General features: G+C 28.7%; 2 protein-coding genes and 1 long non-coding RNA gene across 13 annotated transcripts in view; 1 reads left to right on the top strand and 2 right to left on the bottom strand.

Moving 5' to 3' along the window:
- Window positions 1-16,025, top strand: part of LOC111618480 (rho-related BTB domain-containing protein 1-like) — a 153,950-nt gene extending 137,925 nt beyond the window's left edge. For 9 of the 10 annotated variants that reach the window (XM_023360022.1, XM_023360028.1, XM_023360024.1 and 6 more), the window contains 4 exons: window positions 934-1,054; window positions 9,795-9,913; window positions 9,991-10,233; window positions 15,811-16,024. In XM_023360022.1, coding sequence (XP_023215790.1) covers window positions 934-1,054; window positions 9,795-9,913; window positions 9,991-10,233; window positions 15,811-15,963 — 636 coding nt within the window. In that variant the 3' untranslated portion in view covers window positions 15,964-16,024. Of the gene's footprint in view, window positions 1-933; window positions 1,055-9,794; window positions 9,914-9,990; window positions 10,234-15,810 lie in introns of all 10 variants that reach the window. The other variant, XM_023360031.1, reaches the window with a different exon arrangement.
- Window positions 16,026-39,890: 23,865 nt separating this feature from the next.
- On the bottom strand, window positions 39,891-41,455 carry LOC111618479. Of its 2 annotated transcripts, none has more exons than XR_002755581.1 (3): window positions 41,299-41,455; window positions 40,139-41,060; window positions 39,891-40,066 (listed from the first exon to the last, which is right to left on the bottom strand). It is a non-coding gene; the product is annotated as an uncharacterized LOC111618479 (long non-coding RNA). The 2 variants fall into 2 exon arrangements; XR_002755582.1 differs by having other exon boundaries at window positions 41,150-41,432.
- A 4,300-nt stretch (window positions 41,456-45,755) lies between these two features.
- LOC111618457 lies at window positions 45,756-69,314 on the bottom strand. The gene is made up of 18 exons (XM_023360002.1): window positions 69,311-69,314; window positions 68,251-68,326; window positions 66,258-66,372; window positions 59,032-59,085; window positions 58,117-58,303; window positions 57,961-58,034; window positions 55,980-56,040; window positions 54,834-54,886; window positions 54,630-54,758; window positions 54,181-54,295; window positions 53,511-53,626; window positions 53,264-53,333; window positions 51,413-51,474; window positions 51,215-51,328; window positions 50,657-50,785; window positions 49,121-49,228; window positions 47,993-48,091; window positions 45,756-45,956 (listed from the first exon to the last, which is right to left on the bottom strand). Exons 1-18 carry the CDS (start codon window positions 69,312-69,314, stop codon window positions 45,915-45,917), a joined length of 1,608 nt encoding a protein of 535 aa, XP_023215770.1. The 3' UTR covers window positions 45,756-45,914.
- Between the last annotated feature and the right edge of the window lie 2,775 nt (window positions 69,315-72,089).

The following is a 72,089-nucleotide window of genomic DNA, read 5'->3' as shown; positions in this document are numbered from 1 at the left end:
ATAAGTATTTAATTCTTTTCAGCCAACCTGTACTTGGTCTCAACTTATCCATCAACTCTGTTGTGGTAGGTTGCCTTCTCATTCATGGTGATGGTGTTTCTATTATATCATTCTGCCAGTTTCCATGCAGATTTTGTGTTAAAGGTTTTTCAACTGCATGTGCATGATGTTCTGTTGTTTCATTGATAAATTGGTTTTAGAAACTACAGAATGTCATGCAGATGTGATTGTAAAAGTCATTAACATTAATTCCCATGAAAACTGATAGAGTGATATAATATTGACATCATCACCATTAACGAGAAGGTGCTTATAGATTCCATTGTGGTAGGTTAAGTTGAGACTACATATAGAAATTATGATTTTAATATAAAATACAAGCATTTATTTTGTCACTTAATTTTAATTCCTTTGGTTTCAATTTATTCAAGATTTCAATTCAATATTTACACTGTAGAACGAACATAAGACCACAAAAAATGTTCGTTCTACAGTGTAAATATTGAACTTTACTGCTGGATTATGGGTGTATTATGTAAGTTTAAATTTATTTATTTATTTATATTTTTAAATTTAAATTGGTTTTTCTTATTTTTAAAATTGTTTTATATGTGACACTAGTTCAGTTCATTTCAGACTTCAAAAATTTGTAAAATATAGTTTATATATTACATTCAGTATCTCATAGAATTCTTATGAAACAAATTAATTAAATATTAAGTATAAAAACAATAAACACTTTTAAATTTTTCTTAGATCTCTGTAGTGTTATTTTACTATTTAATACAGCATATGAATTATTCTCTAATTAACAAGTTAATATAAATATTACTTAATAATTAATGTAATTTAACAAAAGAATAAATTTAATATAAAATTATTACTGGTTAGAAAGTTGTTTTTTGTAATATGTTTTTTATAACAATTTTTCAGACCTTTTTAACTAATCTACAGCGAAGGGAAGAATTTCTGAATGTGGAGTTACAAAAAAAGTTCCTATTGAAAGCTCAGACACATTTACGATTGTTTTGCTTAGAACAATCGTTGTTTTCAGGTATTAAAAATATTAATTTGGTATTTTCATGTAATGTAAAATTAATGTATTTAATGCTAGCATTAGCATTATAGATATTAAAATAAATTTCAAAATTTAATTTTTTATAAAGTTGAATGTTTAATTTTTTTTCTCTTATTGAACATTTTAGATAATAATGTTTTAATTAATGCCACTTTAACAACTATCTTTATTTAACACATATGTTTTTCTCTGCAAATAAGGTGTTGATAAATTCGATATTTTTGTGCTGAGGATGATTTTTAATACAGATATGTAGTTTAATTATGACAGTTGTTTGAAATTTAACACATTACTGCTAATGTGATATTGTGTTCTTTGTTTAAAAGCATATTTTAAAACTTTACCTCACATTTTGTTTGCGTAAAATCAAATAAAAATGTCTGTAGATAAAATGCTTATCAGGCATATTATGTATGCTTCTTAAGTTTCATAAAGGGTATAATGCTATACAAACAGTAAAAAATACTCATAGTATACAGTAGACCCCCTATAATGCGGGTTTATATAATGCGGATTCATATATTGCAGCGAAAAAATTGCAACTGTATTTGTATAAAGACGCTAAAAGACTCATAAAATGCAGTAAAACGTCATAGCGACTCGTGTCGCGACAGGATTGGTCGAATCTGGACCAATAGTGGACAAGCAGCCAAACTACTTACACGCTATGAAGAGTTTAGGCGGGTAAGTTGAGTTTACTATCGTCTGTACAGTATATAAATTAGGTACTGTAAGTCTAATACAGTACTGTAATTTTATACAATTCTTGTGAAAAAAACATTTCTTATTCAATGGCCATAAAAATTATTTCTATTAATGATGTCTCCAAAGTTCAACGAATTTTTCGCAGAAAAATAATTTATCAGAAAATGTGCCCGCCGTTTGGTGCGCTGCTCCGTGATGAAAACAAGCTTAAACAATAGTGTCGTTGAACGGTGCACACTCGTTAAGTAATCCTACAATTTTTTGTTTATAACATAGTTTATACGGCTTATTCCCAAAAAATTATACGTGTTTTGGAAATGAGTCAAATTAGTCTAGAATCGATTAATTTAATGGAAGAAAACCTTTCAAACAGTCGTAGTCCATAAACTGCACACTGTCGAGCCTGTGATTGGCTCATGTAGTTAAAGATTCCTACAACGTGAAATTCGTATAAAGTGGAACGTATCTACTGCATTATAGGGGGGTCGACTGTATTTGGAAGATGCTCCTAAATGTCAGGCATGTCAAATGTGGTTTTGATAGTTTAGTTTGGAAAATTCTGAAATAAAGGATACAAAATGTATGATGTTCCCAAAAGCTGTTGATAAAGATTTCAAGAAAAAATTGTTAAAATCAGCAAATAATAATTTGTGAACTAGCAACAAACTTAGTGTGTCACCAACATGATGATTGTATTCTGCATACATTAAGTGAAAAAATACAAATTGGATTGAGTATAATTTTGTCTGATGAAGGCATACAGCTCTAAGGTTTCATTTTATTTGTAAATTAGTTACACATTTTTATTAGAGAAAACTTTTATTTCATCTGTAATAAAAGTTTTCTATGATAAAAATGTGTAACTAATTTGCAAATAAAAAATATTTGTTCTTAACCATAAATTTGTTCTAGTGGGTAGTAATTGTTCAGTTGAGTACCAAGGCGCCACTGTATTTGATTAATGCAATTTTAATATACCTGGTAGCATTGAGTGATTAATTAACTGTGTTAATCAAGGGATACTGTACATGAATTTTAATATTAAATCATTACAATATTACTGGTATAAAATACAAACTGTACAGAAGTTTGAGAATATATAAAAAAATACTAACATTGTTATGAATAAATTTAAGAAACAATTATTAATCAAATTTTTATTAGAATCAATAATTTTATATAAATACTTATCCTTTTTATTATAAATAAGAATTTATTGAATTAAATATTTTGAATAATTTAATTATTAACCAAAAAATAAAATATTAAAATATGTTCTTTCTTTGTTTTTGCTTAGAATTCCTTTTATTGTAGAATTTTTAACTTCATAAATTTTCAGTAAGGAAAGGTTTTAAAAAAAATTGCAAAGTGTACATTATGAAAAATCAAAAAACACAACACCTTAATTTGCTAAGAAAAATTTAATGAAAAGTAAACATTTTCAGCCAAATCTATTGGCCATCATCAGGCTAAGATATTCGAGTATAAACAAAATAGAACAAAAAATTTAAATACAAATAAAATAAAATAACGAATGAAGTATATATATATATATATAAATGNTAAATATTAAAACGTTATACAATAATACATTATATGAGATTCTGCAAAAAAAATACTAAAATCAAGGCACTAAATTAAGAGCTCTCTAATCCTTTGATTAAGTATTTCCAGGCCGAAGGCAACCCTTTCAAATCTCTAGAATTAATGCATGCATCATGCAATCTGCTCTTATATATTTCAATTTTTTCGGCGCAAATCACCGAATGATGGCCAACAGATTTTGCTGAAAACGTTTACTTTTCATTAAATTTTTCTCAGCAAATTAAGGTGTTGTGTTTTTTTGATCTACATACTGCTGAGTGAGTGTACCTCAGTTTACATTATGTTTAAAAAATCTGTTAATAATTATAATTAACTCTCTCACTAGTCAATGCCTTGTTAAATTAAGGTGAGAGAGCTTAGTAGTTTTAGTGAACCATTGAACAATGCCAATAGGAGCATAAACTTTCAGTAAGGCCACCATGTCAGTAAAGTCTATGGGGAGAAATGAAGCAAAAAGTGACCTATAAGCAGCAGTTGATCTATAAACACCTGGTTTTAGGTATATAAGCATACCTTACTTTTTACTTTATACCTTACTTACTTATAAGCATACTTTTCCTTACTCACTTCTGTTGAGAAAACAAAAAATGATTGTTACTTGTTCACAGTATGATACTGGTATAGACATTGTCCTGGTTTACAAGGACTATACATATGGGTTAGGCAGAGGCTCAAATTCAAAAAAAATCTATTAGTGCTGAATTCAGCACTGACCCAGGGATGGCTATTGCATCACAAATACAATGGTCAACAAATACCAAACCAGCCAACATGCTTCAGTGGGAATTCCAATTACTGGATTGCCTGACCTGGTGGAGATTGGGGACTTAAAATCCCACTTCTTGGACACCACTGTAAGTTTGCCGATTAGGGGGGATTTTATTCCCTCTTGTCAGGATGGACTAGGGGCTACTTGTATGTGAGTGGTGGTTTTAAGAGGCAGCAAAAGACAAGTATTTCACAAAGAAACCGTTTATTTTTTTGAAGATTATGCTTACAAACAATTGACAAGATCTCAGATATCGCTGTCCTGGCGGTTGGATGTCTCCAGTGGTTTTCTTTTTGTCTCGCAGTGGTGGAGCCCCGGGACGATGGCAAGTTAGAGTTCAGAGTAGAAAGTAACACGAGATAGCGACAAGCAGAAGCACCAAGAGAAGAGGGTGATGATCACAACAGTGTACTCGAGAGGAAGTCTTTCATCCTTGATGGTGAAGGTTTTATAGTTTCCTTGGGATCACATTATTTCTAATTGGTTGGGCTTTTCCTTACCCCATTGGTCTCTTACCTGTCTCTGGGTGAAAATTGAGACCAGATTAGGTTGCGAGAAAGGTCTGCCCAGGATGGTTTATTCGACACCATCCTCTCAACTATGATCGTGCTTTGTTAATGTCCCATTCTTTACATTTTTGCTTCATCTTACTTTATTGCATCTTAAGTTAAAGAAAATTAATTAAAAGGGAAATATTTAATCTAAAATTTTGTTTTTCCTGCTATTCTTTATGAGCGACGATGTCAAAGTCTGGTGACGCCAACTCGACACTTATATAACTTGTTTTCTTTGCAGTTTAACTTAACAAATTTTACATTTTTCTTTTCTTTTTAAATCCTTTTTTGACTATTTCCGGGGCCTTACATTATTGACCACCAAGCATCATACCAATGGATGATGTGGACACAAGAAATGAATTAATTCAACATCCATATTTACTACACCATTACAAAGCTCAAAACAGACATGACAGCATACAGATAGATACTACATGATAAATTCACACAAAATCAAATACCAAGTTGCACAACAGAAACACTAGATCATACAGAAGATCAGACACTCATTAACAGTACCTCAATGGCAATCACTCATGAAGTTGTACACAGCATAACATAAACACCATGACATTTACAACTAGTGACACTATAGTTACAGAATTAATCTCACAGTCACAAATTTATTTTATGAAATACTCACTAAATATGCAAGTTTAGCTTTTCTTTAGGTCATTTACATTCTAAAATTGGAATATGTTGAGGATTCAAAAAAGACCTTGAATACATTGGATCCACCAAATGTTCAATCTGTAAGAGGCTATTGGAACATCAGTATAATATAGAACATGGAAAACACACCACTGCCCTGTCAGTGTATACCTCTGAGAATAATATGCAAGTAGATCTCAAAAATGCCATTTTTATCAGACAATCCCAGCACTCTGATCACCTCAGAACACTACAAGCATTGAAAATTTACAAATCTGAAATTAAGGGCAGATGTTTAAATCCATGGTTCTCAATCTGTTTGAAGTTGGGGAACACTAAACTTTGGCGATTTTTTTTGTGGAACACTTACAATACATCACCTTTAAAGCAGGTGGTGACAAACTATTTTGAAATCAAGAGTGCCCTCAGTCTAGTATATGACGTCATTGTCATTTGCTGATTATATTCCCATACAAAAATTATTTTACATTGTATTGATTTTTCTTTTGCAACAATTTTTAATTGTATGTTTGATTTTTTCGTGGAACACTTGAAGTGGCTTCACGGAGCACCCATGTTCCACAGACCACAGATTGAGAACTATGGTCATAAACTACAAGAGAGAAAAACCCTTTGTACACCTGGCAATACTTTAAACCCAACATCATCCAACTTAAAATAACCAATCAAATTGCATAAAAATCATTATTTGAGTGTTCATAATTTTTATTAATTTTTTAATTAATGCATTTGATATGTAGTAAATAATCTTTTATCAAACTCCTCTAAGATTTTATATTGTTTTATTATATTTTTTCACAATGTATAATATTATATAATAATTTTAAAATTTTGTAATGCATTCTACAATTCATTCCAATTTTAGAATTAAATGACCTGAAGAAGACCAGTATTGATCAAAAACATTTGTCAGAATATTTTTTAAGTTAAATTAAATCTCATACTGGATTTACAAAGATTATTTATTTAGAGTGTGATTTACTGTAGTATTATCCAGTTAATATAATTTATTATGTTGGAATAAAATTTAAATAAATATTAAATATTATTGTTATAGTGTTTATTAAATATTTAATAAACATATAGTAATGAAAAATTGACTGGAATAGATCTTCTGTCAATATATTTTTATAGTTAACTACTCAAAGTTTTACTTGGTATTTGGAAGTGTTTGAATTGATTCAACTATTTCATTTTTATAAATATTTATATAAAATTATTTAAAATTTAAAATTGTTTTATTTTATAACATAAGAGTACAATATTAGTTATGATTAAAAATAAAAATATTTACTGTAATAGAAAATCAATGTTTGACAATTACCAGTTACAGTCAAATCTTGTTGCTGTGTTATTAGTTTAAGCAAAGTCTGTGTTACTGCAAAGTAATTTTCAATCCATGAAGGAGGATTGACATTTCAACATGAGTTTGGTTAATTCTGAAATAGAAATTGCTATTCAGAGCACTAAATGTCAAATTCTCACCTTTTAATTTCTCTAGTGAGCATTTGCATTGATTAACTTATAAAATGTTAATAAAAAATAACAATAATATTTGATTGTTTTACATTATTGATCATATTATATCAATTATTTGAAAATTACTTATCATCAATAATAATCAATTAATACTGATAGCTGTTACATTCATAGTCTGTACCTACTATAAAATTTATAGTTGATTTTTAAGAAAATTGAAAAAGTTAGGAATTGCTAATGTAATTTCTTGTAATTGAAACATATATGGCATATTCAAAAATGATACTAAAATATTAAATTTCAGCAATCAAATTCAACTAAAGTTTAAAGCTAACTAATAGTTACCATATGCTGCAGTAATCCTTAGATGATCTTGTTTCTCTTGTATTTGTTTAATGTTATTCTGGAATTGTTGATATAAACTTGAAATCACTGTTGGCTAAATATTTCAATGCTCATCCCAGTCATTTAGTCTCAACACCAAATATCAAGTTTTTCAGCTTCTTGATTTACCATTTTATTGAATCTGATAAATATGTATACAACATTATGACTTTATTGACAAAAGTTGCTTTTTACATATATTTTCACAAAAAGTAGATTTACTGTTTGTGAAAATGCATGGCTGGTATATGCAGTCTCATTTCATACTAGTTTTAAATGAAATCACTTAACATGCAGGTTGAAGAGACTTATTTGCAAATTTCACTGCAGAAATGATTTGTGAGATCCTGATCATGACTTCCAATGCTATCATGGGAAATTAGAAATCTGTAGAAATCTGTTCACCCTGTAATGTAATTGCATATGTTTATGAACTGTGTCAATAAAGTTTAAAAATAAATAAATACAATTTACCATTTTTATTTTATGACTAATTTCCTGTGTACAGTAATAATTATAAAATAAACTGAGAAAAAAGTAAACAGAAAGTACAGTGGTACCTCGGTATATGTCTGCCTTAGAATATGTCCTGTTTGGACGAAACAAATTTTGCTCGGTATACGACTTAATTCAATTATACGCGCCATCTATGAACAAGTAGTACTATCGGTATACTAGACCAGAATAGATGTTCGCGGTGCCACAGTTTATAACTTTGTTAAATTTCTTCTGATTTTAATTTGTAAGTAAAATGTTATTATTTTTATTAATCATGAATTGCAAAAAGGCAAATGAAAAGCAACAGAAAACTAAAAAAATGACTAGAATCACAATGGAACTGAAAAAAGAGATTTTGAGAAATATGAAGGTGGCATGAGTGTTCGAGATTTTAACTGTTGCATACCGTATTCTGAGAACGACGATATCGACAATCGTGAAAAATGAAGACATTATTAAATCTGCTAACGTTGCGAAAGGGGTTAAAACAATTTCTAAACAGAGATCGAAGACATTAGATCATGTTGAGAAATTGCTTTTGCTTTGGATAACTGAAAAACAGTGTGCTGGCGACAGCGTATCAGAAGAAATTATTTGCGAGAAAGCTAAAAAGATACATGCTGATCTCATGAAAAATCAAGCAGGAACTAGCCAGGAAAGCGAGGTGTTTCAAGCCAGCCATTTTTTTTTAACATGAGAACAGATTAATCATTTTTACATTACTTCTTATGGGAAAGGTTGGTTCGGTATACGTCCTATTCGGTATAAGTCCAAACATCAGGAACGGATTAAGGTCATATACTGAGGTTACACTGTAATTTAATATTGATGATGATGATATTTTCTGTTTAATTTTGTTCAAAATGTTGTTGTAACTTTTTAAACATAATTTCATCATATGTTTCACTTATTTTAATATTTTATTTTGTAACACATCATCAATTATTTTTAGAATTTTGTTGCAAGTCAATGAATTTAATGTTTGTTCAAACCATTTATGTTCTTTTGTTTTAGCTCACAGGTTCCCAACCTATGGGTCGCGACCCAGAAGGGGGTCACGACGGGCTTTCTGTGGGGTTGCCAACTTATACAGTAAATTAAAAAAATATATATTCACTATAGTCAGTCAGTCAGTCAGTCAGTATTATTTATTAAAGTACAGCGTACATACTTGGTGTCGCGTTAAGCATGACCAAGGTAGAATACAGGATATATAAAGATATGTGACAAAGTAGTGACAATACAGTAGAGTGATGTAAAATATAATAATAATACGATACACAGAACAAACCTAAGTATTACAGAATACAGAATAAAAACAAATCAATACAAATGCAATACATAACAGAACAGTACAATACAGAAATAAAACATGACAAGACAATAAAAGGTACAAAGACATGTAAGTGATGTAAAACCGGAGTAGAAGTATATGCATAGACAGCAGTATGGCTGGGAGTAACATGTTACAAGATCAAGCCGTTACAAGTGACAATTTNCTCACCCGCGAATTTTGAGGCTGGTTAATAACATGCAATTTCAACCATCGCGTTAAATTATTAAGCATAATTTAAAATAAAATTATACTAAAAAAACTAATTTCGTTGTTTTTTTTAATTACCTTGTTAAAAATGCTTTTTTCAATTGTATCGGGGTCGCGGGACACTTGGCTTTTATAAAAAGGGGTTGCCACCGGAAAAAGGTTGGGAACCGTTGTTTTAGCTTGTGACTGTAATTTAAAATTGGCATATAAGCCACAAATACTTTCAAATTATCTTCCAAACACACACAAAAATAAACACTGTCACAAATTTACAGTGTTTATTTTTTGAAATAATTGACTAATTGTCATGTGAATTAAATGCATAAACTATAGTTAACATAATTTTAATAGTAAAACAAGAATTTTTATTTTTATAATTAAAAATGTTTTGAATTGTTAAAATTTTCAGAAATTTTTTTTTTATAAATGCTTAATTAAATTGAATTAAAATGAAAAAGATTGGGTTTAATATATAAAAAATAAGAAATATTCATTTGTTTTTAGATGTTGTATTCCAGTTGGATGATGGTTTATGTTCAGCTCATAGGCCACTTCTAATGGCTCGTTGTGATATGATGGCTGCCATGTTTCGTGGTGATTTTCGAGAAAGTTCAGCTAAAGTGGTAAGTAATATTTCAGCTATAAATTGTATTAATTAATTATTTTATATTTTTCACATAGTTATTAATTTTTTATTCAGGTACACTTCCCAGGTGTTGCTAAAGACTGTTTTTATCAGCTGCTGGTTTATCTCTATACTGATAACATTGATGCATCTGTCACACCAAATAACTGTTTAGATTTATTAGAATTAGCAAATCGGCTCTGTTTACCACGATTAGTAGCATTGGTCGAAAAACATATTGTATTTGAATTGATGAAAATGACTGAAACAGGAATTGATACCACTGAACATACCTTGAGATTACTCGAGCCTTGTCAGGTACTTGTTCCTCATATAACTTTTGATTCAAAATTATTTATTGAAATTTTTACTTAGGTTTAGTGTGTGCAAATTTTAACCAATGCAATAATTCAAACTGAAAATATAAAATTTATTTATTTTTTTTAAATAGTAACATTAAAATAAATGATTACAATATTATTTCAGCTACAAGTGGTGAATTATTGATTTTTACTTTCAGATTTTATTAATTATGTTTGTTTATTTAATTACTATGTGATAAATAAAACAAATGTTAAAACCAATTATCTTTGTGATAACTAAAAAAATTTATGATTTTTATCTCTGCAAAAAACAGATGTAAACACAAAAGTTAATTACATATGTAATTTTTTAACATAAAAGTATTGAAATTCTAGAGAATTATTAATTATAAAAAGTCAAAATGTTAACATATAAATAAGAAAATATCAGTAAAATACTTTAATTTCTATATCAAATACTAATAAAAGAGATTCAGTATAATTTAATATAATAATAACTTTCTGTAAATGACATAATTTCTTAACATAGCATTTCTTCCACTTGATATATATTACTGAAGAAGATTACTTGTCAATATAAGTGAAGCTTTTATGTAAATCATTAATGAAAAGTCAGCTGAAAAATATTTTATTAATCAACATTATCTAAGTCTTTAAATTACCATTTTTAAAGATTGAAACAAGAGCAATACATGACACAATGACAAAGTATATCCTTCTTATGCATCCAGCTTTCTTCAGTTCTTATGATAAATACAATATTAATAAAACTGTTAAAAAAAAAACAGTAATATTTAAAATTTGTTTAGTGTTTTAAACTTAAAAAGTTTAAAATAGGTATTGGTAAAATATTAGTAAAAACAGATCAGTATTTACTATTTCATAAATTCTTACCAGATACATCAGCTTTAACTGAATAGTTGCTTGATTTTTTTTTATATCTGTTAAAATAATTATCAATATCCTTTTATCCAATATCCCAAATAGAAAATAGATTTAAAAATTCTTTAACAATAATTGACATAGATTTAAAACAGATATTTAATGAAACTTTAAAATGTATGTATCACTTGGAGTCAATATCTTGGAAGAAATTGAGCATATGTATGTAGAATATTTTAATATTGCATTGTTAACTTATTGAAATTAATAATGTATATACAGTAGACCCCCCCTATAACGCTTAGATACGTTCTACGTTATTCGAATTTTACGTTGTAGGAATCATTAAATATATGAGCCAATCGCAGCCTGACATGTGTGAAGTTTACGGACTAAGGCTGTTTGAAAGGTTTTCTTCTATAAAATTAACCGATTCTAGACTAATTCCACTCAACATTTCCAAAACACGTATAATTTTTTGGGAATAATCCATATAAACTATGCTATAAACAAAAAATTGTAGGATTACTTACCGAGTGTGCACCGTTCAACTATGCCATTGCTCAAGCTTGTTTTCGTTGCGGAACAGCGCACAAAACGGCGGCTGCGATTTCTGATAACGAATTTTTCACAGAAAAATAACTTGACCTTTGGAGACATCATTAATATAAATAATTTTTATGGCCGTTGAATAAGAAATGTTTCTTTCACAAGAAATGTATAAAATTAGTGCTGTATTAGACTTACGGTACCTAATTTACATACTGTACAGACGATAATAAACTCAACTTACTAGCCTAAAATCTCCGTAGCGTGTTGCCAGGCGGCAGAAAGCATATATATAATTATAATAAAGTTACAATAAATTAAGTTAATATATAATTATATATACAGTACCTAATTTATATATAATTAATATATAATTATATGTACAGTACCTAATTTATATATAATTTATATATAATGCTGTACAGATGATAGCAAACTCAATTTAGCCGCCTAAACTCTCCGTAGCGTGGCGCTGGATGGCAGAAAGTAGTTCGGCTGCTCGTCCACTATTGGTCCAGATTCGACCAATCTTGTCATGACAGGAGTTGGCGACGACGTTTTATGAGTCACTTTATACGAATACTGCTACAATTTTTTCGCTACGTTATAGGGGGGTCGACTGTATTGTAATACAGGTCAAACTGATGAGGGACTTGTGTCCAAACTGCAGCTTTGATCAAGTATCAAAAATATAATAAGAAAAAGGAAATTCAAACTGGAAAATAATCAAACAATATCATGCAAACAACCTTTTCACTTTCCAGCACACTTATTTAATGATTGGACAAATGTTTTATAACTGCTTTACAGATCAACTTCAGATCTAACTATACTTGAAAATTAAATGAAATTGCCATCTGATGAAATTCTATAATTTACCTATACATTAATGTATTTTTGTTAATATTTCTGGAACATTAATCTAGTTTGTTTCTTAGGTCATCTGTACATTATTGTATATTTTCCAGTTTGAATTTTGATTGATACATTAATGTATAGGTAGACCTGAAGTTGATCTGTAAAGCAGTTCAAAAACATTGTCTGATCATTAAATAAGTGTGCTGGAAAGTGAAAACAATAAAGTACTTTTAAAATAGTTATTAACCTTGTCCATCATAGGATTAGTTCCTAGCAGCAGCTACTATAGTGAAAGAAGCATCTTGTTTTTTATAGTATTAATTTGAACACAACACTTATTGAATAATCATTTTAAATAAGGAAAGGTTGAATGTACAATTTGGGCATTTATTATTGTAATGCAGATAAAGGGTATATTTACATGTACAGAAAATATTGCCAAACAGGGCAGTGAAGAAATTGCAAGCATATTAATAAAGATTTTAAATAGTCTGGTTATTTTCAAGGAAAACTCTTTTCGCCAACAACTGTGGGAGTCAAAACATAGATTGGACTATTATGTCAGTCTAGTTTAAACTTGTGTGCAAAAAATTTCCAGTTCCAGCCATTGAACATAGATTCTTAGTTAGCAGTCACACACATTTACCATCAGATCATGCTTTTATCTCAGTAGAAAAGAAGAGAAAGTGTTTAAAGCAGATCTACCACACAGATCATTGGTGTCATCATGCTATAAAGGATTCAAGAAAGTGTAAGTAATTTTTTGTAACTAAGAGGAAACAATCAAAATTTTTCTGTTTTGAACTTGTTTTAAAACAAATAAACAAAAGACAATTTACTGATGATAAGCTTTTACTAAGTTTTAATCAAGTAAGATGTTTCAGGTTTGAAACCAAACATCCAAATAACACATTTGTGAAGCATTTTCTTAATGAAGATTTCAGGGCTATAAATATAGGCAAAAGAGGAATTAAAAAAAAACCTTAAATTTTGAGAGACTGGTAAATCTGAAGTCAAAATATAATGTACCAATTGGTCTTAACACAAACAAGTTGGAAAATCTTAAGCACCTCACCTATATTCCAACCATGTATCATCAGTTTTACATTGATTTGAGTGTTTTGCTGTTAAGTGTTGCCAATACAGGTGCTGAACCTCCTGAACCTGAGATAGAGAACTTGGATGAAGAAATGAATCAACCAAAATATTATAATTAATGACGATCTGAACAAAGATGTACTAAAAGAACTATATGATTTAATATCATTAATTTTTACGGTACTATCTACGAGTGCATGTATTGAGCACAGTTTTTCAACCATAAAGCAAATTGATACATTTGCAAGGAACACTCAGTCAAAGTGTTCCTTTGCACTCGTAGATAGTACCGTATTGATCTGCTAGTGATGACAATCACTAGCAGAGCTTTTAAATACTTTGATTCAATCAACGACAAGCAACTTTTATGATAAAGTAATTAATGACTTTGTGGAAAAAATTGCCAAATAGAGTTAGTTTATAAAAAATAATTAAAAGTTTTATACTTTGTTTCATGTCAATTATCTATTTTAGAATTAAAATAAATAAACTGTTTATTTTTGTCATTTCCAGTATTTGTTTAAAATTTTTATGGAAACAGTATCTCTTATCATCAAATGTCATGGCACGTCACTGCATATGAACAATTAACCAAGTTTGAGAGGGAAAAGATCATTAGGTTGAGAGAAGTGGATGGTCATCTCACTGAACAGCTTGCCATCTAGGCCATTCTGACAACAATGTGAGGTGTTCAGATCAGTGGACGAGAGAGAGCTCGCATACACAGTGCCCAGGCTTTGGACACCCTCAGCAAACCACAAACTTGAGAGGAGTGCTCGTCCTCTGACAAACAGACACCCAATCATATCGTCCACAGGTAGCACCATCATTACAGGCCCCTGTATCTGTCTGTACCATTTCGAGGCACCTGGGTGAGGAACATTTGGTATTGCAGTGGCCAGTGTGCTGCCATTGACTGCCACCCATCGTCACCTCCATTTGGAGTGATGTCACTCCTAATGAGATTGGACTGCAATGGAATGGAACTAGGTCATGTTTGTTTGTTTGTTTAGTTATGGCAATGTAACACTTGGGTGATCTGCCTAGGAGGGTGCCTTCCGAGAGGTCTTTTTAAGGGAAATTGGCCCCTATTTAGGCATTACAGATGTGGAGAAAACCCAGAAAACTCCACGTAGCCAGTCTGTTCGAGTGAGGCGCGAACCTATGACTGAACTCCCAGTGTTCAGGGAACAGAAGACCACTTGGCCAGTGGTGGGCTAGAACTAGGTCATTTATAGTGACGAATCTAGATTCAGATTGAGCACTGACGATGGCTGTATTCATGTCTGGGACCCTGTGGTGACTGTTTCAATCCTGCCTACACTTTGGAGTGGCTGGCACATCACCCCACAGCTGGTGTGATGGTCTGGGATGCCATCACACACAACAGCCGGTCACCTCTAGTAATGATCCAAGAGATCATGACAGCCCAGCAGTATGTTAGTGACATCCTGCAGCCATGTGTTGCTTCTCATGGCAGAGCTTCCAAAAATCACTTTCCAACAAGACAATGCTTGACCACATGCAGCAGAGGTGTCACAGGAGTGCCTCCGCCACTTACCACACTTCCCTGATTTGTCACCAATCAAACATGTCTGGGATCATCTCGGACACCAAGTTGGACAGTCTAGGAGTTTGGCTGAACTAGAGAAGCAATTGTAGACTGAGATGCTGCAGGATACCATACATCACCTGTATGCCTCTATGCTCACTTGTATCACATCATGTTTTCATACTAGAGGTGGCCCAACAGGGTACTAAAACCTCCTTTTATTTGTAGTTTTTCCTGCAATAAATGATCCGTTTGCTTTCATTTTGTAATTACTTATTTATATCACCATTGCACTCACACATGCACAATTTTATTTAATTCAGACAACTCTTTCTTAGTGCACTAATTTTTATGGCAGTGAGTGTATAAACCATATATTTGATGTAAAAAGATAGCAATTAAAATATCTTTTGTTAACTTAAAAAAATTAAAAACCTCATAAAAATATAACATGGAACTTTTTTATTTTGAATAAAAGTTAATTCTTTATTTGAATTCATAATACCTAATTAAAAAATTTTACTTTTAAGATATTAGATTTATAAAAAAAAAATTGTAAAATATTTAAAGTCCCATGAAATGTGTTAAATATAACTTTATTATTTTAAACACATCATTTTCTATTTTCTTTAGATGCATAATGCTGATCAGTTGGCAGATTGGTGTCTCTACCATATTGCCGTTAATTACAACGATATTTGTCGAAAAACACCAAAACTCTTAAGAAACCTCCATCCTGAGAATCAAGCATATTTGAACAGAAATCGCTGGCCTCCTATTTGGTGAATATTAAACAAAATATAACAGTATTTATCTTTAAGCAATTTAATAATAAAATGAAAAACTAACAATAAGTTATACAGAAAATGGTTTTTAACATACATTAAATAAAAAAACAAACATAATGAAATATTTTATGCAATAAAAAGCAATTATTAAAAAAAATAAGATTTGAATTAAGGTATGTTCTTTAGATTTTATTTTCCATAATTTTTCTAATTAGTAGTAATTGATAAATTCTGTATTAAGTTTACTTTGTGTATCATGAGTGAACAGTATGGTTATTAATGTATGGCCTGAAGCAAAAATTGGTTGGAGGTGTGGGTAGTGTAATTGGCAACATATTTGTAAGCAAGAGTTATAGGTTCAAGTTTTGCTCTGGTTAATTGTTTCTTTCAGAATATTCTAAATTAAATTTAATATCAATGCAAAACAACACAGTCTACCTCTAGCTAAATTACTTAAGGCTAATTAATTATTAAGGAATTACAGTAGCTAAATAAATATTCAAAAAATAGCTGGAGTCTTTAAGTTTACTTTTTCTTCATATACTGATTTTCAGCCTTTATCTTTTACTATTGTATTTTGATGACATTATAATAATTTTTAATAAAAATCCTTTGTGTTGTGAAAGTCTGTGTTTGTAAAACACATGATAATATGACAAAAAAAGTTCATATTGCTTTATTATTCGAATGAGTCGACAGAGAACAGAATGCTCGTCATGGAGACACTTATATACAGATATAATTACAACATCTCCCCTCTCGTTCGATCTTCCTGCGACAAAAATTTAACATATACATACAATCCTGATTAATACTAAGAAACCAATAATTAAACTTAAACCTAATAACTATACTACAAGAAAAGAAGGAAGGTTAGTTAGGAAATCTACCGGTAGCTAGATCTGTGGGTCCTGAACTGGGTGAATATTGACGGTTCTCATTTCGTGCATGGTGAATGTACGATCCGTTTGCATCCAAAGGGGGACAAAGCAGTTATTATTGAACATTGAGCAGTTATTATTGTTGAGGTGGGTGGTTCCTTGGAACTCTCCGGAACGGCTATCCCAATTATTTCTTTGTCTCCATTCCTATCTTAGCTATCTTGGCCCTTTCTCTCTTTCACCTTCTGCCTTATACACAGTCTTCCAGTTGCTCTCGTGTGACCTCTCTCTCTCTCTCGTGGCGAACCCAAAAGTGTCCTTTCTCCTCACCTCTGTCTAACGGTCTCCTTGGGCAGGACCTCTGTCCTGTTCCTTTTTTAGATTGGCCAATCAGGACCCACAAATATTACAGTTCCTGTCACATGACAAGAAAGGGTTAAAAGCAGAAGGAAGAATTATGGGAAAGAAGAAAGGAGTTCTTATTCTATAAACAGTATAATTATACAACAAAATGGTGGACAGCCACAGTGTTATCAATTGACCTTTAATTTTAGAAATATTTATTATATTTTATCATTTTNTAAAATTATAATTTTTTAATATTATCAATTTTAAAGATTATCTATTATACAGTTATTATTTCTTTGCACTTTCTCTATTAGGATATAGCATTAAATAGCACTAGTTTTAACTAATTGTGCTTGTCCATAAATAAACGTCCTTCCTTTATATTTTTAAAACTTTTATTTAATAAAGTTTAACCTGAGAAATGAAATTTCTTTCTCATATATTTTTATTGGAAGAAATTACTTTTTACATAGCAATAAATTAAATTAAGTTCCTTATGTAAATTATAATGAAAATAATTAATACATGTTAAAAATTGTTTTCAAAAATATTTTAGATAAAATGTTTTAATTAAATTGATCCAAGGAAATTTTAAAAATAATGATTTAAAAAATATTAACAATCTGCTTTTTGGAAAATAACTGTATAAATTGTGATATATTATTGTATATAATACGTGCTGAATGTTTTGATGATATAAACTGCTGAAAGCAATATCAAGTAATATTATTATTCTTTATCTAATCTTAATTCTTTGACAGATAAAATTAAAATAAATATTTTATAAAAATATATATATTCCAAGCATATTGGAAGTAGTTTCTGGCTAATATATATATATACATATATATTGAAAAAGCACAATACACTCCCTTTTGTGCCGTTTTTATGATGTATCTTAGAAAGAAAAATTTAGTACATTCCAGGATGAAATTAAAAAAAAGAAAAAAACAATTTTAAACATTTGGTTTAAATATGTATTATAATTTAGATTGTTTTTTAAGGTTTTATAAGTTGTATATATGTATTTTATATTTTTAAGTTTTATGTTAAGTCACATGCTTATAAATATTTTTAATTTATTTTAAATAATTTTGTAGATATCTTGTGTTTTGAATGTTTTGACTTGTTTATATAAATATACACACACAAATGGTTTTATTGTTTGCAAATTATCAATGTTTACTTTATTTTTACCTTAATATTAAAAAACATTTTTTGTTTGTTTTTTTCTTTTTGTATGATGATGTAATGATTATATTAATTTTACCTTCATAAAAGAGCAGGATTTAAGAGCAGGATAAACTGAATGATTATCATTTGTATTAAAAATTTCAATTAAGGATTGAGATTATTCTTTTCATTACATATTGTATATATTTATAATGGTTATGCTATATTTCATTCATGTATTGATATTTTGTAAACTAAATTAAGAAATACACTATCATGATACATACTAATCCCAATTATAACTCTCTGTTGATTAGTCAACTGTACATTGTGTACATATCAGCAAATGGAAGTGTACTAATTGAACAGAATTTTAAAAATTCATAAAATTAAACATTAATTGAAAAACTTTTATCATTATATAGATTATATATTCTCTCTTGATATCAGTTCTGTTATTATTTGATAAGATATATATTTTAAATGCTGAATTATTTTATTTTATCTTATAGTAATTTATATATTTTATATAAATAAATATTGTAATGTTGACTATATATCAAATGATAATTATTGTAAAAATCTTGGAAGTTTGATTCCAATTTTGTAAATCATCCATTCAACAGCTTACATTATTAAAAATTATACTATTTTAATAATGAAATAGTTTTAAATTTTCTTTACTAGAATTATTTAAAATGATTATTAAAATATAATTTTTTATATTGAATAACTTAAATATATATTTACTAAATTATAGAATGAGAAGATTAAATTTTAAATTATTTATATCACTACATCAAATTGACTTTTTTATTTACACTTACTATACAACTTACCTTTCTCTCTTTTTCTTGACTGTTTTAATGTTACTGTTATTTTTAATTTTTTCAGAAGTTGAGTATTAAATTTCCTTAATGTTTTCTTTATTCCTGTATTTACAATTTTTTTACACATTTTGCTAGATAGAATTTCTCTTTCTTATTGTTGTATATAGGTTTTCCTTCTGGTAATCATATCAAATATTTTTGATTTGACCACTAGATATATAATTTGTTGTAATAATAATCTTATATTTGATATGATATAAAAATTTTATTATTATTAAGAGATTTATATCCTTTGAAATTGTAAATAAATAGCTAATTTTTTTATTATTAAACATATAACATTTAATAAGAATGGATATATATCATTTATGAAATAAAGTATTTGTAGATTTGTTTCAAATCTACAAATAAACTTTTATATTTATCTGTAGATGAAGTTTATCAATTGAGTCATATATCAGATATTTGTAATTATATTAATTTGTAAAAAAGGAAAAATAAATCTTCTAAGCAAAACTTACTAAAGATATTCTATCATATCACAAGTATTCATAAATATAATATTTAGTAAATTTAAATGAACTTGTATTACAATATATCATAATTTTATATAAAAAATTCTGATAAGTTATATTTCTTCAACATGAGTAACAAGAGTCCATTTTCAATATCTTGCTCAAATAAATAATAATGAAATTAGATAATTTTTAAAATTCATCATCAGAAAACAAATTTAGACAAATACAGTTGAACCTGTTTATCTCAAAAAGCTCTTTATCTCAAAATTTATTTTTCCCCTTGCATTTCAGCATAACTTCAATATATTTTCCATGTTTACTCAAATGATTTACTCCCAAAATCTCTATATATCAAATTATAGACGGAAATGTTGATTACAAATTTAAAGCTCAGTGACTACATCTTGATAGAATAAACTGTAGTTGCTATACAGTACATAGTTGCAATAAATACTTCTTTTCTTTGATTGGCCATGAGTTTGGCTTGTCTTATTGGTTGAAGAAAGTCAGTCATCAGAAACTATTGACAAACTGTTTTTGTTAAGGGATGTCAAAAATGTTTTATTTATACTTATAATGCTGGTATTACTATACTTCCTATTGTATTAATACAATACTATATATCTAAAAACAACCAGTGCACAAGTAAACTGAAACTATATATGAGCAGAATAACATCTAAACACAAATTTCCAGCAAATTTAATTTAATGTTTGAGCATTAAATATTTGTGTATTTATTTTCTGGAAATTTGTGTTTAGGTGTTATTCTGTTCACCATATATCTATAATAATTGAACCTATTACTATTTACTGTTAGGAATTGCTATATCTTAAATTTTTTCTAATTTCTGTGAGATTCGAGATAGGCAGGTTCAACAGTATCTAATTCTGTTCAAAATTTGTTTCACTGAACAAAGTCAATATTTTTTAAAAATTAACTTTATAATGATAAAATCTCTTCCATTTTGATCACAAAAAAATTTCAATTTTAGTTAATAGGATATGGTGTTCAAAAATATGGAATTCTACACAACTTGATAAGTTAATTACATATGCATCATTAAAAAGAGAAACTGTTCATAGAACTGCTTGAAAAGTTTTTTTTACAATTCAATACAGCTTCAATGTCCTCCTAACTCAAGCAGTTAACAGAGACCAGGAATCACTCAGAAGGTATATGTTAACAAATTCTTTTTACTATATTCATATATGACTAGCTGATATATAGAAAATATGAGAAGATCCTTAGAAGTTAAGCTAAAAAAATATTAGATATTAAATTTTGTAGAAATACAATTGCTTTGTTTAACAGATAATATCTTAATTCCTTCTGATTTTATTGCAATCAAAATATGTCTTTTTGAGATTGTTGAAGAATTTATCTGAGAATAAATACTTCAAAATGAGTTAATTTATGAGACAGCCTAAAGAGAAAGATAATTAAAATGCCAGATAAATGTGTAATTAGAAAAAGATAAACATTTTGGAACTTTTTACACTTTTATCGTCAATTTACTCTACTGGAAAGTCAGGATCAGTTGGTTTAAATTTGAATAGTTTTCAAAATTGAATATTTCTTTTCAACTTTAAGAATGTTTACTATAGAATTCTTTCAGTAGAGCATATCTAAAGATGGAACTGTAAAAAACAATTTTCAAAATATTAGATCTTTCTATAATTACACAATTTTTCTGACTTCTTAATTGTATGTCTCTTTGGACTGTAATAAAGAATTTGACAATGGTAAACAAATAAAATAACTTGATTGTGAATGAATTAGCTTTTTCTTCTCACCTAAGGCTAATAATATATGAATAGTAATTCTAATGAACTTTTATTCTATGCGAGATATCTGTATTATAGAACTTAAAAATCAGAAACTTTGATATATTTTAAGACTGGTTAAAAATGGTCTGGAACAGCTGCTGATGTTGTTAATTGTGATTCAGCTACTTCAATTGATCTTGTATTTTCTGGTATTATTCCCATGATTTAATGATGGTATAATTACTAAAATAATGCAAAAAGTTTGTTTATTTCAAAAAAAAATCTAATTTAAAATTTATTTTAAGGAGCTTTAACTTGTTTCAAAGAATAAGAATAAATATAATTTGGATGAAATTTTTAATAATGAAACTGTTTTTTTAGTTATAATGTTTAAAAACTATAGTTTTGTTACAGTTATAAGGAATATATCTTTATATTTGCGACTTTTGTTTGATTTATGTTGTTTATTTGTAAATTCTAAAGAAGAAACAATAATTTCCTAAAATGTTTAACGATTATTATTTACAGTCTAGAAATAGCTAATTATTTGTTATTGTTACATAAATAAGTCACTTGACAATGTCAAAGTCAATAAAGCATTCACAGAAGATAATTAGTTGATGATGATCATTATAAAAGAATAGTTAGCTAAAGTATTTATGAATATTTACACAAAGAAAAATAGAGGATGCAATTTAAATAGAATTCATTAAAAAATAGGGAATAGAAAAACTAAGAGGAAGTAAAGAAATAGCAGATATAATTTGAACAGATAATAAAATAAAATTTTTTAGATCTGTTGTAAAAATTTCATTTAATTATTTTAATGTNTAACTTAAATATATATTTACTAAATTATAGAATGAGAAGATTAAATTTTAAATTATTTATATCACTACATCAAATTGACTTTTTTATTTACACTTACTATACAACTTACCTTTCTCTCTTTTTCTTGACTGTTTTAATGTTACTGTTATTTTTAATTTTTTCAGAAGTTGAGTATTAAATTTCCTTAATGTTTTCTTTATTCCTGTATTTACAATTTTTTTACACATTTTGCTAGATAGAATTTCTCTTTCTTATTGTTGTATATAGGTTTTCCTTCTGGTAATCATATCAAATATTTTTGATTTGACCACTAGATATATAATTTGTTGTAATAATAATCTTATATTTGATATGATATAAAAATTTTATTATTATTAAGAGATTTATATCCTTTGAAATTGTAAATAAATAGCTAATTTTTTTATTATTAAACATATAACATTTAATAAGAATGGATATATATCATTTATGAAATAAAGTATTTGTAGATTTGTTTCAAATCTACAAATAAACTTTTATATTTATCTGTAGATGAAGTTTATCAATTGAGTCATATATCAGATATTTGTAATTATATTAATTTGTAAAAAAGGAAAAATAAATCTTCTAAGCAAAACTTACTAAAGATATTCTATCATATCACAAGTATTCATAAATATAATATTTAGTAAATTTAAATGAACTTGTATTACAATATATCATAATTTTATATAAAAAATTCTGATAAGTTATATTTCTTCAACATGAGTAACAAGAGTCCATTTTCAATATCTTGCTCAAATAAATAATAATGAAATTAGATAATTTTTAAAATTCATCATCAGAAAACAAATTTAGACAAATACAGTTGAACCTGTTTATCTCAAAAAGCTCTTTATCTCAAAATTTATTTTTCCCCTTGCATTTCAGCATAACTTCAATATATTTTCCATGTTTACTCAAATGATTTACTCCCAAAATCTCTATATATCAAATTATAGACGGAAATGTTGATTACAAATTTAAAGCTCAGTGACTACATCTTGATAGAATAAACTGTAGTTGCTATACAGTACATAGTTGCAATAAATACTTCTTTTCTTTGATTGGCCATGAGTTTGGCTTGTCTTATTGGTTGAAGAAAGTCAGTCATCAGAAACTATTGACAAACTGTTTTTGTTAAGGGATGTCAAAAATGTTTTATTTATACTTATAATGCTGGTATTACTATACTTCCTATTGTATTAATACAATACTATATATCTAAAAACAACCAGTGCACAAGTAAACTGAAACTATATATGAGCAGAATAACATCTAAACACAAATTTCCAGCAAATTTAATTTAATGTTTGAGCATTAAATATTTGTGTATTTATTTTCTGGAAATTTGTGTTTAGGTGTTATTCTGTTCACCATATATCTATAATAATTGAACCTATTACTATTTACTGTTAGGAATTGCTATATCTTAAATTTTTTCTAATTTCTGTGAGATTCGAGATAGGCAGGTTCAACAGTATCTAATTCTGTTCAAAATTTGTTTCACTGAACAAAGTCAATATTTTTTAAAAATTAACTTTATAATGATAAAATCTCTTCCATTTTGATCACAAAAAAATTTCAATTTTAGTTAATAGGATATGGTGTTCAAAAATATGGAATTCTACACAACTTGATAAGTTAATTACATATGCATCATTAAAAAGAGAAACTGTTCATAGAACTGCTTGAAAAGTTTTTTTTACAATTCAATACAGCTTCAATGTCCTCCTAACTCAAGCAGTTAACAGAGACCAGGAATCACTCAGAAGGTATATGTTAACAAATTCTTTTTACTATATTCATATATGACTAGCTGATATATAGAAAATATGAGAAGATCCTTAGAAGTTAAGCTAAAAAAATATTAGATATTAAATTTTGTAGAAATACAATTGCTTTGTTTAACAGATAATATCTTAATTCCTTCTGATTTTATTGCAATCAAAATATGTCTTTTTGAGATTGTTGAAGAATTTATCTGAGAATAAATACTTCAAAATGAGTTAATTTATGAGACAGCCTAAAGAGAAAGATAATTAAAATGCCAGATAAATGTGTAATTAGAAAAAGATAAACATTTTGGAACTTTTTACACTTTTATCGTCAATTTACTCTACTGGAAAGTCAGGATCAGTTGGTTTAAATTTGAATAGTTTTCAAAATTGAATATTTCTTTTCAACTTTAAGAATGTTTACTATAGAATTCTTTCAGTAGAGCATATCTAAAGATGGAACTGTAAAAAACAATTTTCAAAATATTAGATCTTTCTATAATTACACAATTTTTCTGACTTCTTAATTGTATGTCTCTTTGGACTGTAATAAAGAATTTGACAATGGTAAACAAATAAAATAACTTGATTGTGAATGAATTAGCTTTTTCTTCTCACCTAAGGCTAATAATATATGAATAGTAATTCTAATGAACTTTTATTCTATGCGAGATATCTGTATTATAGAACTTAAAAATCAGAAACTTTGATATATTTTAAGACTGGTTAAAAATGGTCTGGAACAGCTGCTGATGTTGTTAATTGTGATTCAGCTACTTCAATTGATCTTGTATTTTCTGGTATTATTCCCATGATTTAATGATGGTATAATTACTAAAATAATGCAAAAAGTTTGTTTATTTCAAAAAAAAATCTAATTTAAAATTTATTTTAAGGAGCTTTAACTTGTTTCAAAGAATAAGAATAAATATAATTTGGATGAAATTTTTAATAATGAAACTGTTTTTTTAGTTATAATGTTTAAAAACTATAGTTTTGTTACAGTTATAAGGAATATATCTTTATATTTGCGACTTTTGTTTGATTTATGTTGTTTATTTGTAAATTCTAAAGAAGAAACAATAATTTCCTAAAATGTTTAACGATTATTATTTACAGTCTAGAAATAGCTAATTATTTGTTATTGTTACATAAATAAGTCACTTGACAATGTCAAAGTCAATAAAGCATTCACAGAAGATAATTAGTTGATGATGATCATTATAAAAGAATAGTTAGCTAAAGTATTTATGAATATTTACACAAAGAAAAATAGAGGATGCAATTTAAATAGAATTCATTAAAAAATAGGGAATAGAAAAACTAAGAGGAAGTAAAGAAATAGCAGATATAATTTGAACAGATAATAAAATAAAATTTTTTAGATCTGTTGTAAAAATTTCATTTAATTATTTTAATGTGTTATAAACTGGAAAATATTAAGCAAAATCTTAAGAAATGAAAGGCAAAATAGTAAACTAAAATTAATGATAGTCAAAGATATCAAATCAAGTTTTAATTTAAAAATGTCGCTTATAGTTATAGAAATCAAAACTCTTTCTGGATTAAATGTTTTTTTGAGTTTTGCTACTCCCTCTTCAGGTTATTTCTGCATTAAACATTTTTGAAAGTTTTGAGTCTTATAAACTGTAAGTGGACTTTTTAAATGTAAACATGCTAATGTAGTGAAATATATTTTGTTTCAGTTGTTGTTATAAGATCAGAGAAATGAATGAGATGCATTCTACTGTCTTTTCAAATACATTTGTCAAAGCTCACTTCTAGTCCAAATTATAAATATAATAAATACAAGTTCAGAAATATCACACAAACAACTTTTTAACTTTCCAGCACAATTATTTAATGTTTGGACAAATGTTTTCAAACTGTTTTTCAGATCGATTTCACACCTACATATCCAGTACAGTGGTACCTCAGGTTACGAACGCCCCAGCATACGAAATTTTCAGGATACGACATGAAATTCGAACATATTTTTGTTCCACGATACGAACAAAAACTCACCATACGACGTCACATTAGTTCGCATTTTTCATTTGTTTTTCTTACTACAGTTATTTTTTTTAATGTATTACTTGGCTTTAATTTGAGTATGTTTTTCGCGTTGGAACGAATTATTTGGTTTTACATGTAATCGTATGGGAAAAGATGATCCACCTTACGACATTTTCATGATACGATCTCAGTTTCGGAACGGATTAATTTCGTATCNTCCATTCAGAAATTTTAGTTTTTTTGTTATATATTTGGATATCCTTTTAAATATACCAATAAGGAACTCTGTTATAATCATCAAATTTTTTCTAAAATAAATGTGATTGCTACACACACATTTATTACAATCACAATATGAAAAAGTGAATGCTTAATTTTTGATGGTAAAACATGGATACTGATAAAAGAAAATATATTTACATAGTCCATATATCATTAGTATAAATTTATAAATTAAGAACTTATAATTTGTTAAAGAAAAAAATTTTGTTTTCTATAAAATTTTTGTTGTTATTATAAAACATTGAAAATATTTGAACATTTTTTAATTGAAAATGAATGTAAAACAATTGAAAGACATTTAGCATATTATTTTATTTAAAAATGTTTCTTATTTATATTGTCAAATTTCTTTTAATCTTATTTTATTTTATTATATATTATAAAGATCTGTTGCTGGGAAAAGTAGTAGTACCATTCATTTTTAAATTTTTCTGATAGGAATTAAGAAATTTGAAAATTTGGTCAGAAATAATATAACTTTATATTATGTATGCTGTAAATATAAGATTAATTAAGCATTTATATATTATGTAATATTCAATGAAATAATTGTTGTCTTTCTTAGTTATTTTATTAAATTTTATTTCACCGAAATGTTCATTGTAACAATGATATATACAATTGCTAACTATTAAGAATTTTAAGAAACTTTTGATTTAAAATTCATATTAATTGAAATGATTATTGAAATTTTTGATCTATGAAATATTAATTTAATTAGGCAATTTTCAATATTTATATATGACAATGTTTATATTAATTTTTATAAGAATATTAATTATCATAATTACTTTATATTAAATTAATATTACAATGAAACAAAATTTATCAAGATTAATATATGCATTTAGAACAAAAACTAGAATCACTGTTTTGCACAAACTATACATGTAATTAAAGAAAATTGGACTTTATACATTGTAAATTAAATTTTTAAAATTATTTTTAGCAGTATAATTTACTTTCATGATATATTATCATAATTTATAAAAAATAAATATTATAGATTATTTGCTGAGTATATTTAATAATCTATTACTAAGACTAAGACATCTAGTCACTAAAAATCATACATGTCATATGATTTTTAGTCATATGACATATATTATCAATTATAATATCTATATATAATATAATAATATTAACTATATATGACATATATAATATCAATTATATATGTCATATATAGTTACAAAAATTATAGCTTATATGATTTTTAGTGCCTAGATGCATGAGCTATTTCTATTTTATATATTCTCATTTAATTTTTATTGTCTTACATATATCAGTTATTCATAAACTGGATAATTAGAAATAAAAAGCATAACTTCAAAATTTTATTGAAATTAATTATAATATAAAAAGTTTGGTTTTAAATATTCCTGATTGAGACTTCTCATTAATATTGTAAAATGATAAACTCATGTAAAATGCTATGATATAAAGCAAAGTAATCTTGCTTTATATCATAGTATTTTACATGATTTTTATCAAAGCAATCTTTAATTAGATAATTTTGATCCAGTGAAACAAAAAAAAATATGAATGCAATTCAAAAAATAATCAAATGGAAAAATTGGTAAATTTGATAAATTATATTGAAATGTTTGTAATATTATTTATTTTATTACAATTGAAAGCATTTCCATGATGATAGTTTTATTCATAAGCATTTTACTTTATGATAATAGTTATAACTTAATCTCTAACACAAACAACAGTTATTTACTATAGTATTACTATAACACAAACACACATTGTTTGTGTTATAGATTAAGTTATAGGATTTCAAATATATATGTAGTAATATTTATCTATTTATTTATTTGTTACAAATGAATATGGATTAATTAAACATACAGATTATAGTGTTTATATTTTAAAAATACATTTTTAACAATGATTTTAGAAATGGAAATTTAAAATTTTAGGTGAAAATCCAGATATGTTTGTTTTAACATGCAACAAACACATCTTTTAAATGTGTATGCTTCTGCTACAGATTAGAATAATAGAAAAAGAAATAGCATATAAAATTATCTGCATTGATTGACATTTAGAATATGATTTATGTAAAACAAATATATAATGCAAAGTATTAGTAGTATTTAATGTAAAGATTTTTATATCACATTATAGTGAGGGACAAAAATCAAAAAATGTATTATCTTTAATATTTACTTTAATACTTTTTAGCTATTGAAAAATTTAAAGGTTAGAAAAATTGAATATAATTCATAAGTAGATTTATTTAATTTTGCTAGTTTTTAACAAATATGGATTACTTTAGAATTCTAAAGTTTTATTTTTAAAATAGATAATAAAATTTAGGAATAAAATATTGCTAATTGAATATTATTTATTTCATTTGAAGGCTGCCCATTTAATTATATACAGTTTAAAGGGGTCATAAAAAGTATATCATTGTGCATAATGGGGAGCAAAGCCATTGAGAGGGGATTGATCTAGGCCAGAGAAAACTTAAGTCTCCTTAGTGATTCCTACCCCTATAAAATTTATCTTAGTAAAAATAACAGAAAATGAAATCTTTAAAACTTTGTTTTATTAATAAAGAAACATTCTACATACTGTATTTCACTTGTTCAAAAAACAAAAGGCTAAAGAAGCCTGCTCTATCCCTGGGTCCCATCCAAACTCTTGATGGCTGTAACAGAGAGAGGGATCCAAGGTATTGTCTTCATGGACATTTTTTGTGGTATTAGTGGCATATGAATCTAAGCCTATATGATATAAGCCTACTTAGTAGTCATGTGAATGAAATCAATTAGAAAATATTTGCAGAACTTTTAAAGTCATTTCTTCAATGCCAGGAGGGTATTGTACAGTACATATAATTAAAGGGGAGAGAGTCAAAAGTGGCTCAAAAGCTGTACATATAATTAATGGACAATCCCTTGTGTAATATATTCTCAATTTTAGATGCTTTTACATCAATTTAATTATTATACGAAGAAATCTAAGAAATTAATTATAATGGATGTTTTAATAATAGGGAATATATAAAGTAAAAAAATTATTAAGATTCATAAAATTCATTAGTAGGTAATTGCTTTTAAGTTTTTAATTATTCATAAATTAAATTACAAATCAAACAATAGTAAAATGCATATCTATTTGTTGAAACAATGATATAATTAAAAAATAGAATAAAATATAAATATGATTATCAATTTAGAGAATGGAATTNACATGAGTAACAAGAGTCCATTTTCAATATCTTGCTCAAATAAATAATAATGAAATTAGATAATTTTTAAAATTCATCATCAGAAAACAAATTTAGACAAATACAGTTGAACCTGTTTATCTCAAAAAGCTCTTTATCTCAAAATTTATTTTTCCCCTTGCATTTCAGCATAACTTCAATATATTTTCCATGTTTACTCAAATGATTTACTCCCAAAATCTCTATATATCAAATTATAGACGGAAATGTTGATTACAAATTTAAAGCTCAGTGACTACATCTTGATAGAATAAACTGTAGTTGCTATACAGTACATAGTTGCAATAAATACTTCTTTTCTTTGATTGGCCATGAGTTTGGCTTGTCTTATTGGTTGAAGAAAGTCAGTCATCAGAAACTATTGACAAACTGTTTTTGTTAAGGGATGTCAAAAATGTTTTATTTATACTTATAATGCTGGTATTACTATACTTCCTATTGTATTAATACAATACTATATATCTAAAAACAACCAGTGCACAAGTAAACTGAAACTATATATGAGCAGAATAACATCTAAACACAAATTTCCAGCAAATTTAATTTAATGTTTGAGCATTAAATATTTGTGTATTTATTTTCTGGAAATTTGTGTTTAGGTGTTATTCTGTTCACCATATATCTATAATAATTGAACCTATTACTATTTACTGTTAGGAATTGCTATATCTTAAATTTTTTCTAATTTCTGTGAGATTCGAGATAGGCAGGTTCAACAGTATCTAATTCTGTTCAAAATTTGTTTCACTGAACAAAGTCAATATTTTTTAAAAATTAACTTTATAATGATAAAATCTCTTCCATTTTGATCACAAAAAAATTTCAATTTTAGTTAATAGGATATGGTGTTCAAAAATATGGAATTCTACACAACTTGATAAGTTAATTACATATGCATCATTAAAAAGAGAAACTGTTCATAGAACTGCTTGAAAAGTTTTTTTTACAATTCAATACAGCTTCAATGTCCTCCTAACTCAAGCAGTTAACAGAGACCAGGAATCACTCAGAAGGTATATGTTAACAAATTCTTTTTACTATATTCATATATGACTAGCTGATATATAGAAAATATGAGAAGATCCTTAGAAGTTAAGCTAAAAAAATATTAGATATTAAATTTTGTAGAAATACAATTGCTTTGTTTAACAGATAATATCTTAATTCCTTCTGATTTTATTGCAATCAAAATATGTCTTTTTGAGATTGTTGAAGAATTTATCTGAGAATAAATACTTCAAAATGAGTTAATTTATGAGACAGCCTAAAGAGAAAGATAATTAAAATGCCAGATAAATGTGTAATTAGAAAAAGATAAACATTTTGGAACTTTTTACACTTTTATCGTCAATTTACTCTACTGGAAAGTCAGGATCAGTTGGTTTAAATTTGAATAGTTTTCAAAATTGAATATTTCTTTTCAACTTTAAGAATGTTTACTATAGAATTCTTTCAGTAGAGCATATCTAAAGATGGAACTGTAAAAAACAATTTTCAAAATATTAGATCTTTCTATAATTACACAATTTTTCTGACTTCTTAATTGTATGTCTCTTTGGACTGTAATAAAGAATTTGACAATGGTAAACAAATAAAATAACTTGATTGTGAATGAATTAGCTTTTTCTTCTCACCTAAGGCTAATAATATATGAATAGTAATTCTAATGAACTTTTATTCTATGCGAGATATCTGTATTATAGAACTTAAAAATCAGAAACTTTGATATATTTTAAGACTGGTTAAAAATGGTCTGGAACAGCTGCTGATGTTGTTAATTGTGATTCAGCTACTTCAATTGATCTTGTATTTTCTGGTATTATTCCCATGATTTAATGATGGTATAATTACTAAAATAATGCAAAAAGTTTGTTTATTTCAAAAAAAAATCTAATTTAAAATTTATTTTAAGGAGCTTTAACTTGTTTCAAAGAATAAGAATAAATTTAATTTGGATGAAATTTTTAATAATGAAACTGTTTTTTTAGTTATAATGTTTAAAAACTATAGTTTTGTTACAGTTATAAGGAATATATCTTTATATTTGCGACTTTTGTTTGATTTATGTTGTTTATTTGTAAATTCTAAAGAAGAAACAATAATTTCCTAAAATGTTTAACGATTATTATTTACAGTCTAGAAATAGCTAATTATTTGTTATTGTTACATAAATAAGTCACTTGACAATGTCAAAGTCAATAAAGCATTCACAGAAGATAATTAGTTGATGATGATCATTATAAAAGAATAGTTAGCTAAAGTATTTATGAATATTTACACAAAGAAAAATAGAGGATGCAATTTAAATAGAATTCATTAAAAAATAGGGAATAGAAAAACTAAGAGGAAGTAAAGAAATAGCAGATATAATTTGAACAGATAATAAAATAAAATTTTTTAGATCTGTTGTAAAAATTTCATTTAATTATTTTAATGTGTTATAAACTGGAAAATATTAAGCAAAATCTTAAGAAATGAAAGGCAAAATAGTAAACTAAAATTAATGATAGTCAAAGATATCAAATCAAGTTTTAATTTAAAAATGTCGCTTATAGTTATAGAAATCAAAACTCTTTCTGGATTAAATGTTTTTTTGAGTTTTGCTACTCCCTCTTCAGGTTATTTCTGCATTAAACATTTTTGAAAGTTTTGAGTCTTATAAACTGTAAGTGGACTTTTTAAATGTAAACATGCTAATGTAGTGAAATATATTTTGTTTCAGTTGTTGTTATAAGATCAGAGAAATGAATGAGATGCATTCTACTGTCTTTTCAAATACATTTGTCAAAGCTCACTTCTAGTCCAAATTATAAATATAATAAATACAAGTTCAGAAATATCACACAAACAACTTTTTAACTTTCCAGCACAATTATTTAATGTTTGGACAAATGTTTTCAAACTGTTTTTCAGATCGATTTCACACCTACATATCCAGTACAGTGGTACCTCAGGTTACGAACGCCCCAGCATACGAAATTTTCAGGATACGACATGAAATTCGAACATATTTTTGTTCCACGATATGAACAAAAACTCACCATACGACGTCACATTAGTTCGCATTTTTCATTTGTTTTTCTTACTACAGTTATTTTTTTTAATGTATTACTTGGCTTTAATTTGAGTATGTTTTTCGCGTTGGAACGAATTATTTGGTTTTACATGTAATCGTATGGGAAAAGATGATTCACCTTACGACATTTTCATGATACNAATTGAAATAGAACAGTTTCAGTCAAACTTTCCTGTAAATGTGTTATCATTAGTATAAAATAGGAATATAATAGTTACTTATTATTTCTAGTCATTTATGATGTTAAATAATAGAACTTATTGTTTTTGAAATAAATTTTTCAAATGATTTTTTATATAAAACATCACATCATGTGCCATAGTGATATTTTGATAAATTCACTTTTGTAAATATGTGAAATTTCACATGATTTTATCATTTGTAGAATATATTTTATGAGTGGACATTTTTTGTGGTATTAGTGGCATATGAATCTAAGCCTATATGATATAAGCCTACTTAGTAGTCATGTGAATGAAATCAATTAGAAAATATTTGCAGAACTTTTAAAGTCATTTCTTCAATGCCAGGAGGGTATTGTACAGTACATATAATTAAAGGGGAGAGAGTCAAAAGTGGCTCAAAAGCTGTACATATAATTAATGGACAATCCCTTGTGTAATATATTCTCAATTTTAGATGCTTTTACATCAATTTAATTATTATACGAAGAAATCTAAGAAATTAATTATAATGGATGTTTTAATAATAGGGAATATATAAAGTAAAAAAATTATTAAGATTCATAAAATTCATTAGTAGGTAATTGCTTTTAAGTTTTTAATTATTCATAAATTAAATTACAAATCAAACAATAGTAAAATGCATATCTATTTGTTGAAACAATGATATAATTAAAAAATAGAATAAAATATAAATATGATTATCAATTTAGAGAATGGAATTATTGACTTACAAATGGATAACACATTAGAAAAAAATTACTTTTACTCAACAATATCTTATTAATAAATTTTTATAAATTTAAAACAGAAAAGAATTTTATTTTATGTTATGAAAAAGAAATATTTTGATTTACATACACCTGTAATTCATTTTTGAATGAATATAACAATGTATTCAAATCATGGGTAATTCAGAAATTTTAATATTTTGATAGCAAGAATTATAAATTTTACTATATAGCTTTATTTCTCATTGCACTTATAATATAAAAAATGTCTACACTAAAACAACACTGGGGTGAAGTCATCTACGTACCAAAGCTTGTTACCAGTGTGAAACTCAAATAAAAATGAAAAGAACAAAAAACAGCACTTCAAAAACGTTTTCAAACCAGAAACGTTTGTGAAGTACTGTTTTTGTTCTTTTCGTTTTTATTTGAGTTTCACACTGGTAACAGGCTTTGGTATGTAGATAATATAAAAAATGATTGGAAACAAATTAATAAATCTGAATATATATGTTTTTCCAAATATGTATTGTTTCTGATATGTTTGATATAAATGAGTTAACAAGTTACAATAATCATATTGAGTTATTCATTCTTCTAGACTTATAATGCTAGAGATGGAACTTTTCCATATATTTCTATTGAACTTTAAATTTCATCACATATTAACAACTTTACAGACTTATTTTATTGATTTATTAAATTAAATAACTATTTAGAAAATCTAATATTCTAATTCTTTTTTCTTTGAGTAAAAAATTCTAATGGCATTCTTTCCTTGAAGTAATTCCTATTTAGTTCCTGTTCAAAAGGATTCATCTTCAAGGGATCTTGTTTATGTTTGGGGAAGATTGCAACTTTTTCTTCTTTTTGTTAATCAGAGAATTGCTCATAATGATGCTCTTCAGAAAGAATGAAGCAGTTGATAGTTTGAAGAACATTTTTGTAAAAGCTGGATACTATCTGAAGAGGATGAGTCAAAAATTTTTATTTACCGTGTTTCCCCGAAAATAAGACATCCGCAGAAAATAAGACCTAGCACAGATTTTGCTGAATTGCGAAATATAAGACCTCCCCCTGAAAGTAAGACCTAGCAAAGTTTTTTTTAGTCGTAACGGTCATCGACAGATGGCTGAAAGTGGCCGTTGGCTTTNTGCAGTGATGCCAGGAAAGCTATATGTCATCCATAACATCGTGCACAATGAAAAATTTATTTTTATTTGCTGTTGAATATATTATTGATATATGGAAATAAGGTTGCTTTATGATATAGAATTGTAAATTTTCTTGTGAAGTTAAGGTTTAAATCAGTGATGAGCAATCTTTTCTGGATGAATGTGCAAAGGAACTTCATAGGCTTCTGGCAGGCTCATACATTTTTTCTTATGGAGTTGCAGACTTTAAGTCTACCAAGTACCAACATACTCTGTAACTGTCAATACATTAAGTATTAAAATAATATATGCTAATGCAAACTAGTAATGCACTGTACATTTTAAGTTACAAGATTAATTAAATATGCTGGGAGTATAATAAGCTTGTTCATTAGTCTTAAGTAACTTGTAGAATTTAGTATTTGCTACAGAAGTTTCAGACAGACTTGAAACCAGTGCAATAAAATTTTTTGTTTGACATTAAGTAACTATGTTTTTGTAATTAGTAATGTACAGTTTTTTCCCATTTTTTCACTAGTCAAGTTTAGTTTGAATGTTCTTTGTCACAAATATCAGCTTAATTAGGGTTGCAGGAGGCAGAAAAGAAGAAAATAAAATTACATTGCCAAAGCCCCAGGGGTCATATATTAGGACGTTGCAAGCTGCGAATTGCTCATGACTGGTTTAAATGATGATTTGCAATTTTTACATAAATATGTAATTGTAAAAATGGCAAATAAATTTGTTAAATATTAATTTTTCATTTATATATTGATTTAAGTATTAAGAATTAGAAATTTATTAGAAGATTTTATATATATGATAAAAATATGTAAAAAGATTATTTGAAATAGAACGATTGGCTTTGAGTCATCAATTCATGAATATTCAGTTTACACTGTGATAATGATGGTTATAATACTGTAAGATGAAATAGTAATTAGACGTATCTCCACCATCAGTCATTATTTTAAACTCACCGTTTAGCTTAATCTCATCACTAATATTTTCTACGAAAAAGCCATATTTGATGGCTAATCCACTATTTTGTGAAGCCTGTATTTTGTACAGTACTATCAATTATAGCTTGTATATGTAATTATAATGAATGTTTGTGTTCATTCCGCATGAAAAATGCCCATATTTGTGAGACTGTTTGTACAAAAGCACAGCTTGAAGTAGTTTTAATTCTCTTTCTCTGTCTATAATTTTTCAATACTACTAGTGATTGTACAGTTGTTCAGGTAAATAGAATAAAGCATGGCTTTTTAATATCATTGAATTAAATTTTTTTACTAACACATCCATGTTAAATTTATAACCAATAAAATCATTTACATAATAAAATATTTATAGAAATAAACTGTTTACTGATAATATAGGGATGCTTAAACAATAGAAAATTATTATCTTAAATTCTTTAAGATACTTTTATTTTCATTGTTATCAAATTAATAAGCAGAGAATAAGAATTATAATTGTTTATGTGTAATATAATTATAAAAACAAATTTAATTTCTTTTTATAACTATATTTGCTGACTTGAAAAAATGATTACTGTTATTATCAGGAAAATTTGATGTAATTTGGTTGTTTTACTCATTACAAGAAATTTTGTAATTAAGTGTAATCATTTTATTTGTAATTATAATTTAGAAAGTATGTTTTCTGTATTTATCAATAACTATACAGTAATTGACATACAAATAAAATTTGTTTCTATATAATCAAGCTTAGTTTATTATTATTATTTTTCAATTGTAGACACTTAAATTGCTACAAACTATCATAAGTAATAGTTTTAAGAATATTTTTAATCACACAAATTTAAATATAAGTTGTTATCAATTAAATGTTGTTATAAATGTATATTTAGTGTTTAACAATGTGTAATTTAAGAAATAACAGCAACAGATATTTTAAATTATACAAGTTTTTATTTATGTAAACATTTTATCATGTCAAAATATGAAGGTTTTCAGACTATACTTTAAAATTCTTATTTTAAATGTATTTTATATGAAATTTAATTTTTTTTAATAGTTATTGTTTAAAATATTTGTTAAAATAATAAATTTTGCATTAAAAAATATCATTTTACTTCTTTGTTTATTAAAATATTTAAATTTAATTAAAAATGATATTTGAAGAAAAATGCAAAGAAAAATTTATTGTAAAATCAAAAATGAAATTTAAATATGCTAAATTTTATTATTTTGCAATTTTTATAAAAATAATTAATTCAATTATATGACTTTGCCATTTAAATGTGTAAAAATAAAGATATTTAAATTGCAAAGNAAAAAATTATATTTTTAAATCTAATTTTTTCATGCTGCTGAAATTTTGCTACTTTCCATATACTTGTAGACATATTTACATACATCCACATACAGTTTTTCACTTAAACATCTATCCAAGGGCAAAGAGATCTTTCCATCATTGGTTAGGTTATGGACTGCAGTAGACAAAGTCACTGGATATTGTTAGTACGCAGCCATGTCACACCTATTCCGCTTCTATCTGCAATCAGCACAAAATTCAGAGGATGCTGCAGAGTGATTTGAGTAGTGCAACATGATGATAAATTTATAGCATAATGAACCATGACTTCAGCACATTTTATGCACTGACGAGACCTTTTCCCCCAGAATGGAGTGCATAATCAACACAATGCATACCACTAGGCAAAGAATGCCTCGCAATATATGTGACTTGCACAATACCAAGTGTAGTTTACTCTAATATCTGGTGTGGAATTTGGAGCAAGCAGCTTCTTGTTCCTGTATTTATTGATGGCATCCTAAACAATGACAAATATCTGAAATCCCTAAATGCAATGATGGACAAATGACTTATTGACTTGCCATTGGCATGACTACAGTAGGTTTCAATGGTGTGCTATCTCATTCCTGGACAGACGTGTTAGCAGCTTGCAGAGTAGTTTGGCAACAACTGGATAGACAACACAGCAGACCTATTCCATGGTCATCATATTTCCCAGACTTGGCCCTTCTGGACTTTTCCTGTGGTGTCACGCAAAAACATTGGTATATGATGTGTACCCAGCAGCATGGCATGGTGGAGAGATACAAGAGGCCTGTGAAACAGGTGCAGTGATGCCAGGAAAGCTATATGTCATCCATAACATCGTGCTCAAGCACCTACATCTTATGCATTAATATTGACACTGAAGACAGTTTTTTGACCATATTCCTTAACAAAATAAAGCTTATTTTTTTAAACCACAGTACTACTGCTCAGATCTTTAAAATGCAGTACAATTTTATTCTCAAACATTTTTGGTTATCTTAAACAATCTTCTTCAAGACAGAAAGAAACAAATTTAAAAAGAAGAACAAAAGCTGGAAGGGCCTCTGGAACAAGTCTGTCAAAACTAGTTTTAGAAGACATTCCAGCTTTTGTTCTTTTTTTTAATTGAAATTTGTTTCTTTCTGCCTTGAAGGTCATGTAAGATAACCAAAAACATTTGAGAATAAAAATTGTACTTCATTTTAAAGATTGGAGTAGTAGTACTGTGGTGGTTTATTACAAGTGGTTTTTAGAGAAGTGCAAGCTCATTTCTTCTATCAATTTCTATGTTGTCTTTACATTTTAAAATCATAGATTATTTGCATGTTATGCTAAGTCATCATAAATTGATTCTCTTCAATTATTTTAGCACTGGAACAAGCATGCATCAAATGCATACACTCATGCAAATGCTGGAAAGATCTCTTTTGGCTATGTACAGATGTTTAATTAAGTGGACACCTTGTATATATAAAGGAACACATTTTCAGTGTAATTTGTGATATAGAATAAAGCAAATTATTTATTGTGACTAATTAGAAGTAAGAATGATTTAATCACCTTTGATTTCTCAATGATATATTTTAAGTATAAATTTTGAACAAAGATTTATTACTAAATTAACTTAGTCAAAAAATGTAGTATATTTTAAAATTATAACCAAACTCTGTGCCATACATCTAGAAAAGAAATAAATGTCATAATAATGTACTAATTGCATTGATGCCAGTTTAAAATTAAATTTTTTAGATTTAAAATTAGTTTTTGCAGCCTATTTAATTTACATATAATACATAAAAATTTAAGCTTACATGTAAATTTTCAAAATAATTTTCATTATTGTTGAAGAAAGCTTCAATAATAATAAAAATTATTTTATTTAAGAAGGAATCTTCTCAAGAGTATGATATGAATACATTTTGGTACTGATAAAATAACGTTTATGCAAAACTAGTTATTTTCAAACCAATTATAAATTCTTGTCAATATGAATAAATTAAAACAAGTGATATTTTAAAGATTCTTTTAGAAAGTCATTTTTGAAAAATTAAAATTTATTAAAATTTATTATAAGTACAGAATAGGTACATTTTAAGAAATGTTTCTTAGTGTAATCGTAATAAGTTAAGAAACAAACATAATATCCTACTAAGAACTCTTAAATAATCAAGTGTGCAACATTCTGAAATGATATCATTAATAAGAAGGAGATTCTACTTATTACAAACATTTATGATTCATATTGGTTTGTGAATTCTTGAGCTTAAACTTTTTGTTACATTCAAGTTAAAATGCTTTTATATATGCAATCCTGGAAAAAAGTTTGAAACGTCTGATTTTCAAACTTCCCATTAAATTAATTTTAAATCAATTAAATTAACATTAATTGATATCCTGTCAATATGTTGTTGTTTAAGTATTAAAATAACCATAAACAAATATGAAGTAAAAATTTATTTTCTTATTTCAGAAAAAAAAATTCATATACAACAAATTATTCCTTGCAATTTGCCTGAAAAAGTTTGAGACCACGATTTAAAAAAAAGCCACAAAAACAAAACATAGTGGGAAAAACAGTGTTTAATACTTGGTACAGGATTCTTCTCCTTCCCAATTCATCACCAAACGATTATTGATGCTAATGTCTGAAATTCCATTTAATCAATGCAAGATGTGTGATTACCAGAGCCCCTTCGGCCGCCAATTTAAAGTCTTTTAATCTTTAAAATTGGCGTTTCCACTTCCCGGGACGAGGACCCAGGGGTTGGATTTGTGGGAAGCGTGTGTTCGGGTTGTTTCATTGTGTGCAATTACACAGAACGAGGCGCTTGACGTGTAAGTGCGTGAGTGCGAGAATTCGAGTAAAGGTTAAACGGTGTATATCTTCGTGTACAGTGGTGTTATGTCCGTGCGTGTGTGTGTATGTGTGTGATCGAAGAACATCTTCGGCATGTCTATAAACAGAAAACAGTAAATTACGATACGAGAATAAGATGTGTTAAGAAATGAAACGAAAGAGTTCTTACCATCGGAAAATATTCACTTGTACGATAAATGGTCCTCTTCGTGGTAAAGTTGGGGAGGGAGATTCTTCTCCCTCCCAAATGTTCCTACAAAACACAAAGGCAGTGAGAAAACGAGAAGTTTATTCATTTATTACCTAAGGTCAAGATTATTACCTTAATCAGACAGCCTTTCTTCCCGAACAGTGTTATGAGAAGAGCGAAGGGTTCGTTAGGCTAGCCTAGGCTAACCTAACCAACCCTAACCGGAAGCTCAATCCTCATAACAGCTGTTTGGGAAGAAAGGTCGGCCGAATGTCGCGTCCGGTGAAGAAACGTGTCAAGTCCGTGGGTCACGTCCGGGTAAGAGAGGTCACGTCCGTTAAAAAGTGTCATGTCCGGGTAAAAAGTGTCGAATCCGGTAAGAAAGTCGCATCCGGGTGAAGAAGAGGAAATCGAAGAAGATCACCGCCTAGGCCAAGGCAACCGCAGCCGTCCGCAGCAACTAAACCACGGACAGCACGGTCCCTCGACTTCGGGGGCTCTCTCCTCCGACTCCTCCCCGTCCAGACTTCGGCAAGGCGGTGGCGTCGCCGTCGCGGACGAACGGGCAGAACGCGACCAAACAGAAAGTGTCAGCTCGGACGAGCTGTCACTTTCGACATCCTCCACAGCAAGGTCTGTGGCCGGATGACCCCCGAAGACCTCGGCCAAGCGCACTGGACCCAGGGTGTAGCGTCGCATCATCCCGACTCCGGGAGGATGCCACGCCACGCGCACTTGGCGAAGGTCTTCTTCACCCGCTGCCTGTCGCTCGTCGAGCCCCCGCTCCTCCAACGGCACGGAACGACAGACTCGTTCCGCGTCGTCCGAGGAACCCTCTCCCTCCGGCGCCACCGCCTGCCTCCGCCGGAACCGCCTCCAACAACGCACCAACGTCTTCATCCTGTAAAAAAGAAAATTTGCAATTAGTCCAGTGAAAACAAAAGCTTAAATTAATGCTTAAATTCTTCCGAGTAAAAGCAAACTGCTCACCGCAGCCGCCTTTTTAAATCTAAAAGATTCGAATCCGAAGCGCAAACGGTCGACCATCGAACGATGTGCCGAGATGTCTTCTGGGACCGATTCTCCAAGTAATATTAAATAAATTCTTACGTCTAGGATCAATAAGGACTAAGACTTACCTAAAAAATCTTCAATCTTCTCTGTAAAAGGCACGAAACCGCAGAAAACAGCACGCAATCCAAGAGCGAAAGAAAAGCACGTCCGACAGCAACGAGAAACACAATCGAACTGCGATTCGTCATGTGTGACGTATTTCGAACAAACGTTAAAAAACGCGTCAACAATGTTCGAATTTCGTAAAAATTAGAATTTTTAAAAAAAATAAATTTTTAAAATTTTTTTCAATTAATTAATTTATAATTATTTTTCTTTTTTAAATTTGATAAATAAATTATCTTCTGCATTTACATGGTGCAGAATGTCGACCGTGGAGAGGTAAAAGACGATCTTTTTAAATTCTACGTCTCGAGGCTTGACCATCTCCGAAATTCGTTCGAATAAATATCTTTTTCGTCCATTTTCGACCATGGCATGAAATAAATCAAATTCTTAGGATTTCGCCCAATATTATTTTGCTTTTCGGAAGGATTCCTCGGTCGCCGTCGGGGTTGCGGGTTTCGCGTAGGCCTATTAATCAAACTGGATAAAGTTAATATTAAAAATACCGAAAAACCTTTATAATACGGCCGAACGAAAATTAAGTCCGAGACAACGGGGAAATCGACACAGAGGATAAACAGACTGAGTCAGGGGGAAACAACCATTCTTTCTCCTTGAATTTCTGACTTTTTAAAGGATATCTCCCCTAAATTCTTAATGTGATCGCTTAATCAATTTGACACGTCTGCAAGTGTTGTTGATCCAACTTTGAAACTTTCGCTCGTACCTCTCATGCCATGATATTTTATTTCCTGACCGCTTTGAATTTTTTTTACTTACAACGCGACAATTCTGCTTTGGGAGGAATGCTACATTTGTTTTCAAATTTTGTCATTGTACACCCATAAATTTTCACTGTCGTCAGTTTGTATGTATTACCTTCGAGAACTGAGTTATATGAAATCCGCGACCAAATGTGGAAACTTTAGGGACAGAACGCCCCAATTATGATGATATATGATTTTTTATATATGATTTTTTGTTTCAAACCGAAAGTTACGTTTTTATTTAATTTTTTTTTGAATTTTAAACGTTAATTAACAGATGACCGGCACGACTTTATTATTAACGGAAATGTGTGATGTACACGGGGAAGTTATTACTAACTTTAGATATTTTGAATTAAATGATTTTAAAATATTAGGGGCAGTGAAATGAAAACGAGTCAGACTATATAAGAAGTGTGGCACTGAATTTGGTAATGCAGGTCGGTGTGTGTATAGAACTGCCTTCAATTGGGAATCAGGAAGGAACAGCGTGAACATTCACCGCTGTGCGATTTGTCTGTTAGACGTGCTTGAATTGAGGTCGGCGAGTCGTGTTTGTGTCTGACATCACTATGGAGGCTCGCTGCTAGCTGACTTTCTGAAACACAGCTTCACAATTAACGCACAGCGGTACATTTAAACTTTGAAAAAATTGAAGCGTGCCATCAAATTTAAACGCCCAGGAATGTTGACAGACAGCATCATTCTGTTGGAAGATAATGCCTGCCCACATGTTACCAAGGTTGTTTCGACTACGCTGCAGAATTTTCGCTGGGAAGCCCTTACTCATTCTCCATACAGTCCCGATTTCTCCCCATGTGATTTCCATAGTTTTGGAGCCCCGAAGAAAAACATTCGTGGTTGTCAATTTGCTTTGGACGAAAAGGCTCACGCCTGGGTACAATCATGGTTCCGTTGGCAACCGCAAACATTTTTTTATGAAGGCATTGATCGTCTTGTCTCACAGTGGGCTAAATGTATTAACAGTTATGGTGATTACTTTTGAAATAATGAACAGTTTACTTACTTTTTATTCATCTGTCTTGTTTTCATTTGACTGACCCTAATATGATTAAGAATTGCAGCCTTGCATTGTGACCATGTCACAATAAACAATTGCTCGTAGTTATCGTTTGTTTGTGAAAGCTTTGGTTTCCACTTGTGAAAATATTTACGATAAAAACTACATTTTGATATTTGTCATGTTATGAACCAGAATATCAAGTAAAAATCCTTCGGCGTGGAAGTTCCTTGTAAAAGAAAAGTTAAAATACACAAAATTTTTAATTCCTATCTGCCCTTTTTGATGTATATATTTTTATGAATTTAATCCTTTTTGTGCATTTAATCTTTTAGGTTGATTTATTTTTGTTTTGTTTTTATTTTTATATCTCCTTATTTTATTATTTATATTAATATGGCTTCAATCTATTTATTATAGTTATTTTGTATATTGATTGGTTAATTTTGAATTTGTAAGGTTCGAAAGTTCCATTTAACAGAATTTTCAAAAGTTGTTCGATTGCCTGTCACCTGATGATGGCCTATTCCATTAGGCTGAAAACGTTTGTGTTTTAATAAATATTTCTCAGCGTTATAAGGTGTTAAGTGTTTTATTAAATACTAGAATTTAATTTTTCTTCTAGGGAGGGGCAGCTGCCACCTCCCTAGGTACGCTCTCATTTCATTGACCATAGAGGAGTGCTGCAGCTTGTCGCTTTTCATTCCGGAAGAAATAGTGGGGATGGTCGCACAGCGACCGAAGAGGCGGTCTTATAGAAGACGACCAATCCGAAAAAGACAGGAGAGAGGTCACTAAGTGACTAAAGCCGGCCTTATAGGAGACGACCCCCCCCCGCGAGAAAGGGAGATAGAATGCCTTCCGGGAAGGACTTGGAGGGTAAGCTGGCCCCTAATCAGGCATCGGAAAAACTCCTGCTGCCAGTTGGTCCGAGTGAGGCGCGAACCCTCCCGATCGAACTTCGGCGTTTAGGGTCTGGTCACCACCATTAAGCGGAGACGGAGTCCACTCGGCCACCGTGGGCCACCTAGGTACGCTCTTGGACGACAGTGGAAATTTATAGGTTACAATTTTTTCAAATTGCAGCCCAATTTAAATAAAGAGATGCACACCAACGTTATTAATTTAAATATTGATATTCAATTAAATTTTTATAAACACATACGTATGTAATGTATTTATATACTAAATAAAAAAATTTCATTTTAATTTGCAACTTCTATTTTATGGCGGCGCAGAAATATAACTAACAGTCCAAAACTGGTCCCATGCCTGCATTCTATCTAATCGTTCTATCGACATGGAGAAAACCTGGAAAACTCCATGCTGCCATCCCGTCCGAGAGAGGCGCGAACCCACGACCGAACTCCCATTGTTCAGGGTCCAGGCCACTCAAGTGCGGGGACGAAGACCGCTCGGACACTGGTGGGCCAACAAGGGATGCGTTTACTTTTTGCTAGCTTCCAAGCTCGCCGAGCTGACACCTAGCGCAGTCTGACATCAAATCGCAAGCGAGCAAAAAAATTCACGCTAACAGCTACGACCGCTAGACATCGCCTCCAATTAATAATAATATAAAAGTTATTTTTAATAAAATCTCATAACAGATGACTTCACAATTTTAATTTTGTGCTAATACTGTATATCTTAGTGTTTTTTCGCCGGGAAAGTTAAACAACTTTTCCGGCCAAGTTTCGCCGGGATTTTTTAAACGAGATGAATGCGCGTTATGGGTTTGTTTGCATCTTAGAGAATTAAACACTGACAGAATTATCTAAATTCAACCGGTCACTTCTACGTCTAGACGAATACATAAAAATTATACAATTCTAATTGACTAAAGCGATAAGGAGTAAAAAAGAGCTTATACCTCGTAACAATATTTTTGACTACTTTCTTTTAACATGTTTTAATTTTATATGCGTGAAAGCAGTCAAACTTCAAATTTCCCTGTGAAATAACAGATATTTCAAAAGTCTTCAAGTATTCTCAGAATGAAATTTTTAGATTTGATAAAAAATTGCCAAAACAAATAAGTTTAATCTTACAAAATTTAAGAAAATGTTTAATTTAGATAATACATAGAATTGTCTTCTAACAATGTCCTTTTTCACGCACAAGGAAATTAACAGTTTCAGGCAGAGTCGACCTTTCATTTGAGGTTACTCGTCTGCCTTTTATGTATTGTAATATAGACAATATACTTTTATGTATTGCCTATATTAAGAATTTTCTTAAATTTTGTAAGATTAATCCTATTTGTCCTGGCAATTTTTATCAAATGTATTTATTATTTTTTAAATGTGCTGTCGCTAGAGGAAAATTTTAAAGTTTTACATATTCAGACATACATTTCCTCATGTGCTTGAAGCTGAAATGAGCCTTAATTTCGGTAAAATATTTAAGTTTTAATTCTAATTCTTCAAAAATGTAAGAAATATAAAAACGAATTAAAATTTAAGAAATATTTATTTCCGAAAAAAATGACTTATCGAATCTATTTGAAATTTTTGAAGACAGAATGTGAATTTTAATGTTTTATTGGCAATAATAATTGATATTTGGTAAGAACAAACAAAAAATATTAATTTAAAATAATAATAAATCAATTTTATTTACATAGACATCATATAGTTCTTATTGAATTAATAAAAATAAATGAATAAAAAATTAACATATAAGGCACATCAAGTGTAATTCAAATGCTTAATTTTCATCTTATCTGCAAACAAGATGAGAAAAGCATCCAAGTTTTTCATTAAACACGAGGAGTGCAGTAGAAGACAACTTAAGTCATCGCTGGCCAAGGAGTTTTAAATTCATACTCTTTCTAAAATTAGAAAAGAAAAGCATTAATTACTACAAATATTTTTGAAGATGTTTATATATAATTACGTTTATAAAATATTTTGTTTTATAATACAGTATATGATTTATTATGTTTTGAAAGAAATAATTCTGCTACTTTAATTTCTATATATCAATACATAAAATGGTTCAGAAATAATAGGACAGTTTTAATACTACATTATTATTTAGACTTATAAATCTTTAATTAGTGAAAGATTGGAAATATGGAGAACCGCAATAATTCATACAAAACGATCTGCCTAATGTGCAAATTATCTATGGATAATACTGGCTCACCAGATTTATTAATTTATTAACTGTATTAGCTGAAACGAATAGGATGTCGATAAAAGATCAAAAAATACTTGAAGAGGATCGACATTAAAAAATATTTGGAGACCCCTGCTGTAGATCATCGATATATAAAATTCCAGCAGCAAAACAAGTAAAACTTTCATTAGGTTCTGCTAATGGAATTTTTCTGATAAAATGCGAAAGATTTAACTGCCCTATTACTTCCGTGCCATCCTATATAGATATCAATCCTGATTTTTAATTATGTTATATATATTAATATATGGGGTGTCCCGAAACTCTGAAATCATAGGAGTTACGTCGATCTTTGTTTTTTTTACAGATGCTAATAAGGATGGCGCTGATAAGGATGAACGAATTCAAGTGATTTTTTTATGATGAGAACTCACAGTCAGCGTGAAGTTACCAGAATTCAAACAGGTTGCATCCAGATTTCCTACTACTCACATACAGTGATCTAGATTCAGCTTGTAAAATTCTTCGGTAACTTTTCTGACTGCGGGTCCCCAACATCAAAATAACTTAAATTCATCCCCCCTTATTTAGTGACATGCTTTATCTGTAAAAAAAAATAAAGATTATCATAGCTCCTATAGTTGCAGCCTTAAGAGACAACATTTTATAAAATGTTTTACCATAAGTCGTGAATAAAATTTTATTCATATAAAATATATTTTAAATTGTTTAAATATAAACAAATTAGGCTGTATAATGAATCTATTTTTAAAGAGCGTACTGACATTGGAAAAATTTCCAAACTGGGAGTAATACTGTATAATAATTGACAACTATATCTATACTATCAGATGAGCCCTGAGTTGCTCAGACAAGTAAGTTAATTCTCATTATAATGGAGAATTAACTTACTTGATGATACTTTCCTTCTTTATTATTTACACTTTATATTGACTAAAACTAACTCTCTCCTCCTTTTCCCTCGGAGAGTTGAATTTCCGAAAATCCCTTCTTAATGTGCATTTCATGGCATCAGAGTAGGCCCTACCATAGGGCGAACGGAGCAGCCGCTCCAGGAGCTAAGTCCTAGGGGGCACCTCAGTGGTAAAGAAAATTAAAGGGTATAAATTAGGGGCAACCAAGGGAGCGCCATAATAGGATCTCCCTCCATCCTAAAACTTGACTCGGGCCGGCACTGCATGGCATACCCTACTAAAACGCAGTTAAAAATAAAAAAAAATTGCATCTGAAATAGTACAGTAGAAGCCGAGTTCTTCAGGATTAGCATCCCCCCTCTCCCCCGCGGGGGAAATTTCGAAAAATCCCTTCTTAGAGTACACTCTCGTGACGTACGCTAACAGTGTACCAAATTTCAACTTTCAACTCCTAACCGTTTTGGCTCTGCGCTTGTTATTCTTATTATTATTATCAACCCATCTCGATTATATTATAAGATTATCTTCTACAATAAACGAGTAATACAGTATAATTTATACTTCGTGCAGATCAGTATAACAAAATGCATATAAAACGTTTTATTATATTATACTATATCAACTGTTAGAACTGTTCAATTCTGGTTTAAGATTTAAAAAATATTCAAAAAACTTTAAAATATATTTTTTTAACAGATACGATAGATAACATTACAATTATGCATTAAGTTTTTGCAAATATTATACAAAATTAATTACTAAAACTTTCTAAATTATTTCAAATTATAAAATAAGAATGAATAAGTTATACTTTGATGACGTTATTCGCATCCTTGGTAGACAATTCATAAAAATTCTTGTGTTTACTCGGCACAACTTCCATTGTGTACCGCTTTACATACGGTTCGGTCTATAAAATATATTTCATTTCAGTGGATATTGTATATCTTAATTGAAATAAAAAAATATTGTGAATATATATTATTAAATTCTTATTAATGTTGTTATATTCTATCTATTGTAATAATTGATATTTATTTGATATCAAATACAATATGCATAAAACGTTAGTGAAATTTTAGTTATTTCACTTTAGAAATTTTTACAGGAATTAAAAATTTCTTGAATGGTCTTAAAATATGCAATAGAGTCAAAAATAAACCAAACTTTTTGATTTTGTGACGTTAATAGTACAAGTATTTACAGGAGACAACCTTTAAAACTCCTTCAAAGCTATATAAATCTGCTATCATCTACACCATTTTCAAAGAAGTCCTGAAAATGATATGGATATCTTCAAGGACTCCAGTCGCTGTCTTCCATCTGATCATCAAATATCTAAATGATCAAAAAGAGGCATAATAGTGTTTTCCGATCTCCTTACGTCCTTGATTTTGTTCCTTAAAATAAAAGAGAAATTGATGGAATACGAATTCCAATAAACAGCTACGAAATCCATTAAGATATTACTGAAAAATGGTTTCTAGGACTATTTTGACAAGTGGTAGGCTATAGACGTTGACATAAGTGGGAGGTGAAGAAGGAGCTTACTTTAAAGCTGGTGTAGTGTAAAAGTTTTCTTTTTATAATAAGACCTGTGTCAAAAGATTGGTTTATTTTTGATACTACTAAAAATAATTTTAAAAAGTTTATATGATTAAAAATTATAAAATTATATAATTCTATATAAGCGAGAGCACATATTAAATTCACTGTAATTTATAAGAAATAGGATCTTTGATTAAGCTGTTTAATTTTATAAAAAGATGAGAAATAATTTTATCAGTATGTCACTACATTATTGAGTATCTCGTTATAAGATATATAGATATAATGGAAATTATTTAAACATTTGAATAATTATACCAAAATATTTTCTTACGTTTTAGGCATGTGTAATAGGCTATAGTATATCGTTCCATTAAATAACATTACCTACCGTTCCTTGTGGATTATGTAAAAGTGAAGATAGATTTTCTTTTTTGTGTTGTTGTAATGGAGCACCATTTCCAGGTTTTCCCCAAAAACTGTTCCATTTGTCTTGATGCTAAAAATGTTCATTGGTAATGAATTTTGGGTTTTTAAATACATCATTATATTATAGTAAATAGCTTGCAAAAGTTATCAGCTTTTTATAGTAGCCTGAGATCATTCTCTAATTTAAATTTTATAAGATTGTTCGATTGAATTAATAATATAATTAGACAATAAAAATAAAATTAATTTTACACAAGGACTGCAATACCACTCAGTACGATTTATGATGTTTTTGAACGTGGTTCTGTTCATCTTTGTGTTTATAAAAAAAATACCATAATTAATTAATTAAAATATTATCTTTATGTTATCAATAGTAACTGAACACGTTATATGTATTTGTATTGTAATCAGGAAATAATTAATACGGCTTACTAGCCGTATTAATTATTTCCTGATTACAATACAAATACATATAAGCGATATTAAGCCCTATATCAGTTTACAGGCGGTTTTAATATCCTACTATTTTATTCCTATTATTTTTTTATGCTCTACTTACCACCAATTCGACTTACGATCTCAATCCAGAAATAGAACTCTTGGTTTACCTGTGTTTATTATTTTAAAATCTATGTTACTTTTTAAAATTTATTTTAATAAACATCGATTAATAAATTTCTAAACAGCATTGATTTTTTAAAACTTATCTTTGATATCAAATGTTATCTCAGAAATCATTTTTAAAACAGTATTTCTAACAATCGCTGTGCAGGCTTCCACAAATATTTCCAACCAAAACTAGTATTTTGATGAATTTATTTAATATAGATATTAATATAATAAAAATTTTGCACAAGTGAACTGTTGGAAACAGTGTGCAGTGTAATACTGCACACTGTTTCCAACAGTTCGTGTACCAAATGTACTGTACAATACATCACTGATGTTGACGACGGAACGTAAGCAAAGATCTGCTACAGTTGAGTATAACTTGTCTACTTGGAGTTTTTAAGTAGGACTTATTATATCGAAGAGAGGGGACACAACGGCGAGGCACCAAATCGTATTAAAAAGCCTTTATTATAACTTTAATCTGACAAAGTTAAGGTCATTATTGTAATTAGTATTTTAATGTGGGTGGTATTATATTTTTTCCCACAGTTGATATCAACATTTCAGCTCTAGCTAATTAGCAATATCATATGTTAGGGAAGAAACAAGCGGAATTTTAAGTGGAATTCTTGACTTATACACCAAATCGTCTTATAAGTATTACGCTGGAATACTTGTAATTAAACATGGCAATTGTTTTGAAGTATGAAAATAGATACATCATTTTAAATTTATAATTATTCATGTAATATTTGTAGTAAACTTAACTGAAAAGCTAAATATATAAAATCAGTCGAACCCATGTGATAGTTCAATTATTTTAAACTGCTTCTTTAAAAATTTTTTATAAATTTAATTATCAGTTTATATATATTTTAAATACCTGCATTATTTCTTCTTGTTCTTTAGTTTTTGCTTGTTGCAGCATCTTTTGTTTTTCTTCTGTTTGTTGTTTGAGGAAATTATTATAGTCCGAACTCTCTTCAGTTTTGGCACGCCTTATATCAAGTTTCTTTAAATAAAAATATATAGCAATTTATAAAGTTAATTATACAAAAGAATAAATATTGATTATACTTTGTAATTTATAAATATTGATTATTTTCAACAATATGGATTGGATTTACCTAAAGAGTCACACTAGTGTTTATGCATCTGCAAATCTGTTTTGCCAACTACAATTATACTTTGCAAACTAAAAATCATTCTTAATATAATTTCGCTTTTAAACCGAAACTATCTTCTCTTGTTTAAAATCAAATTAATTTAAAAATCAAGTTTAGCGATCAAATTTTTATCCATAGCTTATGCATGTATAAGAAACAATTTCTTTTTACACAGGAAATAAGAACGTATTAGAGTTAGCTCGAAATTATTGTATGTGATTATATTTTAAGAAACTAATTCTGAAATATTCTAAGAAGCAAAGAAATTCTGTTACATGAGATGTTACATCCGACACTATTCTTGGATTACGTTTCATTTCCCCAGTGATAGGGTCTTTCTTTGGTTTGCCCACTTCCTTAGTTTTTAAAACATCAACAAATTCTGTTGTCTGTGAAATATATTTAGAACATTTTCAATTATCTTATAGAATTTTTGTTAAAAAAATTATCTTAATAACACGATTAGAACTTACGGGCTCTCTTATTTGAATTCTTTCTTGTTTATCTCGATTTTTCTTTTCTTCAATTTCCTTTTCTGGAAATATATTATTGAATTTAAACTTACTTATTTTGTTAAATTCCTATTTTCTTATTAAAACAAATTTTTGTAGTTTAAATAAGCAAAAAATGCTTATTTAAACTACAAATTGAGTGAATTGTTCGTATATAATGAATGTCACATCTACTTAATCGAAAGGTATTTATTAAAAGATCATTCAAGAGATTATTTCTGAAAATAATATAATAGTAAAAAACACAATAAAATAACAAATTAATTAATTACAGAGCATAAAATACATATCCACCAAGTTTTTATTTTTCTTTTTGTCAAAAGTTAGGGAGTATAGGGAGATAAATAGGGTGCACGTGTGCATAAATAGGATCTTGAGTGGCATCTGACTTAATGAAGATTTTACTGGTTATTGGCGTTTACAATTTTGTTTTTTCATAAAATTCATATCTACCCCAAAAATTAAGTTTTTTTTTTCCATTTTATAAAAGTTAATAATATAAAAGTTATTTTTAACAAAATCTCACAACATATGTGCAACAAACAATTTCAATTTTGTGTTAGTATGTCTTATAAGTGTTTTTCACTAGGAAAGTTACATAACTCGTTGGTAGATTTTTTGTTGAGTACTTCATGATATCATCAACTTGGAAACATATTATAAATTATGTTAATTCAATTTCTTTTTTACTGTCGAAATTTTCCTTTCATTACAACCTACATTTCTTGATCATGTTTTCCGATTATTTTTAATTATCATAGGATAAATCTTTATTAAAATAAATATATGTATATTTCTATAATATACGTAGATGACTTACGTATTTACCAATATACAAAACGCATCTATAATTTACCAAGGATTATTTAGGAAAAATTCGTATTTTTGAGGCACAATATGCTTCCAAAAACGTTAACACACCGTCATAACACTAATATGGAAATAACTTGTTATGACGGATTTATCGTGAATGATTGTCTTCTGTGAAGTTCTCCACCATGTGCAAGATGGGCCCACCAGTGACCAAGCGGTCTTCGTTCCCTGAACACTGGGAATTCGGTCGTGGGTTCGCGCCTCGCTCGGACAGGCTGGCTACATGGAGTTTTCCGGGTTTTCTCTGCGTCTGTAATGCCTGAATATGGGCCAGTTTCCCTTAAAAAGACTTCCCGGAAGGCATCTCCCTAGGCAGATCGCTCAAGTGTTGTGTTACCATAACTAAACAACAAACCATGTGCAAGAAGTCACGACCCAAATGTAGAATTCTGAAAAAAAGTATGGCCTTACTACCTCTTCTGCAGTGATTGTATAATATATGTATTACTGTCTCAAAATTAGGCATTTGAGTAACACCATATACGGTAATTCTGCTTAGATCTATCGAAACCTGAAAATCATATTAAACGAAAAGCGACTTTTCGGACCAATTTTTCATGGATGGAAAAATGTTATACTGTACAATGTTTTCTTCAATATTTATAGAAATTACATTTGTATTCATATTAAAGTTATGACATCCTGAAGATTCTACCGTTTGAAAAACAATAGAATCTCTTAAATGTAAAATTTTTGATTGGTTTAAAAACAGTTCTAATATTCAAATAATTAAATGAAAACAATAACAAACATTAAATAATAATTTGCATAAAAATTTTTATTTAATTTATATAATATATTTTAGTTGTGTTTGGGAGACTTTTGACGCATTAGCTTGACTCAAAACAAAAAAAACATAACGCAATAGTTAAATAATGACAAATTAATCAATAATTTTTGAAAATCTAATAACTAAGAATATAAATGAATGAAACTTACGTAACGTATTTAAATATTCTAACTTTGCATCTTTTTTATTAAAGTCTTTAGGATCTGATGATGTCCAACCCTGCAATAAAATTTGACAAAATTATTATTTTATGACAAATTGTTTCAAATTCAATAATTACAAAAATCACTTAGTAATAAATTATTTGATAATAAAATAGAAATTATAATAGATATATTATATTCAAATGATTCATTGTGTAGAAGATTCAATTAAATTTAAACTTAAAAAATTTACCATTTTTTCCATAAAATTTTTCCCAGCTTCTCGAGAGAAAGGTGCTCCTGCTCCTGGTTTCCCAAATGGATTATAAGTTTCCCCATTACCTTCTATGTTTTCTGATATAACATTACCTAAATGATCAGATTATTTTTTTCAAATAATTTTGCAACTGTTTAAAAAATATATTGCAGTGAGTATGGGCTTTATATGTTAATAATTGTGCTTAACATTTGTAGGAAACGAGATACGATTATATTTTTAAAAATTTATTTTTACTCCGTTAGAATTGAAATTATTGATAATTAAGAAACAATGTAACTTTGTTAAAATTTTCATATAACTGTTGAGTCGTAATCGAAAAGCTCAACAAAATTATTAATAAATAAGATACGAATTCATATTGATACAGTTCATATTAAATACACTTAATTTAATTTAATTAATTAATTATAAAAATTGAACTAAAAATAAATAATATAAATTAGCTTGATTAAGGATAATTAACTAGCATTAATTTTCATATCTTTTTGTTTAAATTTAATCAATAAATTAATTTTTAAAAAATAAAATTTCAAGGCTTTTTGTTGTGTTTTTACAGAATATCATCTATAAATTAAATAAATATATAAAAATATCCTTTACATGTGAATTTTTCTAACATAAGTAACATAATATAAGTAATTACCAGATTGATCGGCCCTATCTAAAGTATTCTTTAGCCTAGTTTTGATGTTTCCACTTTTCGTTCGATGTGGATAACCATTTCCACCTTTATTTTCCGAAATAGGAAGAACTAAACCCTAATAAATAGATTTAAACTAATGAAATAAACCGTATACACACACAAAGATTAATATTAAATTTAATTTATCGATTTATAAGATCAAATGGAATTTTTATTTATTAATGAATCTAATCAGCTTATAAACTTAATCTTTCTTAAAATTCGAATACGATAAAACAAGATTTTAGATTTTATTGAATCATTAGGATGAAAGAAAATCTTTATTCTTTAGTGAGCCAGCAAACATCTAATACTTGAAAACTTGCTGTTAGGCAATAATATAACACTTTGTATTGAATTTGTTAAAAGATTTTATATAATATCTATATAAGAATACAATAAAACCATACCAGATCTTCGGGAGGAGGAGGAGGATCTGGTATTCCCACATCTTTGGAACGAACTGTTGAATGTCGTAATACGTTGCCTTTTCCATCACGCTCGGGATTTCCAAAGCCTTTTCCCCATGGATTAAAAGGCTGAAAATTTTATATTATTCCGATATATTAAAAATAATAATTCACAATTAAAATAAAGGAATGAGCAATACACACATCGTTTGTCTGTTCATTTTTCTGAAAGGGATTTGTAGGTAGAAATATTGGATCTATAAAAAATAAAATAAATCAATGCTCACAATCCAGAAGAATTCAAATAATTTTCTAAAAATAGTGCATATATATATATAATATTAATTTATAATTATTAAAAATCATGAATGAATAATTATAGTACCCAATTTTCAGAGTCGAATTTTGTATATGTTCTTTTCTTTTAGAAACTATATAGCAATTTCTACAATCATCAACTATACATGCATTTTATATAAAAAATTTCATCATTTGTATGGAGATAAAACAGGGTTTAAAAATAAAATAAGCAAATATTACTTAAAATTAAACATTTTGATTTCTATATGTGTTACAGCGTAGAGCTTATCATAAATTCTGAATAACCTTGAATAATATTCAAAGAATATCATCAATCAAATATCTATAAAAAAAAAAGAAACAATTTAATCACGTCTGATTAAATGGAAAAGTGAATGAAACAAGCATTTACACCCAAAAATTTAGTATTAATTTGAAATAATATATGAAATCTGAAATATATCATACTTTCAGGCAATCTAGTCTAACAAGAATGTAAAATATCAAAATTAATTAAGAATAAAATATATTTTGTATAATTTCTAATCATTTTTCAGATTTTTAATGCTTCTTATTGAGAAATTAAATTAATTGATTCAAATCAATACTTTTGAATATGTTTGAGTTGTTTAATATACTGTAAATATTAGCTGTGTGTAAAAAGAAGATAAAATAATTAATTTAACTTAACGTACTATTTAATTTTATTAGTTTTTCAAGGCTAAATAAGGACAGCACGGATGCTATTATAACGGACTTATTATTATAAATGTTTAACTCTTTTTATACGCTACTACATTATCTACAATATCAGAAATTTGGGAATTTTGGAAGGCAAACAGATGACACATCGGATTTCCACGCATAGAAATGAAAAACCGTACAATACCTGACTTCTGTAATGGTGACCCACCGTTTTCCTTTGATCTTCCAAACGGGTAAAATTTCTCCTAGTAATTCAAATTTNAATATCACAAATTTGGGAATTTTGGAAGGCAAACAGATGACACATCGGATTTCCACGCATAGAAATGAAAAACCGTACAATACCTGACTTCTGTAATGGTGACCCACCGTTTTCCTTTGATCTTCCAAACGGGTAAAATTTCTCCTAGTAATTCAAATTTATATTATTATACTAGGTTATAAATTAAATTTTATATCCACCTCTTAAGAAACAATTTAAAAAACAGTATACACCAACACTTCGATTAGCGCTATCTCGTTTGTTCATTGATCTCGTATAGTGAGTGTATCAAGAGCGCTAATCGAGGTATTAGAGTATTTTATTAAAATCAGTACATGTCAGTAACAGAATTAATTAAATAGCATATATTAAACACTGCATATTGTAATGTGCAAGTGGACACAAGACGTATAGCGGGAATTTTGAATTGTGCATTGGGAATCCCATATTTGTGCAGTAATTATCCGATTCCGGGTCTTCTACGTATTTCTTTCTTCTAATTATATTCAAGTTAAGATATTTACTTAAATGACGCAATGTATATATTATTCGGTCCACAAAAATAAAAGAGCTGCGAAAGAAATGTTGGAAGAATTCACCATTTGTACCAAATATATACAATAGATATTTTTTATGCATCCACAACATCCATTTTATCATTCGAAACAATAATCCACAATCACAGCGCACTTATTGTATAGTAAATTACACTGAATGATCACTTCATTAAAAACACTATCTCTAAAGTGGTAAAGAGACATCACCTTGCATGCGCGAAGGAAAGTGGTCATTGGATCTTGGACATATGGAAGAATATCATCTGGAGTGACGAATCCTGTTTCATGCTGAACCATATTAATGGCCGAGTCCAAATCTGGCGTAAACGGCATGAAGTTGCATCCCCTGGTTGCATAATTGGGGTTCAAACAAGCTGATGGTGGTGGTATCATGGTCTGGGAAATGTTCTCTGGCAAGGCCTGGGCTATTGCTCGTCATCCCCCAATCCTTGAATGCTGAATGATACGGGGACCTGTTAGGTGATCATCCGTACTTGTATCTCCAGGCTATGTTTCCTAACAAATATGCCATCTTTCGACATGATAACGCACACATCATCAGGAGAGAATGGTTGGAGGAACATAACAATAAACTTCATACATTGCCTTGACCCCTAAACTTACCAGACTGCAGTCTGGTAAGTTTAGGGGTCAAGGCAACCTTATTGAACACGATTGGGATATGCTGGAACGTTGGACGAGGTTCACCCACTCCTCCGCGAAATGTGCATCAATCGACAAAACTGGTCAAGCAGCGTGGGTCCAGTTAGGAATAGAGGATGTTCGACCTCTTATAGAGTCTATCACCGGTGTTTGCGAAGCGCAATCACCGAGAAACGTGGACTGATTCGTTACTAGCAGGTATTTTTAATGTAGTGATCTTTCAGTGTATAGTTTAATTTTTAAAAAGGTGAAAAATGTTCAGCGTCTCTGAATGTTTACGAAAAAATATTGTTGTAAATTCTTGTTAATAATTATTAAAAATTATTTCAATTAAATAAGTTGTTATTGTATGGAATAGGGCAACACAACACGAAGGCGATATGCCATCCCGGAGGAATTTCTGCAGGAAACTGGCCTCTAGTCAAGTGTTAGACATCTGGGAAAAACCCGGAAATCTTCAAGTAGCCAGCCCGACGGTCAGGAATGAACACGTGACCAACTACCAGTGTTCAGTAGTTTTGTCAGCAGTTTTAACAAGGCAACACTTGGAAAGTCTGTCATTTGGCAGACTTCCCAAGTGTTGCCTTGCGTTCTTCCATCAATCAAATCCAATCCTATTGTATTTGGTGACTTACCATTTAAGTTATAAAAAGCAATGGGCCTATTACTTTTGCACAAAAACTCTAAGTAACTTAGACATATATGAAATTTTTATATTCAGTTATCACAATATTTTATTACGTATGAAAATTTTTTATTAATTATAATTTAGTTAAATTAATTATACTATAAGCCTAATTATTACAACAAAATAATGTTTATTTAAAATATTTTAATGTCTTACCATTTCTTCTTGCTTCTGTTTATTCCATTCTATTTCTTGTTCTTTAATAGATTGTTTAGACTGAATTAAATTGTCTGTAAGTGATGAATTTTTATATTAATATTTGATATCATGGATTAATTAATGCAAAATGTATTCACTAAAATAACTACTTACCTAGTTCACTTCTGTAATTTTCTTTATCTGTATTCTTGTATCTTAATTGATTTTCTATACTTAATTTAACTGCTTGAGCAGGCTGAAAACGAATATCCACATCACCCGCTATTTGTGTTTTCAATCTTCCAGATTTAGTACGATTAGGTGCACCGGCACCCGGTTGGCCGAATTTTAAAATAGAATCCTATAAAATATTTAATAAATTTTATTTCATTAGAACAGCAACACGAACGTGTTGAGTGAGAATAGTACTGTACATGGTAGGACTCGTTCAGTGAGACCATTCATAATGAATGAGTTGATAGGGTAGACCGGGGGAATATGAGCATACATTCGTAACTCGTTAACAACAATGCGAATGAGTATAATTTTTACCATTTACTCGAGTAGCCTATACTGAATTAATGTCTCTTATTAAATTATTCAACCAATCAACTTAAGAAAGTATAGAAAGTAAATATAAAAATAATCAGTAGACTTCTATCTTCGTCATATTTCGAAGTGTACTTTACAGTACAGTACATAAACATCAGTTCTTTCGAATATGCAAGAGCTTAATTAAAAAGAAAATCAAGTTACAAGAAACCCTTTTATGATTTTCAATAATACTTTTTCCAGAAAATAAATATCTGACAAACTACTATCACAAATTAATACAAACTCATTTCTTTGCATTTGTTGAATAAATAATAAACATAGACCTTTCTCTAATTATCATTTTGCATAGTAAGCTTAATTTTATCGTTAGTTAAGTTACATAATAAAAGATTTCATGCAAATTTTGTCGTTTGTTTATATATTAAACATTTTTATTTTTAATTAAAGTCTATATATAAATATGAGGTAATGTAAAATATCAATTTAAATAGCTGCATTGTAAATTTGATGTTTAAATAGTTTATTAATAATTACCTCTGTTTCAGGTACTTCTGTTTCCATAAAATTCTTTTTTCTCTTTGGATCATCCTAAAAATACATAAATTAGATTTTGGTTTTGAAAAATTTTTAATTAACGAATATTTATTTAAAGAATATAAAAATTTGAAGACAAAACACACATAAAAAATTATTTTTGGTGTCTTTTCGGATTATCTTTTTCACACGCCAGGAAAAATACAACTAAACATTAACAGAGTCAATCTTTTACCTCGTATAAAAGTATGCAAAACTGTTTAAAAGGTGTTAGAATATTGTAGATATACGTTTAAAAGAATATTATTAAAAATTCAAAACTTTTAAGATGTAATGAAAGTTTTGTTTTGATTTACTAAGCCTAAATTTTGGCTTTTTTCAGTAACTTCAATCACACAAGGATACATTAATTGAATATGTAGACTTTATTATTGTATTCGGAAATGCATTTCGGGTTCTATTAAGGATTAGGCTTGTCTTCAACGAAGGAAACTGTGATCGATCCTATCAATCCTATCATGTGCTGGTTCCTCGTATATTCTAATCAATCAATTGTTGTAATTATTTCCATCGATTGTAAGAGCAAATAGAAAAATTGCCAGTGAAATGAAGCAAGAGACTCTTCTCTAATAAAAACTGGATTTAAAAATATTTGAATGATGTAGATAAAATACTAGGTAATGAGTATATTTAAGAAGATAAACAAGAAATAACATTTCCTGTCGCCATAATAATTTTGAAAGAACTGCATAAATACATAAAAATAAAACTGTCATAAATTTGATTATGAAATATAAATATGTACTGTACAGTACATCTGAACAATGTCTTTTCATAGAAGTATTAATTTCTAAATAATGAAGTTATGACTTCAGCATTATTTTGAATACGAAACGAACTGTCAAATATTGCAAAAAGACTAGATTACGATTGCAGAAAATTAACTTGAGATATGAAGAATCACAGGGCAACGGATCATTCTTTAATGAAGGGCTTTTTTGAAACGAATTGTAAATAAATATAAGATTAAAAATTTCATGTAAAAAAAATGGAACTATTTATGATAATACCGACAAAGAATGTTCTATTATATACTGATAGTATTTTTTTTATATGCAACGAAAATTTAAATTAGGGAAAGTATCCAAAAACGCACCACCTCACAAATCGTACCAGTTCTATTTTAAAATACATTAATCGTTAACACAAAGACGAGATCTGAATCAGAAAAAACAAAATTTCTTTATTATTACATCTGTAGTAATTTTTCCTGTACACATATTACACTTGTTTCGGGCTAACATGCCCCTCATCAGCAGTATTACTACGATATTCTAAAATATAACAAGCAAATAAATAAAATACTAAAATTACCTGACAATTAAACTTTTAAAAAAAAGCTTACAGTAAATTTGCATCCGAATACAATGTACAACGAAATTATATTTCGAAGAAATTTAAACACAAAATTGCATAATATCAATTTTTTTGTGTGTTAAATAAAAATAAAAACAAGTAAAAATTAAATTACTAAGAATATACAGGTTTAACATTTGTTTAAAAATAATAAGTTGTGTCCGAGTAGACAATTAATGATAAATTAATTACATTAATCGTTATTTCCTCCATTTTTCGAGTCAATTTTTAAATACATTGGTCGCTGATGATGTTACTGTAATTCTGTTACGATTGTCCATTTTTGTCTGTAGTTTGCTTGTTGAAAGAAATTCGGCTTTTTGGTTTAATATTTTCGTTGTTTTTGTAACGTTTTGAACTTAGCTCATGTAAAATATTTTAATTACATACTGCCGTATAGTTACATATATTTATAATATAACATTGGTCATTAGGCTCTTTTAAAGATTATGAAGATGCTTACTTTACAAAATGGTGTCTTATCCGAAATCGTGTCTCTAATTGGTTGCTCAAATCGTATCAGTAAGATCTGAGATACTTAATTGGTAATAAATACTTTTTTATTGTTATTTTACGTTTATTCTGCAGTGAACGATAACAGAAAGTATGAAGAATGGAGATATAAAAATATGTATAGTTCAGGGATGAATATTTTTGAGCTCACGTGCAATATAATAAGCATATTTAGCTTTAAAGATATAATGCGTGCCAAAGTTTTAGAGTTTGAATAACGAATATGCTTTAATTACAATAAATGTAAAAAAGCCGATTGAAAAAAATGATCGAGTGGTAAACCTAAAGGATGATTGAAAAAGACAATGATAAATCGAAATGATATGTTACGTTAAGTGCCAGATGATTTCTCCTTACGTGCCACTTTGGGCACGCCATAGGTTCGCCATCCCTGATATAGTTTTATATAGTTTTTACCATAAAAAGGTTGTCCCACTCCCACTCTTGTTATGAGAGAGTAACGTGACCAGAGAATAAAAAAAATCTCTTAACATACAAAAGTTTAGATTTTTACAGTAAATGTGTTACAATGCAAAAAAAATTTACCCGTATTTAAAACTTTAAAACCGTAGATTAAATAGAAAATAGACAATTAAAATTAATGTTTACAAATGATTTTGATATATTCAAAATCAAAACTGGCAAAAAGTTCTATTACACGATAACTCGAAAGTTTTGTTTTTGGGATGAAAATTTATAAATGCGATTTAGGAAGGTCAAAGTATCATGTACAAAATAGAATTATGAAGTAGAAGATAACCGTCCGTAGTTTGTAAAGATATTTATTATGAAAATAGAAAGAAACGGTTTAAAAGAAAAACTACAAGATATTATTTAAAAGAAACTATTTAAAATACCTGCAAGCTAGTATACATTCATATAATATAAACTTCCATAGTTCTAAAAACACTTTCAGTATCTTAACCTTGATAATCCATGTATTGAATTCGATTTTAAGCATGTTCTGGTATAAATATTAAAATTATTATAACGATATGTTTACAATTTTTATGTCAAGTTTTTTAATTTGCAAACTTTTCATTTATAAGTATTAAATTATTATTATGAACGTCCACCATCTTTGTGTCTGCTCTTATGTACAATAATCCTGTCAACAGATAATGTAATGGGGTTTAAATATAACAATGCATTTATGCTTTATATTTTCATAGTAAATAATTCAATCATCGTAGTTTTATTTGTCAATAGTCCTTAAATCTATTATTTGCGACTTATTAACGTTGACTGTAAAAATTGAGAAGTTTATGAGATTTTTAGCTTAATACAGTATTTACTATTCCTTGAAAATTCGTTAAAAAGTTCATCTTTTGGATGCTTATCATTCACAGAAATATACTGTACACCAAGGAGCCAGTTTTAAAATACAGTTTAAAACTGGCACCTTTGAAGCCAGTTTATAATAGTTAAAAATATAAAAAGTTCTTAAACTAAATATCATAACAAATGGAGCCACCAAATGTTACAAGGAAAGTTAAGCAACTTATGGTGGATCTTTTTAGTTTTGTCATGTTTTCAATTTTAGAAAATTTTTTCAAAATATTCATAGTAACCTAATTCTGTATTCTTATACGGTATAATTTTTTTCTTTTCTTGTAAATAAAAAATTATGTAAAGTCAATATTTTGTTGCTAAGCATATTGTTTATTTACACAAACATTTCGCTATCTAATCTAAATATTAAATGACTTTAAAAAAAATTAATTTAAAACGGTCTTCGCTAACGTGAAATGCATGTTCGAGATCATTCGGCATTTTACCTTGAACTGATTTTAATGTTAATCTTAATAATTAATTTTTAAGGCTTTGTAAACATACTATAAAGAATGGTTCATTTAAAATGTCCCTGACAAATATCTCATAAAATATGCGTCGAATTACAGTATAAGAAGTGATCAGAATATAAGTTATTTATTTTCGAGGGGGTTTTTTTCAATTTCATAAACATTATATCACTCCCCGCCTCCTTATAGAGGATAACAATTAACTTTTAAATGGAGGCCTCTTTTTTAGTTTCGGGTTTTCGGTTAAAGAATATTAAAGTTTTATTTAAAATATTATTTCAAAAGTTATGAGCATTTTTAATCGTACTTTCAAATGTAACAACAAAAGAAATATTTTTTATGATCTAATTTTAGATAGTTGACCGTGAATTTGTGATTCACGAACGACCTGATCACGTGGAGTTTTCCGGGTTTTTCTCACATGTCCAACACTAATTAGAGCCAGTTTTCCATAGTAAGTTCTCCCGGGAGGCATTAATTTTTGGCTGATCGGCCAATCGTTGCTATATCCTATCAAATCAAACTAAGCCCTTATAAGGATGGGGTAGTTTAATTTTTATGAAAGTGAGAAGACCCCTTGAAAATAAATAATAAGTTTTATTATGGCATTTTTAATAGGACGTAGGTATATTTAATGAGATGTTTGTCAGGGACATTATAAATGTGCGGTATATTAACGTTTACATTCATTTATAATAATTTTACATGTAACGGAACTACAATCAACCGAAATTTTTGAGAAAATATTATGGAACAACGTCAAATGGGCTGACTGTGCGCCGGACATCTAGGCGACTAAATAAGAGCTAAACAATAGACAAAATACAATTTTTTTTCCTTTATAAAAATCACCACTCTTTTCTATTGTTAACCGCTTCTGACGTACAATATGATACAATACAATATGCAATATGCATTAACGATGCAACAGTACGTAAGCCTAATTCCAAAACATTCCATTTATCTAAATTAGAAATAACTCTTAACTCATACTTCGTAAGTCTTAATCATATTTATATTTATATATATATTTACCAATATATTACAAATAAATAAATAAATAATATCCGCCAAATCGTATGCTTGCTAAGCGTGCAAAAATTGTTAAGTTTCTGTCGTCCAGTTAACCATTGTCCATCCTAAATCGCCCAGTTGTCGTGTACCCCATATTATTGAGTCTACTTGATCTAAAGGCTAATCTCTATCGTTTAGACGATGCTATGGAAAATCTAGAATTTCCCATAGCATCTAGCCTAGATCAAGTAGAGTCTAGAATTTCCGTAAGCCTGCTTGTAAGTCATTATATCACTCAGATCGGATGAAAATAGGATGTTTGTTTTATTTTCTTATTACCTATTAACAGTTGATAGTGTTTTTTTTAATTTTTATTTTATATCGCTCTACTCAATAAAATTGTACTATATTAATTTAAAATATACAATTCGGTGAAGATGTTGGATATGTATTTTTTAAAGTGAGTTCCCGGTTGCGTGCCGAAAAAGTCATTGGCCTGCCACATTTGACACGCGTGCCGAGGATTGCCCATCTCTAGTATAGAAGAGAGTAGCCCAAATCAGTTTTTACAAAAGTACTGTATATATAAAATCCTTAAATGGCATAACGATGTCAATTCAATTATATAATCGATTAGAAACATATTTGTTCTACCACATAGGTCTATTTATATTTCTTTTTAAAATTTTCACTTCATATAATTGGTGTTTATATAAATTTGTGCAAACGGTACCATTCCGGCGACTAATCTTAAATCGCGCAAAAGGTTCCAAAATCGCACTCATATTTAAAGTACGTAGGGAAATTAATTTTCCTATAATTAATTTGTATTACTCATTAAATATTTATTTTATGTAATATTCTGAGTAATAATAACTGTCAATTTTCGTACATTTATAATCGTTAGACAGAATATTTCATAATAGAATAATACATATTTTTATACCTCCATTCTTCATACTTTCAGTTATCGCTCACTGCAGAATAAACGTAAAATAACAATAAAAAAGTATTTCTCACCAATCAAGTATCTTAGATCTTACTGGTGCGATTTGATCCACCAATTAGAGACATGATGTCGGATAAGACACTATTTTGTGAAGTAAGCGTCTTCATAATCTTTAGAAGCGCCTAATGACCAATGTTATATTATGAATGTATTTCTTATAAATACATCTAACTATACGACACTATGTATCAATAATTAAAATATTTTACAGTAGCTAAGTTCAAAGCGTTACAAAAACAACGAAAATATTAAACCAAAAAGCCAAATTTCCTTTCAACAAGCACACTACACACAAAAAGTGTGTAGTGTGCTTGTGGACAATCGTAACCGAGTTACAGTGACGTCACCAGCGGCCACTGTATTTGAGAATTGACCGGAAACTTGGAGGAAATAACGATTAATGCATTTTAAAATAGAACTGGTGTGATGCGTTTTTGGCTACATTCCACCCACGTCTATCTGTCTGTTTGAGTATCACGTAAAACGGCTCAATCGATTTCTATGAAAATTTGTATATATATTCAAGATAGTCCAGGGAAGGATGTAGGATACTTTCGAATTCACGTCTGTGTCTGCAGTCTGTTCGAGTATCATGTGCGAACGACTGAATCGTTCTCAGGCTATAGAATGTATTTAGAGTAAATCTCAATATAAAATTGTTTTTGGTCGAATGTATTATATTATGTTATATAAGTTAAACTTCGTACCATCTTAAGTGTAATCAAATAATAAAAACTGACATTTATTATTAAAATTTTGTCTTACTACCAATATCAAAATTATGATGATAAAAACCTACAGTTTGTCTTCTGTTCAGTTGCTAAATAAAAATGTTTGTTCTAAATTAAGGGGGGTTATATAACACAGATATGGGTTTATGGATATGCAGATAATCATTACAATATGGGGGTGTTTTCAGAAATGTTATGTAATGCTAGGGTCTCAACCTTTTGAGTAACAAAATATTTTATTTTTGTTTCTGAAATGTGTAGTGTATTGTACTGTTTATGTCACTGATTTGTATGTTTTAATTTACATGTAATTAATAAACTAATAAGCTCATATTCATGTGAGGCCGGGACCACACACCCCCCTCGGACGGAAACTGGCTGTCGAGCTAAAGTCAATATATCGGTGACTTATTACGTAAATAGGACCGGTGTGACCAAGGAACGGGGTGCGAGACGATTTAATTGTCGCATTCCAGCCCTAATTGACAGATTCACGGTCGTCAATCGTGAGAACGATCGAGGGATCGACCGTCGGGGAAACTTTGGACGGTCACCTTACATCGAGTTCAAAGCAGGTCCTACTGACACTCCTGTGGAGGGGGCGGTGGCTGAGACGGCTTCCTCCTCTCCGGGACCGAAAAATAGACATTAGGTGACAATTTACGAGACCGTCATCCGGGAGAGGGCTTGACCCGACTCCGGAGGNTGATTAAGTTTTACAATAGTTCATTATTAATTTACTCGTTTCTTCTCCTCTTCTTTCTGTCTTTGTAAAATTTCTTTCTGAGATTTCAATTTTTCTTTCTCCTCTTCCACCATTTTTTTCTCTTTTTCTCTCTTACGAACATCTGCGGAACTATTAAAACAAATGTATTTTATCATGGATCAAGTTATAAAACACGAAATTGAGTCAAATGAGAACTTCAAAAAGTTTTAAACATTTCCTAAGTATCAAATTATTTAATATCATTTTCTAATTATTTTCATTTTCAGATTAAAATGAACAATAAAAATATTTTCATTCTTTTAATTTAAATTCATCGCATGAAAAATTCAGCATTTCATTTCAAAATATGATCGATAATGAGAGTTTATCCCAATTCATAAGATTTTTATTTGTCGAATTATTACAAAGTCCTGTCTTTTGGATCCAAAATGATCTTTAATTAAAATTTAATTTTATTTTTTTTTATCCAAAAACTCGATAAAATTTATATTATGTTATAACACACTAATTAATTCGTATGTTTTTAAAAACATTTATTTGGCAAGTATTTACACTACAACATGACTTCATAATTGGATATACACTCTCGAATGTGTAAATTTCTATAAGAATTGATACAAATTGGCATGTAGAAATCAAGAAATTATTTGAAGTAAATATATTAAATTAAAGATTTAGATTAAACAATCATTATATAAATTAATATGAAAACAGTTATAAACCAAACTTTTCTTTATTAGTACTTTAAAAAAGTTCAGTTCTTTCATGATTTTCTTAAATTGCATAGAGCAAGCTTCTAACATTCAGTTCAATTAATTTATCTACAAATATTCTATTTCTTAATAAAATATCGATAAAATGCCTAGAGAATGTCTTACATTGTTGAGGATAAATTAATTTTTATTCATTACATAACTGAATGATTCAAAAGTGTAGTTGTTAGAACAGATACGAGCGAATAATTACAGAGAAAAATAATTTTCAAAACATTCCCTAGATGTTCGAACTCTCAGTGTAGTATGGAATGGAAGATTGTCTTGTAGAACTCAGCTGAGCAACGCATATTTTCTTTGGATTGTTGGTTTGAAATGATTCTCGAAAGGTCAGAACATTTCTTAACTTTTACTTATAGACTTTAATTAATATTAGAAAATGTTCTAATAGATTACTGGAGAATGCTAAAATATCTTATTCTTCATATAGGCCTATATGTAGGAATGGAACATCATTGTCCATTCGTATACTCGTTGAGGAAAGTTGTCACACTTCTTGCCACAACAAATACTATCAGCGTTTTCATTTTATTCTCAAAATAAGAAATTATAAAGCTTTATTATATAATATAGATCTTTTATAAGTATCACAAAAGATCTATATTATATAATATAGATCTTTTGTGATACTTATAAAAGATCTATATTATATTATAAAGCTTTATTATATAATATAGATCTTTTATAAGTATCACAAAAGAAGCTCGTAATTTTATATTAATAACCTAATACCTTTGAAGTCAGTACTAAGTGGAATGCCGACCATAATAATACGTAACAATAATTGATAACAAATGAATTACAATCACGAACAATATTTTTGAATATTTTTTTCATTGACCAGATAATAGCACAGTAAGAAATTATTCTACTGTGTGATGAGAATCATATTGGCTTCTCATAGGTAATTTGATTCAAAAATCAGCTCCCATTTCTAATACATAGCGATTGATTTTACTTCCGATCAGTTCGGTCCATAAAAAAACAAAAACAAAATTGGGCAATAATACGAGAAAAAATTAATTCAATGCATTTTTTCTCATCTTTAATGTTTCATTTTGACTCATTTTCGTAAATTCTAAAAATCTTATGTAAATTAAATTATTCAAAACTTTTAATTCTTAAACTTTAGTTAATTTAATAGTTGATATTTACTTCTTATTTAATATTTATAGAATAACTTAATTCTAACAAGTTTCGGTTTATAATAGGCATTCAAGAAATCAATACTTACGTTAAATTAAGTTGATGAACAAACACTTTTTCAACTGGTTCAGGTGGAGGTAATTTAATAGTTTTCAAGCTAGAAGCTAAACAAACAATATTTTGTTATAAAATCAAAATCTTGATATGAAAGAATTTATAACCATAGGAACTTATATTTAAGGATCTTTAAGTTAGTGTCTTAATGCACCGTCAGCTAATGTAACACTCCGTAACAATCCGTCAGATTGCCACAAGTCAAAAATATATCTGCTACTTTTCTTATTCCGCCCCATTGATTTTCCTATATTTTCCTCCGTTTCGTAATTACTTAGCAACCATTCGTCAACAAACGCCCCATTACAAAAGACAGATGTTTTAGTGAATACTAAAATATCAATGACCCGATGTTAAAAGTAAAATAACATGACGAAAGTTATCTCTTTGAAGTTGGTAAAGTTTTAATATTATATAACTTATAACTGGAATTTTAGAAATTTTGTTTATAAAATTTAATAGATTTATTAAAAAATTTAATTAGTATAAATGGTAAAACCTCGAATCAAATAAAATATATTTGTATACGTTGGAAACAGACTGACTACGATGACCTGGAGACAAGGATATTATAACTATTTATAATATTTAGTAATTGTAATTATGTCAGAAACAGATTTTTCAATAAATGTAGATATATTCCTTGTTTATGTTATTCTTAATATTGTTTATATTATATTACATCTTATACTCCCAATATCCTGTAATTAATTTTTACACTATATAACATCAATTAAAGTCATCGAATAATAAAAAACGCAAAAGAGGTGGGTATGAAAAAGTTGGATAAAGAAGTTGAAGAAGCCGTAGAAAAAGGAAATTTGTTGGAAAGTTGAAAGAGGAGATTTAAAATTATATATACTCAAAAACTCATTGAGAATAAATGCTTTAATACTAAAAAAATCTAAAGAAAATATTCAATTTATATAAAATACCTTAATAGTGTAAGAATGCACTGATTTTTTTTAAAACGTAAATAGTATATATGCTTATAGAATATATGTTATATAAGCATATTTACTAGTTATACTTACCCATTCCAGCGAGGGAAAACAAACATTTTTCTAGCATTGCACGAGTGTACGCATGAATGCAGCAATAAAATAACTGAAGGAAATCAATTTAAGACGATTTAGCACAACATACAAATAATCTCTGACTGTAATTACAATTATATTTACAGTCAGTAGACAATTCGTAGACAATTCCGTGTTTCTATTTTATACAATACGTTAAAGTTTATTAGTTATTGCTTCGTTGTTTCCTGAGAACAGTAACATGGAATTGCTTATCAATTTTTGAATATATTGATGCTAATGCTCCGTGTAATAAAAAGTATATGAATGGTGTTTTGAGGCCTCGTAAAGTTGAGAATCAATGATGTAGAAGGTCGAGCGTGACATGGATGGCAGGCAGCATTCCTAGTGTCACCGTTTCAAAGACCTCTTGTATACATCTCTTCGGTTCGCCAACATCACGCTGCGCTGTTGAGTACGCATCGTATACCGATGCTTTCAAGTGCACCATAGGGAAAAATCCAGAGGGGTCAAGTCCAGGGAATGTGATGGCCATGAAACGAGACCGTACAGTTCTCTCCAGCATTTGCGAAACCACTCTGCGGGCCACTGACGAAGTCACTCCGACAATGAGGTGGTGCACCATCGTGTTGATTCCAAACCTGCTACAGTTTCGACAATGGCAAGTCAACAAGCCATTTGTCCATCGTTGTTTGCGATGTTCAGATATTGGTCACTATTTAAGATGCCATCAATGAATACGAGACTAAGTAGCTAAGTACTAACTAACCAAATTTCACACCAGACGTTCAGGGTAAAACACACTTGGTATCGTGTAAGTTGCGTGCACCGTGGGACACTCTCTGATCACTAGTACGCATTGTTATGATTATACAGTCCAATACGGAAGAAAGTGCCTCGACAGTCTATAAAATGTGCCAAAGGTGTTGTGATTTGTCCTGCTGTAAATTTAACATTATGTTGCACCATTCAAATCGCTGTGCGGCATCCTCTGCATGATCTGATTGCAGTTAAGTAGAGGAATGTGTGCATGTCATAATCAGTAATATATTCGTCATAATATCCGGTGTATTTGTGTCTGCTACAATCTAATATATAAAAAAACTGCACGATCAGTTCGGTCCATAAAAAAACAAAAACAAAATTGGGCAATAATACGAGAAAAAATTAATTCAATGCATTTTTTCTCATCTTTAATGTTTCATTTTGACTCATTTTCGTAAATTCTAAAAATCTTATGTAAATTAAATTATTCAAAACTTTTAATTCTTAAACTTTAGTTAATTTAATAGTTGATATTTACTTCTTATTTAATATTTATAGAATAACTTAATTCTAACAAGTTTCGGTTTATAATAGGCATTCAAGAAATCAATACTTACGTTAAATTAAGTTGATGAACAAACACTTTTTCAACTGGTTCAGGTGGAGGTAATTTAATAGTTTTCAAGCTAGAAGCTAAACAAACAATATTTTGTTATAAAATCAAAATCTTGATATGAAAGAATTTATAACCATAGGAACTTATATTTAAGGATCTTTAAGTTAGTGTCTTAATGCACCGTCAGCTAATGTAACACTCCGTAACAATCCGTCAGATTGCCACAAGTCAAAAATATATCTGCTACTTTTCTTATTCCGCCCCATTGATTTTCCTATATTTTCCTCCGTTTCGTAATTACTTAGCAACCATTCGTCAACAAACGCCCCATTACAAAAGACAGATGTTTTAGTGAATACTAAAATATCAATGACCCGATGTTAAAAGTAAAATAACATGACGAAAGTTATCTTTTTGAAGTTGGTAAAGTTTTAATATTATATAACTTATAACTGGAATTTTAGAAATTTTGTTTATAAAATTTAATAGATTTATTAAAAAATTTAATTAGTATAAATGGTAAAACCTCGAATCAAATAAAATATATTTGTATACGTTGGAAACAGACTGACTACGATGACCTGGAGACAAGGATATTATAACTATTTATAATATTTAGTAATTGTAATTATGTCAGAAACAGATTTTTCAATAAATGTAGATATATTCCTTGTTTATGTTATTCTTAATATTGTTTATATTATATTACATCTTATACTCCCAATATCCTGTAATTAATTTTTACACTATATAACATCAATTAAAGTCATCGAATAATAAAAAACGCAAAAGAGGTGGGTATGAAAAAGTTGGATAAAGAAGTTGAAGAAGCCGTAGAAAAAGGAAATTTGTTGGAAAGTTGAAAGAGGAGATTTAAAATTATATATACTCAAAAACTCATTGAGAATAAATGCTTTAATACTAAAAAAATCTAAAGAAAATATTCAATTTATATAAAATACCTTAATAGTGTAAGAATGCACTGATTTTTTTTAAAACGTAAATAGTATATATGCTTATAGAATATATGTTATATAAGCATATTTACTAGTTATACTTACCCATTCCAGCGAGGGAAAACAAACATTTTTCTAGCATTGCACGAGTGTACGCATGAATGCAGCAATAAAATAACTGAAGGAAATCAATTTAAGACGATTTAGCACAACATACAAATAATCTCTGACTGTAATTACAATTATATTTACNCCACCTTAATTTGCTGAGAAAAAAAATTTAATTTAATTTAATTTAATTTTTTCTCAGCAAATTAAGGTGTTGTGTTTTTTTGGTTGTTAATAACACCTAAATCAAAGTTGCAGTCTATTAAACCTTACTAATAATAAGTTCATAAATGTTTGTATCATTATTGCAAAGATAAAAAAAATGCCTTAT

Source organism: Centruroides sculpturatus, unplaced genomic scaffold, assembly GCF_000671375.1.
Source record: "Centruroides sculpturatus isolate CEXI.00-Female unplaced genomic scaffold, Cexi_2.0 scaffold5, whole genome shotgun sequence".
Taxonomy (NCBI): Eukaryota; Metazoa; Arthropoda; class Arachnida; order Scorpiones; family Buthidae; genus Centruroides; species Centruroides sculpturatus.
The sequence above is the reverse complement of the archived record's forward strand: the minus strand, read 5'-3'. Positions and strand labels throughout refer to the sequence as shown.

Coding starts and splice junctions, on each gene's coding strand:
- LOC111618457 (XM_023360002.1), bottom strand. Junction 54,887..55,979: donor GTCACCATTACAGAAGTCAG/GTATTGTACGGT, acceptor TATTTTTTATAG/ATCCAATATTTCTACCTACA. Junction 45,957..47,992: donor ATGCGAATAACGTCATCAAA/GTATAACTTATT, acceptor TTCTAATTTTAG/AAAGAGTATGAATTTAAAAC.